We start from the raw sequence: 64,102 nt of genomic DNA on the forward strand, positions 1-64,102 counted from the left end.
GATCTCAAATACTCGACGCACAGTGGTGCTACAACTTTGGTGCCATAGTAACAAATGCTAAGGCGGACGTATTCTGTCAGAAGACAGCACTTTTTTTTATTGGCCGACACTTTTGATTTTGAACAAAAAATGTATGAATCGTCGATGAATTTTAGATCTCAAATACTCGACGCATAGTGGTGCTACAGCTTTGGTGCCATAGTAACAAATGCTAAGGCGGACGTATTCTGTCTGAATACAGCACTTTTTTTTTTATTGGCCGACACTTTTGATTTTGAACAAAAAATGTATGAATAGTCGATGACATTTAGATCTCAAATACTCGACGCACAGTGGAGCTACGGCTTTGGTGCCATAGTAACAAATGCTAAGGCAGACGTATTTTGTCAGAATACAGCACTTTTTTTTGTTGGCCGGCACTTTCGATTTTGGACCAAAAATATATGAAACGTGGATGATGTCCTTTCAGACTTTTGTGACGCATTCTTAAAATTATTGGCTCAATTCCAATCCAGAAACGATGCAACACATTTTTTTGTTTACGCACAGGATAAAGTTGTCAAACTAAAACAGCTATCGTTGTTTTAGCACGCATAAACATTTATCATCGTTAAAATGTCACTGGATTTATTTTGTCAATTCGGAACATGTCTCGTACTTTTACATTAATTTAGTTAAACAAAAGAAAGTTCTCGCCTTAATCTTAATTTCGAATATTAGAACACCCTATATTTTGCGCCTACCCACCCTATACTTTTGTATGGAATAGTAAGTCAAGGTATTAATCTACACAAAAGTAATTTGTTCACTCGTATGCCGAATCTTCCAAGAAGATTGTTTCCTAAGTATTTTTGACGCAGAATAAAATGTAATATTCTCGGAAATAATAAACAAAAATCTTCCACCGTCAAAAAAGGCCATCTCGCGAAATATAATATTCTACAGAATTGTGATTTATTTTGATCTATTATAAAGGGCGGTACCCACCGGGAACATAGAGCGTTACTTTGTACCTACTGCTCTCCGCGAAGGTAATATTCACATACATAATTGAGTGAAATGAAATGAAATGAAATCTTTATTCATTTTCAACCACTTATGAACGTCGTTCGTTTCAGCCAAATGACGTCCACTGCTGGACAAATGCCTTCCCCAAGGTTTTCCACAATCAAAGGTCCTGCGCTGCCCGCATCCAGGCTCTTCCCGCGACCTTTACCAGATCATCGGTCCACCATACGGTCTTCCAGCCCGTGGTCGCCACTCGAGAACTTTTCTGACTTATGATCGTAAAAAAATAAAAAGACAACCTTAAAATATTACGTCACAAAGAATAAAAAAACTATTTTTAGCAAAAACAGTCCTCGATTTGCAAAAGAATGGGCTAATGCAATGAACGCTTGTGGTCCCGAACTCTAGCAAACCTTGACTTAGCGAATTCTCCCAGTGAGCACCGGCCTTATTCGCCTGGAGGCCTTATTATAAATCAATGTATGTCATGTATCAGATTCAGTTTAGGGGTTTCATTGGTTAAATTGAGTAGATCTTCATATCTCCGTAAGGTTGAGAAGGCAATCCGAGCTGCCTCCATATCTATACATACATAGTCTGCAGATAATCGAGTAACTGGATCTTTGCTAGATCTATCAATGATAAATCTGGTTCAATAGGGAACTTTCTTGGGTAAAAAAGCAAGAGTTTAAATTAGCTTATCAAAAAATACTCGACACGTAGGTTTTTTTCACTTTTTCAAACTATTGAAAGTAACGTCACGCGGAACTTCAACGCATCATAACTTCGTAATTACTTGTTTGACTGACAAGTAAAAAAATGTGTCCAATATTTTTTGTATAATATGTAATACTTAATTGACTATAAGTTTTTTTTAGAAAACTTGCCTATTGGCGCACATTAGAGGTACATTTTTGTCGATCATGTTTTGATGTTTTGTTTCTTTATAATGTTTCACCACTCGAGCCGATCAGCCGACCCTCCCAAGTCCCAACTCCTAACTACTGATAAAATCTATTCCTTCGGGAGTAGTCCAATAAGTAATACACTGGGATAAATTCGATAAAATATACACAGAAAGGGTACTCTTTCAATGCTTTCATGTCTGGAAACTAGATAAATCATAAGACTTAATGCTATCTTATTTAATGGAACTGGAAACCGATCCGTAGGTATATTATAGAAAGAGCAAATAGTATAGCGCTCTTTACACTACCTATCTATGAACATAGAAATAAAGAATATTAAATGCAAATAAACTATTTTCATTATCATTAAAGTGTGTTTACAAAGTCAGAATAAAGTTTCACAGCTGTAAGTACCTATTTTGACTGTCACTAGAACAATTTTTAAGCTTAGGCTATCTTATCAAAACCCTTGCAATTCGGAACATTACGAGTACATTTACATAATTAAATTATTACAAACCGTAGTCAACAAACCGCGACTTCCAGTTCTCGAAATTGACTCGCAGTAGGTCGAAGTTATTAGTCTAATAAAAAGGTTTTCGATCGAAAAAGTTTCCAGAGTAAAGAAAGCAAGTACCACATTATACGGGGTCTGTTTGCCCAAACACTCGCGGTGAGTGCTGCCCAAACCTAGTTCAAACATGGGTGCGTGTTCCAGACGAAAAATATATTTGAACAAACCAATCGTGTTGGCGAATCAAGCCATTTAGATTTTCTGTAAATATTACTTGTTTTTCCAGAATAAAGAGTAGCTCACAAAATTGACCCCCATAATTGATGTTTACCGTCCGTGGTGTACAAAGGTTACATAACCTTTGTTTGTCATGTCATCCGCACACACTAGAGGGAAGTCAAACCTTAACTTCGAACTCCTCCTATGTCCTTCTAATTAATTTCGTTACGGCACCAATGACAGTTTAACTCTCCCCCGGGACAAACTTGACCTTCACGGGTTGGGTTTTTATTGACTACACAGGAGTTGCAGCGGTGGGAACGAGAGGTGGAAACTGGAAATGTTTGTTTTTCATGAATGATTTGGTTATGAAGGTCCAGGTCATTGGTCTGAAACATGATTGCTTATTCTTCTCCCATTGTGTAACGACTAAGGCCATAAACTCATCTTACCAAACTCCCAAGTAGTACATACATATTATTTACTCCAGAATCAATTGCGAAATTGAATCCATCATGAATATTATTCTGTCGAACCCCAATGGACACGATGGAGAGCTTATTGTGTCGTCTGAAGGGCAACTGCAACGATGGCGTGAACACTTTCAGGAGGTCTTCCGCCCTACCCTGACTACAGCCACCACCACGCCTGAGCCACCGCAGCACACCTCTACTCCACCTAGGCTGCTCGACATCAATGTGGAACCACCATCACACGACGAAGTGACCAAAGCTATCCTGTCCCTCAAGATTGGCAAGGCCCCAGGACTCGACCTTATCACCGCAGAAATGCTGAGAGTCGACGTAAACTCCGCCGCCGACGTTCTGACACCTCTCATCGAAAACATCTGGATGGAAGAGGAACTCCCAGACGACTGGAATAAGGGGCTTTTAATTACTGTGCCAAAGAAAGGGGATCTAAGCCAGTGTAGCAATTGGAGAGGTATCACTTTGCTCTCGATACCGTCAAAGGTTTTCTGCAAGATTATCTTGGATAGGTTATCGGGGGCCGTTGAACCTCTTTTGCGTAGGGAACAGGCTGGCTTCCGCCCGAACCGCTCGTGTACCGACCAGATCAATACTTTGCGTATCATTTTGGAGCAGGCATCAGAATGGCAAAGGGAAGTCTACCTAACCTTTGTAGACTTTGAAAAAGCCTTTGATACGCTGAAGTGGGCAAGTATATGGTCGCGACTCGCTGACATTGGTGTCCCGCCGAAAATCATCGACCTACTGAAGGCCATCTACAGGAAATATTCTTGTACGGTGACTCACGACGGCCTCATCTCCGAAGACATCGAGGTGCATGCGGGCGTCCGGCAAGGCTGCCTGCTTTCGCCCCTTCTCTTTCTGGTTGTCTTGGATGGAGTCATGAATCGCGCATATCAAGACCAACGGCGTGGAATAGAGTGGGGTATAATCGGAGTCTTAGAAGACTTAGATTATGCCGATGACCTCTGTTTGCTGAGCCACACGCATCACGATATGCAATCCAAACTTAATGACCTACATCGAGAAGCGGGTATCACAGGGCTCAAAATTAACTGCCGGAAGACCCAAGAGATGCGATCTGGAGTGAGAAATTGCACGCCATTACGGATTGGTGCAGAGGATGTGGCACGAGTCCACAATTTCACCTACCTCGGGAGCGTCGTGTCAGAAACTGGAGGTACCGAAGAGGACATCACTTCGCGCATTGCCAAGGCCAGAGCTACCTTCGCACAACTTCGCCCCATATGGCAGTCACGGAAATTGACCCGAAGGGTCAAGATCAAAATATTCGGGTCCAACGTTAAATCCGTTCTGCTCTATGGGTGTGAAACGTGGAAGGTCACAAAGGTTATCTCGCACCAGCTGCAGGTCTTCATCAACCGCTGCCTTCGCCGAATTCTCGGCATATACTGGCCCGAGAAAATCTCCAACGTCGAGCTATTGGAACGCTGCCACGAAATTCCGATCGACCAGCAGATCAAGCGCCGCAAGTGGAACTGGATTGGCCACACTCTCCGAAGGGACCCCGATCACATCCCTAAGCAGGCTCTGGATTGGAATCCCCAAGGAAAACGCAAACGTGGTCGACCCAGGCAAACTTGGCGGCGCACTGTAGCGGACGAGGCGAAGAAGATCGGCAAGACCTGGAGCGAGATCAAGCGAGAAGCTCAAGACCGAACGAGATGGAGGACTGTTGTGGACGCCCTCTGCCCCATCTAGGGGACATAGGACCATAAGTCAAGTCCAATGGACACACAGACTATAATAATATGAGCCGTTTTATTATTATTATTATTATTTTCGGATCAGACTGATTGAAGTTTCGTATGTCCTAACCAAACATATTTTAACCCTGGAAAATACTGGGAACCGAGACCATTACATGTAGAGCAAGAAAACAAATCTCTAACTACCCAACTACGGATACGTTTGAAATGTATACCTACTGTGATATATCATATCAAGTGAAGTGAGTGAAGATAGTGTACCTATCAAGAATTTTACTTAAGGCCGCCACTGTAGACAATTGTCTAAAGTATTCACAAGCGATGCTTGCTAAGGTGAAGCAGCAAATCGAACGCACAGCGTTGAATAGAGCTCTGTGATTGGTTCGTGTGTCACCCTATGCGACAATGCGCATTGTGAGACCTCATAGTTATATTTGTGAATACGGGCGTAAGTGTCTTGATTGTTATAACTATTATTGAATTAAGTATCACGTTGGTGTTCAAACTCTTAATTAGTTGTAACGACGAGTTATTATTCTGCATTGTTGTAAATTGTTACTAATTAAAAATTATGTTGGTATTACTGCGTGTTAGTTAATACCCGACACATCAAACAAAAAAGGAAATGTGTATACGATGCGAGACAAAAAGTATTAATTATATTATTTATTCGTCTTTATTTACCAATTAAGTTAGAAGATCGTTAATTTTAGATGATTTCACATTAGTCGTAGAACACGCAGTTGCCAAAAGAAGTTTTTCTATACTAATATTATAAAGAGGAAAGTTTTGATTGTTTGTATGTTTTTTCGTTTGTAAATTAATAGATTAGAAATTAGTTCTAACTTGTGTGTTCCTTTTCTTCTGTTATGTTATTTGTTTGGTGTGCAATAAAGTGTATTTATTATTATTATTATTATTAGTTTCAGTTGGAACTACTGATAACTAAACATCGTATTAATTTCATTTTTAATTGAGCTGAAGTTGAAATTGTGTAGAGTACATGCAATTTATTAAAAATTAACTCTGAACACATCGAAACAAGTTCCGATAAGATCATAAAAATTCATCATCATCACTTCAGCCATTAGACGTTCACTTCTAAGCCTAATTTTGCCCGTTTTTCAACATTGTTTTGTTTAGATAGTCGTCGTATACAGGGTGTTAGGTAAATGGGTATATGAGCCGATACTAGCCCATGTTAACATATGCATATAAATGGTATGGTAAAGTCAGAAATTTGATATCATCATTTTTTTTTTTAATATTCATACAAATAAATTTTATAAAATCCATCAATCATCATCGTTCAACCAAACAAACAAACTCTTCAGCTTTGTAGGGGAGGATGGGGGAATTGCGGACGCGGGGTAAATACGGACTAGCAAGTACCTACTCAATCCCTCCCCCCCGCGGCAGCCCGGTGCTGTCATCTGTTTCTTTCTGCCATTTTAGTGCCACGCAAAAACTTACGACAGCCGGCTGCGCACAGTTTGAAAGGTAGGTAAAATTTAAAAAAAATGTGTATTTTGATCTAATTTCTAGTGTTTTTTAATTTAAGGGACTGGTCTGAATACTAAGTGATGGTAAAAAGTTATATTATCTATTGATAGCTTTGTCAATGAAGTTTGAATCGCCAATGTTTCTTTTTATGGAATGTTTTCATAACCTACAAATTTATCTCTTTGATTTAAAAATACCCAATTGGGTTAATTGCGGACAAGCCTTGCGGGGTAAATACGGACGTCTGCAATTACCCCTAATTCGATAAACTATTTAAAAATTTACCAATAACTGGTACAAACGGGCAGTAAACAAAAAGCATTCCATCATTTTTACCAGCACACCAGAAAAAAAGAATCTAGAAGAAAAGGAACAAAAGAAATTAGACAAGAAAAGAAAAGCCCAAGAAAAACAAAATAAAACTACATCTAATAAGCTAAAAGGATCAAAGGGTGTAAGAAATCTAAATTATTTTGAAAATGAAGGAAATGTTGATTACTTTTGCATTTATTGTCAGGAAAAGTACTACGTTCATCCACCCGCCGAAGACTGGATTAGGTGTTTAAAGTGTAACAAGTGGGCACATGAGAACTGCACTGCAGGAAGTTCTTCTAAAGGCTTTACTTGTGGTTTTTGTCTGTGATGTGGACCTGTCCGTAATTAACCCAGCGTTAGTCCGAATTTACCCCGAGCGCTGCGGGTAATTACGGACAGACAAGGTTTTGTTTTTGCTAAAAATATTCCATTTGTTGATTGATCTCGTTTAATAAGTATAACTGTTTTTGTAGATGTTTAACTAAAGATTAATAATTAATAAAGAAAATCTGATTATTACTAATAGTACGAATGTTGTGCGTTATTTCCCTTCAGCGTCCGCAATTCCCCCACTCTCCCCTACAATATGAAAATATTAGTGTAAGAAGTAGGAATGATCTATTCTTTTTTACTATGTCTGTTGCTTGCGCCCGCGCACTCGACGCGTAGCTTTGTTTTTAATTCATTCAACGATAATTGCGTGCACCGGTTGGATCGGATTTCTTTTGCCATTAACGTTTCAATCAGAGCAGTTCGACCCGGTGTACCGATGAAAGCGAAGTCGGAAGCTACGCATCATGAGTTGTTTTACCCGACTGCCCTCTGGAGGGTTATGTTTTTTCATTATGGCTTGTGAAAATTGCATAATATTAATTATGTTAACCAGTCTCAAGAAGTATGATATTCAAGTAAATTAACCGCTTGAGTCCCAGACGGCATTCATTAATGTCATAACAATTGAATTATCTATTGTGTCTAGATTCGCGGGCCTTGAAGGATTAATAAGATACAAATAACGAATTATAAGATTATAAATACATGATAGATGCTTGATGAGATAAGCTTGGTTTCACCAAAGACGTGGCCCTTTACTTGAGACACAAAATAGGGCTTGAGTCCTCACTCGAACTTTTTGAGACAGTTTGAAAGGGTGTGTGAAAGGTCGAAGAAAAGAAGTACCTTATGTACGGCTGTGTTTTCAATAAATGTTGAATATAGATTTTAATCATTTTTTATCAATACGAAGTGGTAGTGATTCACAAAAACATTTAACGAGCAAGAACGAAACGAAAAGGGACGATCCTTAAAATCCTAAGCCCTTTTCGCTATATTTAGAAAAGCCTCTTTAGTATCCCATATTTATTTCGTACTTAGTCTTCCATTAGCTAATGAAGTTGCTTCTGTATTTATATTTAACTTAGGTATTACTTACTTAGGTATAGTTAGGAACTTTACTCGAAATCAGCTTAAATAGTTGTTTGAACGCAACCTTTCAATTAGTTTAATGCTCCATGATTATACTAGAGTCTTTAGCATTAGAAATCTTTAATGGTCGTACCGTTTAACTAGTCGTTCTACGTTAAGTTGAACCGATAGTGATCTAACTGTCATTAATACGTGAATAATTATGCCCGTTTTGGGTACAAAATAAGACAAAAAGTGATGAAAATAGGTATATTTTCATCACTTTTTGTCTTATTTTTTCAATTAAATTTATTACTTATTGAAACTTTACATTGAACAGGGTACAGTCACCGTCTAATACTTCGTGACACCTAGTGGCCAAAAAGTATACAACACAACCTTATTCCAATTATTCGCGAACTTTTTAGCTACTTTGGGTGTCACGAACTATTTGACGCTGACTGTACAAAAGGCAAACTTAATGCCATTTGGTATTCTTTACCAGTGAACCGTCTAGGTATTCTCTGGGAACTGTGAAAAATTTAAAAATACGGTCGTTTATGCCTCATGCATGTGCTCAATTGCTCATGCACACTTATTGTCTTAAAATGGTATCACCATTCGTCTGTAATTACTTATCTACACTAATATTATAAAGAGGAAAACTTTGTTTGTTTGTTTGTTTGGTTGTAATGAATAGGCTCAAAAAGTACTGGACCGTTTTTAAAAATTCTTTCATCATTCGAAAGCTACATTATCCACAAGTAACATAGGCTAAATTTTATTTTGGAAAAACATAGGGTTCAGGGGCCCACGCGCGCGAAGCCGCGGGCGGAAAGCTAGTCTATTATGTAATTACATTGATTACGGGTCAGATGTCGAAACAACACCATGACACTGTAATCGAACGTCCGTTCCACACTGATTGGGACCCAAATAGTAATTGCTAGTGTCACGTGAACATTAATGTCGCGGTCGAGATTCCGACCCCGTACGGGACAAATGGACCGTGATTAAGGGTCTTGGTCAGCCCTACGTTTGAACCTTTGAAATAACTGTGGTGAAATTGGACGTATACATTCGTACATGCCAGTGATAGAAATTGGATTTAGGTGAAACTCAAGGGTTATAGGCAAAGGCTTTTCTACACAGGGTCTGATTGTTTTTGAAAGTCATTTTCTTGGATAAGGACACATTACAGTATCTTATCTTATCTTATTTAGGGCCGCGCATGAGCGCAGTGCACGTCGACCCATTGGGTCTTTTGTGCTTCCCTTTACCTCAAAAAACCTATAGAATCAAGTGCTTGGGTGAGAGGGACCTATAATCTTCTGGTGCCGGATAGGCCGACCCCAGGAGACCCATCCTAGTTCTAGCTAGCGCGTACTTTACAGTTAACAACCTGGCATCTTATAATGCTATAAATGATGTGAGGTTCTTAATTTTGAGATATTATTATCGTAGTGGAGAAATAAATAAGGCAGGTTCTATTATAATTCAGCGTCTGGGTGTGTTTGAAGAAGGGGTCCCAAGAGACCCTTTGTTTGTGTCTCATAATTTGAGAATGTCGTTCGTATCCTCAAGACTAGTTCTCAGTATTATAATATGTAGGTTTATTTAAGTAAATATTAATCTAACCAAATGTAATATCAAATATCAAGTCCCAATTGAAATTTGGAGCGGCCGACATAATAAAAAAGATACAGTACAATACCTCATTGTACATGAGAATTTACTCACATTCTCTGGACACAATACACAAGTCGGCAAAATTAATGGACTATTAGCGTTTTGGTTATGTAAAACAGACCTTTTATTTTCAGAATGCGTCGTTAATTTGTTGTATTTCCACACATTGTTAAATGGCTTTTACCTGACTCAACACGGAATATTTATTAGCTGTTTAGGTACTGTTAGGCAAGAGAAATGGTAATCGTATTTATTTATTCAGTGCAAATGATAATACACATTTGAAAAGTGAGATTTTGTATGTTGGACAGTCCATTGTAAGTTAATTCAGGGATCAATTCATTCAAATTCACTGTTGATCTAAACTATTCGTATGGTTGTCCTCTGTGTTAAACCATTGATCAGATTGTTTAACACTTTGGTAGAGTTAAAATAGAGAAACATGGGTCTCAACACGACATTTTATAGAGTCTGCTTGTGACGACATTTTTATAGAGTGAGTGAGTACTCTTAAATAAGTATGTAACTCATTTAAAAATGACCCGTGTCTCTCTATTTTAATTGAAATGGAACGCAAAAGTTTTAAAACTTTGGTAGGATATTCTGGGGACGCCCGTAAGAGTATCTAGCTCATATCTTAGATTCTTTTAGTTCCATTGCAACGGATGCCGGGTACAGCTACTGGTGTATTACAGCAATGTCTTAAAAGACCGTTCTCTCTTGCTTCAGATCCTGCCCTACATTGACGGGTTCAACCACGTCTCCAAGATCGCGGCGCTGACAGACGTGGAGATCAGCCTGGTCCGCGCCTGCGTGCAGAACCTGGTCTACTATGGCGTGGTCACCCTCGTGCCCATCTTCCAGTACTGTGCGGTAAGTTGTCTTGTAGTTAGGGTAGGTACACGGCGTCGTCACTGTCGTGTTTTCTACCAGTAGGCTGAACAGTAAGCTCGTGTCAAGATCGCGGCGCTGACAGACGTGGAGATCAGCCTGGTCCGCGCCTGCGTGCAGAACCTGGTCTACTACGGCGTAGTCACCCTCGTACCCATCTTCCAGTACTGTGCGGTAAGTTGTCAGTTTTAGGGTACTAGCAGTGTCGTCACCCTGTTGTCTATCTTAGAGTAGGCGCACACCGTTGATTTTTCGTCGGCCGATAGTTTAGTCGGGCAGTTGATCAGTATGGGCATGTATGGGAGTGCGCACACTACGCCGATTCGATTTGGCCGATTCTTCATACAATTTAAAATCGGGCACAACTATCGGCCAACTAAAAATCAACGGTGTGCGCCTACTCTTAAAGAGATACTGCTTTATAGAAAAAAATATTCATGACAAAATTCAATTACGCCATCGCCTTACGGAGCGTCGTAAATGTTACTTTGGCTATGGCAGCTGTCCTGAAGAATCATGAAGATCAGCCTCGATCTTTTTTGATCTGCGCCAAGTTTATATGCGATCAAGTTTGTATTGTTCAAAACAGTAGGAAGAACTCCCATCAGTACAATTTCATGACGAACTGGCAACTTCTTTAAAAACTTCGTTTTTGAAGTATTATTCATATTCTACAAGAAAGAGTTAATTAATCATAACGCGGGACGGCACCGGAAACCATTTCGTTGGCTCCTGATTGCGGTCAGCCGTAAAAGTTCAAAAATAAAATTCAAATGGCATAATAAAATGGAGAAAACGAGTCTACGAGAGAGACCACAACACTCAGGAGAACTAATTAATATTCGACGACCCCGAAAATGTTGTTATTTTGATTCATCATCATCATTTCTGCCATAGGACGTCCACTGCTGAATATAGGCCTCCTCCAATGATTTCCACAATGGCCGGTTGGTAGCGGCCTGCATCCAGCGCCTTTCTGAATCCTGCTAACTTTATGAGGTTATTTTGATTAGATTTTGCCAATTACTACATAGTATAAAACAAAGTCGCTTTCCGCTGTCTGTCCCTATGTATGCTTAGATCTTTAAAACTACGCAATGGATTTTGATGCGGTTTTTTTAAAATAGAGTGATTCAAGAGTAAGGTTTATATGTACACTTGGCACCCGTGCGAAGTCGGAGCAGGTCGCTAGTCTATACTAATATTATAAATGCGAAAGTAACTCTGTCTGTCTGTCTGTCTTGCTTTCACGCCTAAACCACTGAACCGATTTTGATGAAATTTGGCATAGAGATAGATTGAGTCCCGGGAAAGGACATAGGATAGTTTTTATCCCGGTTTTTGAAAGAGGGACGCGCGCGATAAAGTTTTTCTGTGACAGACAAAAATCCACGCGGGCGAAGCCGCGGGCAGAAAGCTAGTACCTATCTTATATAATAACTGTAATGTAGATTTAATGTTACAGGTTTACAGCGCAACGCCAAAGCTGAGGCAGCTCACCCGATGCGCGGGACTGCAGAGGCAGTGCGTCGAGTTCTGTGCGAGATCAGGTATTGCAATAAACATCGAATAGTTACCAAATGAGCACCTTTAATTTAATGGATCTAGCGCGTAACATTGCCTGGGATATACAAGCGGCACGGGAGGGGTGACATTGACATATTATGACGTGATAAATACAAATCTGAAGCACATCTGAAACCTCGCTGACGTTTGAAGTCTCAGAAACACCCTTCCGTGCCGCTCAAATACCTTAGGCACTGACTTAACGTAGTCTCCTTCTTTGTGAACAGAGATTTTAATCTACGTAACGTGTTACAAGTACCTAATATTACATTAAAATCACAAGAATTTACAATTACCACGTTGGGCGCCACGTTCCGTTTTCTCAGAGCTACAAGTTAATGAAACTTGAAATATTAATTTAACCAAAGAGGTGTTGAAACTTTTTAATTAATTGAAAACTCAGGTATTCATTCCGGTCATTAAAAGTTCTGGAAACCTTGAAACTTGCTGTTTTGACTTTACGCGGAGTTTCATGAGTAAACTTAAGGATAATAATCTCTTAAGAATTCTGTCTGGTGTTTCATCTCCAATTACTTTAATTGCGAAAAAACTTCGCTTACTGCCCAAGTTTCCAAACATTTGGGTGAAAATTCGCCAACAAAATGATGAAAAAAGCTTAAGTCTCCAGTAACTTAGGTACTTGAAAAGTTTTATGAGCTTTTTTCTTAATATTGACAACGCAAAATTACTCGAAAAGATAGATTCATCAATGTCTTGCGATCAGAGATGAGCCCCTCTAGACAATTTACAAAAATGTGACAGAAAATTGCTTCGTTCCGGTGCGGTGTTATTTTGAAGTTTGCAGCGATTTCGAAATTTAAACTGTTAGGGAGCAGCCACACGGTGCGGTGCGGTCGCGGCACATATTAACTTCAAATGCAAATTGCAACTTCCATCAGTCGCAATCTCTTAGTTTGTTGTAATAGAAATGCTATTTTTGGTTCAATAAAGATCTGTCTAATAACTTAACGATATGACCTTAAGTATACATACAATGACTGGAAGTTTACCCTGGAATGGATGGCGCCCCGTTAAATGTCCAATTTTTTTTGTTTCCAGCGCGACAACTGCCCAAGGTCAGCGATATATTCCGCATGTATGCTGGCATGACATATGGCAGCACAGTCCGAGACCTGTGCCGGAGACTGCGCCCCCAGGAACTCCATATCAACGAGCGGAAACTGGTGCTGTTCGGAGTGCTCGAGGGCCTCATCAGACGGGTCTACAAGGTACGTTATATTCCAGAAGTTTCCAAACTCTTCTTTTGTAAACCATTGTGACACATTGTATTTCGTTGAGTGTGCAATTTTGTATTTCATGTGAGTCGCATTCTGTGGCGCTCGCCAGTCGTTCCCTTCATCGCATAGAGTAAGCCCGCTACCAAGCCACTATTGTAATTTTATTGCCTATTGTGAGATCAATGTATCTAGTGACCTTCGGACTTTCATTCAGTAAACCTTCTGATAGAGTAAAGTAACGCTCATAGACACCGATATAAAACACATACGACACAGCGGCCCAACTGGTGATACACAGATGCTACAGTGGTCACAGTAAGGTGTTACACCACTTTTAAACTGATTCCGGTGGACTCTCCACTTGCAACTTATGATCCTCCATTCCTTATCAAAATAGGCCCCATTGTATCCCTGGACTCCTGGGGAGACACCTGGACCACTTTAGGAATTGATACAATGATTCCTAAAGTGATACATAATATTATGTTGTTTCAACCAAAGGACGTCTACTGGATTATACCAAGAATTTCCACAATGACCGGTCTTGAGTTGTCCGCATCCAGCTGCTTCCCGCGACCTTCACTGAACCGTCAGTCCACCGAGTGCGAGGCCTGCCTACATTACATCTTTCGGTCCGTGATCGCTACTCGAGAACTTTTGCTGTCTCACCAACCATTATTTATCTAACGAGTATGTGCCTCTCCCACTGGCATTTAAGTTTGGCAATTCTGCGGGGAGCGGGGTATGCAGGTTAATTTGGTTCTCCTACGGATCTCCTAATTTCTGATAAGAATATTCATTTTGTCCTTTCCTTTCCTTTGTCAGAATCAGAATCATCATTTATTTGCTATAAATGTCCAAAAACTTTCCTACTTTTCACCTAATTTTACTTCTAAATATTCTCTCTCCTTCCAGTACCCGATCACTCTAAACAACGACGAGTCAGTATCAATATCCAGTGAGCACAGCACGTCTCCTGTTCGCACTTACAACGGGCTTGTATGCGTGGACGAATTATGCTGCCAGGCTGGTTTGTCAGCTGCCCAGCTGGACGATCAGCTAGAGAGAGACGCCAATGTGGTATTTGTCGTCAAGTGACGTCATGTTACATCAGTGGTGAGTTTAGGATGTAGGATTCTAATCAGTAAAATACCGTATGACGTTAGTTAAGTATCAAATACAAATAATAATATTATATATAATATTATAATGTATATAATATGCTATGTTTACTATTGGGGCAGCTCGGAATGGGATGCCAACGTCATCAATTGACTTGTACTATCATGGCAATGGTTACGTTGAATTATTTTATTACTAAACAATAACAAAACGTGGCCCCAAAACTCGAGCATTATCTGTCCATTGATTGGTAAAATTTTAAATTCAATCAAACTATTTTTCATATGATTCTATCAAAACATATTTTTGTACTATTTTGACTGGGTCACATTTTGTTAATATTGAAAGTGACTTGTACATTGATTTGTTAATTTCTATGTGGCCTACATATAAAACTAATTGTAAATAAATGTTGATTAATGGTAAATCAGAGCTTTATGCGTATTTAAATTTGTAATATTGTTATTGTATACTAACCAAGCAATGTTGTGAGTTTGTGAACATAGGTGTAAGTTTTATATTATGTAAATTGTATCAGCTAAAGCTGTATTTTGATCTATAAAACGATCTCTGGCCAATATAACGTTTGTAAAAAGCATTTATAATGTTAAGTAAAGGTGCCGAACACCTTCCAAAGGTTTCTGCTATTGCCTGGCCTAAATTTAACCAATGTACATAAAAAGGCCAGTTTTTATATAAGTTTAGACTAAGATTCCGATTTAGGTGTTTTGTATGGTTAATTTGAAGAAACGAAATTTTCAGTACAAACATTTTAACATTTTTAGGAATGATTTATTCACAAACATTTTGTGAATATGAATAACTAACATAAATTCATAGTCTCAGCAGTAAATCATGGGAAAACTGAAATGTATTTGAGGTCATCAGTTGGCGCCACTGTTGAGTAAGTTTCTGGCACGCTAGTGGCGCCAACTAGTGAGCGCAAATAACCCTCCAAGACATTACAAAGAACTATTTTTGAAGAATAAAGAATTCTATTCTTTTTGACATTGGGAATTCTAGAAATCAACACTTATCTATACAGTGTACCTACCATGAGTTTACGTTAGGTGTGCTCGCTAGCGAAAACGTCAAAAACTCTATGGAGATTTTGTTTCTTGAAAGTAGCCGCTAGGGGCGCTGCACAATATGTCATACAATTAATGTCATTTTTTTACGCAGTCGCTAGCGAGCACACGTAACGTAAACTCATGGTAAGCACACAGTACGGCTAGTACAAAAAACTTTCAAGTTCGAATCGTTTGCGTATTCGAATCGCCAACAAAAGATTTAGTACGAAGACTACAACAGCGCCGTTGTGAACGTGTTGTAAAGTGGACTTATTATGAGAAATGGTTTCACGAAACTTACTTTGAGAATCAAAATTGACACGTTATCGTTTAATTAGAAGGTTGAGTATCTAATTTTGTCGAATACGCAAACGATTCGAAGACGAAAGTTGTTCACGCTAGAGGTACAGAAAGGTATCGCCAATATAGTTACTTATAGCTACTCCAGCACCATTATTTATATCGTGTAGTAAGCTAGAAATTTTCATATTTTGCTAATAATATTGTCAACTTGGGAAAAGATGTAATCATGTAATTTCGTACCATAGTTTTTAAACTTTTTTATAACTATTTCTATTACAGGCGAACGAAAAAAGCATAGGATAGTCTTATGGTGCGTCCAGACTGGGCGAATTTGCTCGCGCGGCAAACTCAACAATCAACATCCTACTCACTCAAGAGCAGAGTGAGCAGGATGACCAGCGTGCCGCGCGAGCAAATTCGCCCAGTCTGGACGCACCATTATAACGTCGAAGCTTCCATTGGAAACCGTGTATCAGGAACCAATATTAACTACAATTGATTTTTGACAGATTTAATGTACACTACCTCTATTGAAACAAATGAAAAATGGAATTATTTTACTTTTTGAGGTCCTATGCTTTTATCGTTCACCTCGGTAACCTGATACGTTCAAATTCTGCTCAATCGTCTTTTTGTTAGTCGTAAAATATTTTTATAATCGATAAATACTGAATTACTGTTGTATATAAATGTCCGAAAAGGTGCTAAAGGATTTTTTTATGAAACTAATATGTAACTGATAGGTCCCACCGAAAGAATGAAGCCACGAGAACATTGTTTAGTTTATATTTTAAATGTAAGGTGTCTATTATGTGTCCAACAGTTTATATTCTTTTGTTTAAGCAAAACTTGGTACAGTCAGATGCACAGTGCGTATCTACATGGATGTTGCACCTTTATCCATTAATTGTAATAAAGTTCAACATCCGTCAAAAGTACACATATGCAGCTGACTGTACACCTCAAGCCTTCTACTCTCGAATGCGATTTGATTTGTTCAACTTAGTTCGTATTGCAAGGGAATAGGGTTGGCCAAAACCCATGCAATGCTAAGGGAATGTTCACAACCCTATTACCATAAAACATGTACTTGCGCATCTGTATGAGTCCGGGCATAGTCCATGGTGAACACACATTATATTTTGGAAAAATCAATTCGAGAGCAGAAAGCTTATTTTTTATATGATTATCACTTCTAGTTCAATCTAGTCGTGTTTTGTTTATATTCTTTATGTTAGTTAAACTTTATAATTATTTGAATGTTAATTTTGTAGTTAGGAACTTATAATGCTGTTGTAAAGTCTATTTTAGTTGTATCAGTTACTAGTCAGGAGATATTTTATTTCTAAGGATTATATTTTACTCTTGCAATCATTTTGTCTTCCAGTCAACTGTAAAATTAGTCAAGAAATAATACACATCTACTTTTCGCAATACATAAATATGAATGTCTTAATATATTAATCCTTCATACATAATATTATGATAACAATAACTAACGAAATATTACAAAAAAAAGCAAAATGTTCAGAAGTACAATTTTGCAAAATATCAGTTTACCATTTCAAAGATGTGTGTAATTTCTTGACACTTCTTTGTTAGTACATAATAAAAACGCACAAAATGCGGTGTATAAATAATTTTCATAAGAGATTATTTCTTCACCATATTGTATTCATTAATAATAATTTCATCAACGAGACTCATTTTTGTTAAAATTTTGATACATGTAATAATTTTATGGACGTTATAATATTATCAATGTTATTTCATGTATAAGGGACTTATAAAAGTACATATTGAAATGATAATGCTGTTGTTTTTTAATTCAACATACCTTCCCAAAATTCACTTTAAATGATGCAATTCAATGTAACTTTTATTACTAAAAGTCATTGAAAATAATGGCGGGTACTCGCACATTTGCTTCGCCAACTTTATTTCCTACCATCGTTCAACGGTCGGAGCAAGCCTCAGTAGCCCGGCGACGCTCATTGCGCACACCCGCTTGTCGCGCACGCTCAGCGAAGTCTACGAGTGACGTTCACTCCTTCGAAAGACCGTGTCTTGTGTCTTTTGTTCGCGCGTGTAGCCGTGCTCCGCGTGCCTTCATCATCGTCAGCATCAACTCCGAGGAGTGTGCATTACCCCAGCAAAATATACTCTGGCAGCGCTGTGCGTCTGCAAGTTGGCTTCCGTCCGTGGCAAGTCAATTTTAAGGTTGGTAAAGCTTAGATTACCTGTCTCTGTGTCGCGAGGACTGAGGGCGTAGTGTGAGTTTACATCAAAGGCATTCGATATCGAATGCGTTAAAAAAAATTGAAGATATTATTTATTGAAAGATCCCGCTAGGGGCGCTGTACAATCCGTCATACATTTAATGTCACTCTTTACGCAGTCGTTAACGAATGCTTTGAAGTAAACTCACACTACGCCCCCTGTGTAGGTACATACTAAAAGTTTACGTTAAGTGTGCTCGCTAGCGAGTTACGTCAAAAATATCTTGTGAAGATTTTATTTCTTAAAAGTAGCCGCTAGGGGCGCTGCACAATATGTCCTTTCAAATCAGAATCCCTGAACCAGCGAAATAAATGCAATTTTCAGTGCTACTCACGCATAAAATAAAACAACAAAATTCAGGTTTCAAAGACAGTAGTTGTTTTTAATACATTCTTACATAACATGATATAAGTTACAAAATACATAAACAGTTATATAGGTAACAAAACACTTGACTAGCGTTAGAGACGAAATACAGCTGCTCAATATTCCGATAACTTGGTCATCTTTGATTTGATTGCCCGAGGCAACTTCCAGCTTTTGTCCTTGAAACGTAATACAATAATCAAAATTATTTCAGAAGCCTCAATGTATGAGCGTATCTACGGTGGGGCTCAAGTTGATAATGTAAAGTCGAAAGCACGTTAAGACTACATATTTTTGTCGCAATATAGTTCTTATTACAGTTGCATAAGATTTCACTGTATTTAGCTTGATATGCCATCGTGTGAACGAATAATTATGACAGAAAACCCGACTTGTGTCTCTATGATGATGACCAGGCGAAAAAAAGTTTTTTTTGTTTTGTATAGATTTTGCAAGAACTCTCGGTTTTTCTTGAGAAAGAAAGGGTTTCTTGTTGTAGTGGATAAACGGAATAAGCCGAAGGAAAGTCAAATTAACGAAATACGTTTCCAAGATTTTCCTTATTTGTCCTCCACCCCTGTGCATGAGTGAAAAAGATTTTAAAAGCCCAAAATACATTCCAAGTCTATAAAAATCCTCGCCAGTTATTCATGAAATAAATAAAGGAGTCCGTTACTGAAAACTTTTTTAAATTACCAACTTTAGCCCCACCCATTAGCATACGATATGCCCTAGACACGCCCACTTCACAGCAGGGTTACCAATTTTGTCAGAAATATATAAATGAGTAGGTAATGTTTTGTATTGGTCGTGTATAACTTCAAAAACTTATTCCAGGCTTCTATACTGTTCCTATTTCGGTCATTAATCAAACATTGCGATTTTGGCACGGCATGTGTATAAAAGTAGAACGCTTTATAAATATAATACTATAGTTACCGTATGATTGTAAAAAATAAATAATCCTATTTATTTTCAATGGCGATCACGCAAAGACGCGTCCATTTACTATTATTATTACGAAGAATCAATAAAATTTGCTTAATTATCAACATGCTCTATTACTCTTATATTTTGATCGTGGTACATTATTTATTTATTATAATAAACATCGATGCGTGATCATCATTATTCGCTTAAATAATAAACTGGTCACGCTTATTTCGTAAAAGGAAAAGATTTCTAAAGCAATTATGGAATTTTTTACAAAAAATTAAGTAAGTGAAAAATACCGATCAAAAATATGGGGACTGACTTTATAACTGAAATTATCTTATTTTTAGTTTCTCATAGAAACGAATCTATGTACATTATAGATTAACAGTTTTAATATACATGATTACGAAATAAGCGCTGCCCAGCAGTCAGTATCAATATTACAAAATAAATTGATTTCGGTTCGATTTACAGTTTTCTCGAAAATGATTATTTCTCGTATATACAAGGCGGCGGATAAGTGACGTTCAAAGCAGTTATTTTAATTTCTATATTATGGGCTATTTCAATCAGCTCTTTATGTTCTTCAATTATTTGTAAGTCTCCTAAACTTTTTACTAAACTCAGTCATAAATGTCCCGTGTCTTTCTATTTTAGTTTTAACTGCATTCTTACTTGAAAAAAATATTAGTTGGGGGCGATTCAAAAAGTCCTTAACAATAAAAAAAATATTAGCTATGGATGTCACGTTTTCCGGCCATCTTGTATACCATAACGTCACTATATTACTATGTACTAACTTACAGTACTGTCTGTATAATACACGCATTCAGGCACACAACGTTCTGAATTACACCTCGTTCAATAATACCAACTTATAAATTAGGAAAGGCACGAAATATTTGGGCTTGTGATTAAATTTAAACTTGAATGCGCTGTCGATTCTTAATAGACTTACTGTCAATATAAAATGATGATTACTTAAATTAACTCTTACCCTAAAATATGTTTGGCCAAATCACGAGAGTGCAACTTAAAAATAAGGTAAATTATATGCAGGTGAAAAATATGTAGTGGTTTTGATCGCGTATCTTTTTGATATACCGCATATGTATATTTTTCTCATGACGGTATTATAAATGGAGATTGAGTATTCTTTATGGATGGATAATGGTTTTTCAAAGTATCACACAGTTGACCGATATTGGCCAATCACTTGACAAAAGACTGAAGAAGAAGTATTTCAATGCAAATGTAGGAATATTATTTAGCCGGTACCCCAGTGAAATCTAAGGTAAGGAAGACCTATGAACAAAACAGAATATTAATGTTTGGAAGTCAAAGATTGCACCTAAACATCCTTAACGAACCTGCATTTAAAATTCACTTGCAAAAAAACTACTGTGATTTTGCAGAAAAAGACCTACAAAAGACTATGTACCAATGGTATTACAATAAATACCGCATAATATGTATATGGGCATAATTCAGAACACACATATTTTAAGTTTCACTCGCATAAATACATAATAAATTGTTATTCTAACAATTTTAGCTACTAAATAGCTTATTATACAATACCCCCTTGCTAATAAATTTCAATACAGAGGTGAACAGTCACACGTTTTGAATTTTCTGTTAAATGTCAAAGAACAATGACAGAAAACACCTATTTGACTGCTACAAAAAAGATATTAATATATGGGGGTAGCATCCAATATTATTAAAGGAATGATCTAATTTATTAGGGTTGAAAAGAGGAATTTCACAAAAAAAATCAATATTCCTAACAAAACATAGGAAGAAGTCGTTGTATTATAAATTATTGCGTGTAAAATTTGAGACACGAACGCTGAGTTCATCTAACGATCCAGGTGTTGTGGAGTTTCGTAAATTTAATGAACAAGGTTTAATGAAAATGTTAATAAAATTATTTTTGAACTAGCCATACAGTTATATCAAAAATATTTAGTTCTAGAAATTTTTTAAAATAAGATCTTTTTAATTTAACAGAATTTATGTTGGTACAAAACTGGCAATACGTCAAATACTAACCGAATTGAGGACCTCCTTTTGTTGAAGTCAGTTAACAATGAGTTAATAGCCACTCCATTGTAGTCTCAAAACATTTTTTAAGTTATTCTTTTTTATTGCCCCGAATCATTATTTATTTCAAGTACCAGTGACTTAAACATCCAAAATTGCTGGTCTATTGATCTTCAATTTACTTATGCTATTTGATATGATCCAAAAATAAGCATTAACATTTTCAAAAGTACACAGCCAAATCGTTAGATGAACTCGGCACAAACACAACCAACATTATATTCGCCAAAGTCTTAAATATTATGCTAAACTTGCTTTGAGAAAAAAGTTTTTTCTTCACAAATTAGGAACATGTTTGAAAACTCATTCACACAGTTATTTCCAAATACTGTGTCTTATGATTTATTTATTAATAGGCTGATTGGCCAAAGAACTTCTACAGAATAAAATTGATATTTTTGACATGCTTTCTAAACAAAACTGTCAACATGTCAAATCTGGGGGCACGGCAGTGCCCCCGCCAAGTCGAGCGCGATTTATTCTACACACGACATTGACGACAAAAATCAACCCTTTAGTCATTTGTTCAAAACCCAAAATATATCTTTAAAAATGTATCTGTATGAATAAGTTTTAAATAGTTTTTGTTCAATACACTCGTAACAATCGATATTTATCTGCATCTATAAGTCGGTATCTTCTAAGCCTAGAGCTATAGACAATAGCTAAATAAAAAAAAACTGGTCTCGAATAAAACCTATAAAACTCGAGATACATCGTTATTTCGCCTTTGAAGGACTATAATATGGACTGTCATTTTATAGGTCTTAAAAATCTGTGTGCAAAGTGCGAGTTTGCATTGAACGTCGTCGCTAGAGTGCGTAAAAAAGTCTATGAAGATTTTAGTCCTTGAAAGTATCCGCTAGGGACGCTGTACAATCTGTCATGTCATTTTGACCCTGATGACGTTTGGTGCAAACTCGCACTAGGCACCCTGACGGATTGAGTGTAAGTCGGCCTACTGAACTAGAACGGACGATATATTTTAGCCGATGGCAGTCTGCTACTGAAAATCGGGATACCTAATAGGAGAAAATTCCTCTACTTCCACGAAGTTGGAATCATAACTTTATTATTGAAATAGAAAAAGATTTTGTAACTTTATTGTTGGGAAAATCAACTAAAGATCAATTGAAACGCTATAAAAGAAAGCTTTAATATTGCTAGCGTGTTGTCATTGTATCGATTATTATCACGAATATATTTGCTTGCTTTGAGCTCTATTTAATTGAATCTCTGCTCAATTTCGTTTGCGTTTCAGAATAGGATCCTATTGTGATCCTGTACGGAAAGTTGTGGTAGCAAAAACACGGACCTTTGAACAGAACAGAATCGGGCTTTGGAACAGAACATAACCGGATTTTGGAACAAAACAGAACCGGGTTTCGGAACAGAACCGGATTTTGGAACAGTTATGCAATAAACCGACGTCATAAAGTCATAATAGACAATATGACGGCGGCTAAAGATCCTGAAGAGGTTGCTATCGGATTGTAAATGACACAATCGGCCGACTTACACAATAAATACAATAAGTTTGAGTTGTATCACTATATCGGCAGTTGGCGTATTTTTTACATTATATTCTTCGAACTCGGTCCACAGTGGTCAATAACTGTATTCATTTTAAGTAGAATTATGATTTAAATGTTTAGGAATAAATACAACTATCACTAGATATTTTGTGACCGAGTATAAGGTATAACCCACTGTGGAAAAATGCACCTTCTTTAGCAATTCACAAAACCAATAAATATTTTGAACGTGTACGAACGAATGTAAAAACCGTCATACGTTGTAAAAAAATACGAGACTACGCAAAAAATTGTTGCGTCCAAAATAGAGATTCTCACGAATTCTTATGTTCACGTAATTATTAATAGTTATTATAAGGCAGATGACACTAGATGCGCTAACACCGAGCAAAGTCGCGGAGCCGCTGCTGCGGCCGGAGTCACTTACATTATCCTGAACACATTTCCGAGTGTTCGTCCCACGCCGCGACCTGGAAAAGGACAATATTCTTTTAGTTTTTATTTTTTTAGAATAGGACCTAGGGTACTTTCTATAAAATATTTTAAAGGGCCTGAAAGTTTGATGGTTAGATCCATATTTTTCAAGTTAGGGACGAAAAATTTATTTGACAATGCATTTGGTAATAAATAAAGGAAGAAGTGTAACATTTTGTCCATAACTACCTACCTAGGGTTATGCATACCTGGCAGTCACCTAACTACCTAGGGTTATGTATACCTGGCAGTCACCTAACTACCTAGGATTATACATACGGCGCGTGCAGTCGACTCGCGACTCTATCACCAAGGCAGAGGGGCCACTATACCTGGCAGTCGCGACCAAAGTACCACTGGTTGGGCACAGCGGCGTATGTAGACGACTCGCGACCTTTTTATCGGGGCACAGGGGCTTTAACTACCTACCTAGGGTTATGCATATCTGGCAGTCACCTAACTACCTAGGGTCCTAGGGTTACGCATACCTGGCAGTTACCTAACTACCTAGGGTGGTAAATACCTGGCAGTCACCTAACTCACTGCGGCCGCCCGTCGCACAGTCGCGACAGCAATATAATTAAGCGCGAGCGATAAGGATGGGTAGCTTGGGGTTATTGGACGAAATTCTATCTGCTCGGCGACCGGACTTTACCTAGGGTTGTGCATACCTGGCAGTCCGTATGTATAACCCTAAGTAGTTACCTAGGGTTATACATACGGCGCGTGCAGTCGACTCTCGACTCTATTGTCAGGGAAGAGGGGCTATATCTACCTACCTAGGGTTGTACAAACCTGGCAGTCGCGGCTGCAGTACCACTGGTTGGCGCAGCCGGCGCACACGAACTGCGCGTCGCGGCGGCGGCAGCCCTGGCAGAGCGGCGCGTCGTCGGGCGAGGGCTGCGCGGCCGCCTGCTCGTCGATGACGAGGCGGCCCGAGCCCGAGCCGGAGCCCGAGCCCGACGTTGTTTCCCAAACTTATCTGAGACGCACCCCCTTTCGACCATACAAAAAAGCCGCGTCTTCCGCGCCCCCCCTCCTCCAGTCAAGATTATTTATAGGTCGTATCGAGCAGTCTGGAATGCATTCTCTCAGCGGTCGCAGGTTTTTTATACTCAAGTACACGGATAGCGCGCAGAATCGCTAAAATCAAGTGGCAATGGGCGGGGCACATAGCTCGTAGAGCCGAAGGCCGCTGGGGCAGGAAAGTTCTTGAGTGGCGACCACGAGCCGGAAGACGTAGCGTGGGCAGGCCTCCCACTAGGTGGACCGATGATCTGGTGAGGGTCGCGGGAGGTGCCTGGATGCGAGCGGCGCAGGACCGGTCTTTGTGGAAATCCTTGGGGGAGGCCTTTGTCCAGCAGTGGACGTCTTTCGGTTGAAACAACAACAACACCTAACTACCTAGGGTTACGGCGATAGGGATACGGCGCGTGCAGTCGACTCTCGACTCTATCGCCGGTGCCGACGGGTTATACCTAACTACCTAGGGTTGTGCATACCTGGCAGTCACCTAACTACCTAGGGTTACGCGTACCTGGAAGTCACTTAACTAAAGTCCGTCGCCGAGCAGAGAATTTCGTCCAATGACCCCAAGCTACCTTCCTTATCGCTCGCGCGTAATTATATTGCTGTCGCGCTCGCACACTCACTGCGGCCGCCCGTCGCAGTCGCGGCAGGCGTCGTCAGACGAAATTCGATCTGCTCGGCGACCGGACTTTACCTAGGGTTGTACAAACCTGGCAGTCGCGGCTGCAGTACCACTGGTTGGCGCAGCCGGCGCACACGAACTGCGCGTCGCGGCGGCGGCAGCCCTGGCAGAGCGGCGCGTCGTCGGGCGAGGGCTGCGCGGCCGCCTGCTCGTCGATGACGAGGCGGCCCGAGCCCGAGCCGGAGCCCGAGCCCGACGTTGTTTCCCAAACTTATCTGAGACGCACCCCCTTTCGACCATACAAAAATACCGCGTCTTCCTCCAGTCAAGATTATTTATAGGTCGTATCGAGCAGTCTGGAATGCATTCTCTCAGCGGTCGCAGGTTTTTTATACTCAAGTACACGGATAGCGCGCAGAATCGCTAAAATCAAGTGGCAGACATAGCTCGTAGAGCCGATGGCCGCTGGGGCAGGAAAGTTCTTGAGTGACGACCACGAGCCGGAAGACGTAGCGTGGGCAGGCCTCCGACTAGGTGGACTGACGATCTGGTGAGGGTCGCGGGAGGTGCCTGGATGCGAGCGGTCTTTGTGGAAATCCTTGGGGGAGGCCTTTGTCCAGCAGAAGACGTCTTTCAGCTGAAACAACAACAACAACACCTAACTACCTAGGGTTATACATNCGCCGGTGCCGACGGGTTATACCTAAGTACCTAGGGTTGTGCATACCTGGCAGTCACCTCACTACCTAGGGCTGTACAAACCTGGCAGTCGCGGCTGCAGTACCACTGGTTGGCGCAGCCGGCGCACACGAACTGCGCGTCGCGGCGGCGGCAGCCCTGGCAGAGCGGCGCGTCGTCGGGCGAGGGCTGCGCGGCCGCCTGCTCGTCGATGACGAGGCGGCCCGAGCCCGAGCCGGAGCCCGAGCCCGCGGGCGAGCCGCCGCCCGAGCCCGACGAGCCGGGGCTCTCTTCGTCGTCCTGCTGTTGGAAAAACACGAGCGTTTAAGAGATCAGTCTAAGTTACAGGCTTTTTTTTGAGAAATCTAAGCCAACCTTTGCGAGAAAAAATTAAGTGAATTTTCCCAGGTGCTGCAGTAAGCATGATTATCATCATCATCAAACAATTAGTCCACTGCTAGATATATTATATTTAAGCTGAAAGGTTGAAAATTTTGGGGGAAAATTGTTTCGTTAGAAGATCTTTTCCGCACAAAGGAGTGCCAAAGGGGTCGAACTGTCACTTATTTTATAGAGCCCCTGTCAACTATTTTCTAAGGCTAAGGCAACTAGGTCAAAAACTAAGGCCCGGTTTCCACCAATGCCGGAATTCCAGAAGTGTCGGGCCGTCAATTTTTTCTATAGAACTTGACAGCGGCAGGGGCGCGGCACGGATCGGAGCTGTGCAAAACGGAGAAAAGAAAATAATGAAATCTGATTGGTTATTCAAAATACTTCTCCGCTCCGCCTTGGTGGAAACCGGGCCTAAAGTAGGTACTTCACCAGTGATGGATGTCAGCAAATATATCAATTCTACAGAAGAACCACAACATCCTCACTGTTAGGTTATAGCTGAATAATAAACGATGAGCTTGATAAACTTGTGTTTATTTTGGACATTGTAGGAGGACAAATTACACTTGGGTTTGACAACAGACCATAAAGAATGTACACAGTGGCGCCACCACGGACGTTTGTGACGTTAGAATAATCGTTTAGTTAACACTCAAACACTCACCAATTGGACGACCTCCTCGGGTTTCTCCGGCTGGGGGTCGGGCGCCGGCGGCGGCGCCGGCTGAACGGGAGTGATGGTGATTTCGCCGCAGCTCTGTAAGCCACGCGCAGCCACGGTTACAGAAGGCATTAGAACTACCGTACGTTAGCTCACTAGTTGGCGCCACTGCAGCACTGATTGTAAGGCCTCAGCCTCGAACTTAGCGGGCAGCGGGGCGGCGGCGGCGGCGGCGCGGGAGCGGCAGGATCTTATGCGTAAAATCAAATAGACCGGTTCTCGAAAACAGCGGCGCGGCAGCGGCGCCGGAGCGGGCAACGAGCGGGCAGCGGCGAGGGAGCGGGCAACGAGCGGGCAGCGCACTCCTTCTTTTGCCCACAATAAATCGAGCGTTAGGAATAAATTTGAATCGAAATAAAATTGTCGCCGTTGTTCAGACATTTCGTTTGCGAATAAAAACAAATATCTCGACAACACAACCCCGAACACAACACTTCGCCGCTAAAGCGCCGCGCGAGCTGCCCGCTTGTTTCGAGAACGGGTCTGCGTTGCCCGCCCCGCTCCAGCGCCGCCGCCGCTCCCGCCCCGCTGCCCGCTAAGTTCGAGGCTGAGGCCTAANCAACGAGCGGGCAGCGGCGAGGGAGCGGGCAACGAGCGGGCAGCGCACTCCTTCTTTTGCCCACAATAAATCGAGCGTTAGGAATAAATTTGAATCGAAATAAAATTGTCGCCGTTGTTCAGACATTTCGTTTGCGAATAAAAACAAATATCTCGACAACACAACCCCGAACACAACACTTCGCCGCTAAAGCGCCGCGCGAGCTGCCCGCTTGTTTCGAGAACGGGTCTGCGTTGCCCGCCCCGCTCCAGCGCCGCCGCCGCTCCCGCCCCGCTGCCCGCTAAGTTCGAGGCTGAGGCCTAAAGCCTGGTCCATGAGCACGTAGAATCCCGTCCAATGACCCCAAGCTACCCATCCCTATCGCTCGCGCGTAATTATGTTGCTGTCGCGACTGTGCGACGGGCGCCCGCAGTGAGTGTGCGAGCGCGACAGCAACATAATTACGCGCGAGCAATAGGGATGGGTAGCTTGGGGTCATTGGACGGGATTCTACGTGCTCACGGACCAGGCTTTAGTTGGCGCCACTGATTGTACCTTACCACAAAATAGCAGCAGAAGACAATCTACATACAAAGTGCGCTCGGGCACCGTTCACGAAATCGCCAATAATCGCAAACTAGTCTAACCCATATATGCCCTGAGGCACGAAAACGACCAAATGGTACAAGTTCTCTTACGATGCGTATAAATCAGACCTATCAAATATGTACCATCCTAGACTGCATCTCACTTAACATCCGATTGCGATCAAATAACTGCCTTGTCTTGCATAAAAAAAGAAACTAAATATGCCAAATTACATAAAAATCTGAGATTTAAATAGTTCTGGGCATATATGGGCTAAAACAGTGCGAGCGCGAATGCCACCCGCTTGAGACGCGACTGTCTATGTGCGTATACAAAATGAAGTAGGTACACACAGTTGATTGTCTTCTGCTACTATCAATTTTGTGACCTTACTCTAGTGGCGCTATTTACAAGTGAGTGTAAATGCAATAATACTCATTTCGTCTTTACGCTCACCATTTGGCGGCACTGTGTTAGCCACTAGCGAGTGACAGAATCTTTTTTTGGCGCCAATTGGCAAGCTTAAAAACGATAGCCCTAATTATACTAGGGGCATGTTAAGATATAGACCCAATACACTAATCTGTCCCACCCGTGACATTGACAGTGGGGCGCCACCGTCAATACCGGATCGCTGGTTCCGATTTTTGCCATGTTAGAAACTATATACCTAGTTGAACGATGGTGGCGCCTCCCTGTCAATGATTTTGGTGGGACAGTTCAGTGTAGGTCATCTATATGATGTAGAATCGAATGACCATGTCACGATTTAGGCTTAAGCTACGCGCGTTGAAATCATTTTTTGGTTTGACTGACAAATTGACAACATCGCAACAATGACATTCCAATCTACATGTCACAAAGTTTGACAGCACGTGACACAGAACTGACCCACCCACTACTGTAAGGCTAGGTAGCCACTAGAACGCAAATGGGTGGAGCGTATTGTGTATACCTGGCCTTAGCAGTCGACCTTTAGAAAGACGTTCTATAGCCTGACCGTAGTACGTGATAAGTAATTTAACAACTCCCACCCAGTGAAAAAAACGATACAAAATATCTTAACATACATATAAACATCACAACACAATTTTAAGTTAACCAGCAATAACATTCACAAACAAAAACAAGCACAAAACCTTCGAAATTAAATTAAATAAATTTTTTTTAAATGCCCATTACCCATACTTTGAAAATAAACTAACATTCTTCTTTCTACTGTTACTGAACGAAGACGATTGCGATATTATTCTAAATACATACATATCTTTGTATTCTTTGATACGGTGTCAGTCAAACGGTCAGACTATAGCAATCGGGTAGCTAGCTTCGTTTCTGCAGGTAGTCTCTACAAACAGCAAGGTAACTGTAGCATCATATTTGTAAATTTTTTTCTTCTTACTAAGTTATTTCGAGTCTTGTGATAGTTCCGAAAATACAGACTATGTTGTGGGACCCCAACTGCATAGGCAAAGCGAAGCTAGCGAAGAGGTCTATCTAAAGATCGAATATAATTTAAAAAATATTTAGTATTTTATTGTTTTTTCTAAAACAATTTAAAAATATATCACCCAGTGCATCATTATGTCACATTTAGAACTTTTTCAAACAAGCTGGCTGGAAAGAAACTTTGACAAACGAATGAAGGTTTTTATTTTATAAAACAAAGAAAAGTCAAATTGACAGGTGACAAGTTCGCTCGTTCCGTTCGCGCCAGCTTGTTTGTCAAAACTATCACCGACTAGGATCATCATAATCACCAACATACAATTTGCGTCTCATCATCAATGTGCTGACTTCAAATACATAAGTAGTTAATATGTATTTGAAATACATTAGATACAAATTAATGACAGTGTAATGCAAACATGATCATGAGGTGGCACTTTCAATGAGCATTGCCATTTTCGTTAATAATTTAGAGTCCAATTTTGGATCAATATTTTGCTTTTTAAACAGCCGTAAATAATTGAAATTTCAAAAATTTAAAGTAGGATATGCATTTAATGAAACAAGTTTTGATTTTCTTCATCAGATTTTTTGTTTTATAAACACAAATATAATATTTTATTTTAACTTGACAATTATTACTTTCTTTTTTCAACATTTAAGATAATAATTTCTCGATATTTTCTCAATAATATAGTTGCCAGTTTAAAAAAATGACCTCAGAAAACAAAAACTTGTCTCTTAATAATTCACTAACGCGAACCGGCCGTTTAAAAGCAAAACGCACAACACTTAAAAACTAAATTTTGAATTTGGAAGATCGAGGCCAATCAACACCAATTGTTTATACACAGTGAGGTGGTACCTTGGCCTGACCGAAAGGGGACAACGCCTGTCGTCGTTCCGGCGACGTAAGCAGTTTAGCCAACGTCGGCGAGTACGTCTGAGACGCGGGCGCCTGCGGAACGGTGCTTCGTAAGGCGGCTGTCGGACGCGGGCAACCGGGCGATACAACGCGGGCAATAGGGTATTTGACACCACCAATCAATTGACGTACTTTTTAAAACTGTCAAAACGACACTCTCCCATAGATTTTGTACGGCAATACTAGCATGTGACGTCACAATTTTATCAACTCAATGAAACTACTTTTTTCAATTATAATGCAACGAAAAATCGTAATTTACAGGTAATTAAAAATTAATTAAGTTTTTAAGACCAGAAAGAAGTGTCTTTTTAAAAAAGTTGTGCTTTAGAATTATTGGGAAATGGTGTCAAATACCCAATTGGGCAAAAAGTTAATATACCTAGCGGAAAAGAGCAACAGAGGACTGAGCGAGCGAGCTGTCACTAGCAGCAACACCCACACACACAACCTTAATTTCGAACTCCTATGTTCTTCTGATTAACTTCGTTGCGGGTAAAATGACAGTTTAACTTTCCCCCAGGGCAAACTTGACCTCCATTGGTTGTTTTTTTTTATGGCGGTCAATCTGTAGATCCTGGCTACACAGGAGTTGCAGCGGTTGGAACGAGAGGTCAGAATAGTCCCGTAACAGCAACACTGATAAAAAGAGATGCGTGATGTGACGTAAGTGACGTAACAGAACCATTTTTTTGCTACTATTTGACAGGTCGTTAGCACTCATTGGCACGCTGAAAGAAGCTCTTGAGATTTTTTCAGTTTTTACGCGAGTGAAAACTTGGATGTTTAAGAGAAATGTGCTTCAGAAACATGGTTACTGGTTCAGTGATTGATTTTGTACAAAACAGTGCAATAATCATAAAAACTGACACGCAAATGACATCCAGTGACATCCTAAAATCGGTTTCGTTTGACAGCTCGAGGTTGTTGCTCTACTCCGATGGAATATCAACTTTATGGGGGCAACGCGGCAACGCAGCGCATGCGCGAAAGCAACGCAAGCGACGCTACGTGGTCGACGCGAGTTTATGTTTTTCTATTATTTAATTTGATAAATAACAGATATCCCCGTTTCAGTAACATGTGGGATTTTACTGAAACCTCACGCGGACTTCTTGAGGGAATTTGAAGTGATGTTGCACTGTTTTGTTTCATTTGCATGCGCGTTAACAAAACAAAACTGCTAGACATGCTTCACTTTCCCGCCAAGAAGTCGATAAAAGGCGGGAAATTTCAAATCCAAATTAGATAGTGAAATTGTTGAAGTGACACACTGTTATTTATTATAATTAGACTTGATTTGTAAATTATAGTCATTCATTAGATATTGTTTAAACGATTGATGATTGTGAATTTATTCATTTATGCTATACGACAAATTAGTATTAGTTTTAGAGCTAAAATCGTATTAATTAACTGAGAAACGGAATCGCCCGGGTCGCCCACGTAGGACAGCGCCAAAGCTTCAAACGCAATGTCATCGTCACGTAATATCAATTGCACTGTGAAATATCGGATGAATGTTTAGTCACACAAAAGCGAAATAACAGGTTTATGCGTACTAGACAAGATTAGAAAATTATTGGCTCTCTGATGGTTACAAAAATAGATTGCAGATGCAAAGGATACGAAATAAATATGAAGTGGAAAAGAAATCTATTAGGTTAAAGAGAAAAGTGCACGCTATAATAATATGACAAGAAAATTAAGTAAGAAAGTTACAGATTAATTTTTGATAGAATTTATGTCGAAATAAGTATAAAAAGCAGTGCAGTTGTCACTTTCCAAAAGTTAATGACAGCTACTTTTTATATTAATTCTAGATTTTAAGCTATTATAAAATGTAGCTGTGTTACTGAAGATTCAGACTCAAGAAATGGTTCTAGAAGGTTCAATGTTAAAGTCGCCAGCAAAAATTATCTGCCAATAGATTTTTTTTAAGGTTTAAATATTTTTTTTTACATTTTGAGACAGGTCATGGCGACCATTTTTTTAACTGCCTCCATAAGTTACAAACAATATTGCCATGATTTGCACGAACCTGTTACTCACTTGTCACTCACTCATTTGTGTTTTTCGCTTGATTCACTTACAGTGCAAAATTCATCGCTTTTGACCAACTAAAGAATCATCCACAAAAAATGAAGCTGACACATGACTACAAGCAAAAAGTAACTCAATTCCATGTGCAATACAGTCCATTTCTTACCTTGGTCAGTATGCCGTGCAGCAAAGAGTTTTGTTGGGAAGTCTGGCTCTCTTGTGTGGTGACGGGGAGTAGTGAGATCTCGGGGTAGGGGGGTGGTGGGGGCAATCGGGGACTAGGGGATGCCAGTCTTTCCACCTGGAATTAAAAAGGAAGATTTGAGTTTCAGATATAGAAGTGTCATTAGTTTTGAAGGTCGATTAGGGCTGTCGATGAGATCGAAAGTCGTGTGTAAATAACGATTTTCTTGTCAGATGTATCTAGCTTGATTGTAGGTCAACATAATGTTAAGTTGCCGTTATACAAGCATGACATTTTATCTAGATCTAGACATTATATCTCGTGGCGCGGCTCCGGGCGGCGGTGGGGCTTCCGCGGGGTGTCCCTGTGTAGGCGGCGGATGCATCTCCTCATGGCGCGGCTCGGGACGTTCACGGGTCTTCCACGGGGCGTTCACGGGGCTTCCGCGGGGCGTACCAGTTAGCGCGGCGGGTGCATCTCATGGCGCGGCTCGGGGCGGCGGCAGGGATAGGGCCGCGGGGCGTTAGCGGCTCGTGTGCGGGGTTTCCGCGGGGCGTCAGCGGGGCGTACCTGTTTAGGCGGCGGGTGCATCTCTTCATGGCGCGGTTCGGGCCGGCGGCGGGGCTCCGGGCGCGCGTGGGGCTCCGGCCTCGGGGGCTCCGGCCGCGGCGGAATGAGCCCGGAACTGCTCTGCTGCATATTTGCGAACTGAACGAGTACGTCTTTGAACGAGAGCCCATTGGGTAACCCTCCCGCTTGGATCTGTTGCAACCTTTCCAGCATCGCTTTTTGGTTCTGAAAAGCAATTTTATGTAGTTATTAAAATGTCCAAACGTTATCGCCTCTCGATCTAGTTTTTTTAGAGTAGGCGCACACCGTTGATTTTTCGTCGGCCGATAGTTTAGTCAAATTCAAATTCTTTATTTGCTTATAAATATAAATATAAGTCGGGCAGTTGATCAGTATATCTTTGTATCTTTGGACAATCTCACACAGCGCCATCTAGCCCCAAAGTAAGCAATTAATATGCTTGTGTTATGGGTGCTAGCTTAACGGATATACTACTTATATACTTTTTTTTTTTAAATACATAATATTATACATAGTAACACCCAGACCCGTCACAGAAATTAAAATTCATCATTTCAATTTCTGCCCGGCCGGGAATCGAACCCGGGACCTCTCGGCATAGTAGTCCGTTCTGAACCACTACACCAAACGGCCGACAAAGTATGTGCATGTATGGGAGTGCGCACACTACGCCGATTCGATTTGGACGATTCTTCATACAATTTAAAATCGGGCACAACTATCGGCCAACTAAAAATCAATGGTGTGCGCCTACTTTTAAATAACTTGTAAAATCGAACCGCCTAAGGTGGGAATCGAACCTACGACCTTTCGCTTGCCGGGCGACTGCTCTTCTATCTGAGTATGAACCTGTCGAAATTTTCAAGTGTAATACGCTGTTACGGCCAGTGATTATATCATCAATGTAGGTAGTTACTAGTAATATACACACTGTTTTCATCTTCATTATGTACTTTATGTAAAAATTATTTATTTTATGTATTTTGAAGAGTTAAATACATTAACATTATGTGTAATTTCTCGACTATAATGGTTGAAATTGCTGAACTGTCGGAAACTGTCCAATAAATAATTATAACATTGACCCGCGATCTTGTGGCGACCTTGCCTTCTCGGTCAAGGAGACCGGTCGCAAGTCTCAAATGCTATTTGAAGTTTAAAATTAGATATAGATTTCACTGCAACTACTTAACATAGCTCAGTATCGGAAATAGCGAAAGTGAAACTTTCAGTGAGTGAGTGGGTGAAAACTTGTATGAAATGCGGGCAAGTATGATGATGTATGAAATAAGGCACTGATAGGCATGTTACTATGTCTGGGCATTTGGAATAGATGCACGTATCACTGCAAACTATGTAGTCTTAGTCAGGCGCTTTCCTCCAGACCAGATTCACCCATCAAAAAACAAGACAACACTTGACGTACACTCTGAAGCACAGATTCATATTTCTTCTAGAACTTCTAGGCAACACGAATGCGACAAAATGGCAAAATGGCAGTGTTTGTCTTTCTTTCTTTCTAAACAAAACTTATTTTTTAATTTGTTTAGGTCTAGGTACCCCAGCTGGGAATCGAGTCCTGGAGTTTTGCGAGTCTGACGCCCGTATTCACAAACATTACTATGCGGTCTCACAGTGCGCAGGGGCGTGAAGGGTGACACACGAACCAATCACAGAGCTCTATTCTATTTTATTCTAGTTGTGCATTCGATTTTCTGCTTCACTTAAGCAAGCATCGTTTGTGAATACGGGCGTGAGTCTTAAATTAAATTACGCTTGGTCCTTCAGATCTAAAGTACAACTCTATTACGGTGCACTAACATCACGCAATGAGGTCAAGGATCGCGATCGCGAATTGAAACCGCGACTTGCTACGCAAAGAAAACTACGCATGACCTTAACACCATAGAGTACGGATCGTTTTCCTTTGTCTCTGATCTATGAGAGTGTACAAAATGATTAGCGTTATTTGAAGATTAGAGAAACAGCTGCAAAGAGGAACAAGTTAAAATAATAATGTTTTAAAGAAGACTCAATCCATATGACTCAATATGGAAAATTTCTTCACCACTTGGGAAAATTCCCATACATATTTTCCCTACAACATTGGCAATGTAAATACCAAATTGTTCGTAACTACTCGTTTAGATTTCTGTATGACGCATTTATTACATCCTAAAATAACTTCGTCCTTCCACTGCTCCGAGACAAATACTGGCCGACTACAGTAAAAAATTGTAAGCAATTAATAATAAAGTAGATGACTCACCATATCTAAATTGTTGAAAAGCATATTCAGGTTGTTCAAGTTGTTCATGCTATCCATTTTCGGTGCTATTGGCCTCGGGGCACCCATCATATTAGGATTTAAAATCGATTTCATTCTCCGACCCCTTCGCGGAGTCATCTCAGGATTCCGCTGTCTATAATCAGCAATAATCGACTTCACATCCTTGGTGGGGCCCTGCCGACCCATAGGCATGTTGTACCCAGTGGGCAATTGCCCGTTCATGTCCCGTGGGAACCCTGGCATTGGGCCAGGCATCATCATGGGCTGCGGGTAAACTGGCTTTGGCATATTTTGCATATGTGCAGCTTTGTCGTATGGTGGGGGCAGCCCTGACATAGGGTTGAAGTGGGAAGTCACCGGCATCACTTGAGGTTGCATCATGGGGCTCATGCTTGAGGGGCCAGGCTGCTTGATTGACAACCCTGAGATCTCGTCACTTTTGTCTATCGCTAAGTTTTTTGCTTGATTCAAGTAGTCAAATGGGTCAGTGCGGTCTGATCCGTTCACCTCAGCCGCCTTTTCAAATGACAGTACTTGCTTTCTTCTTAACAACCTTAGTAAAATTTCCTCTTTCACTTTCTTTAAGTGCAGTATATTGTTCCATTCTTGTTCCTTTTTCTGTGCTAGTTCACGTAAGGTCTGTATTTCTGCTAACAACTGTTCCGTGTGCTTTTGTATTTCCTCTATGTTATTTTTCGTGGCGGTTTGTATGTAGTCGTTGATCATAACATCGTGTTGAGGGAAGGCCTTCTCTACTTCTTGGTACAGTTTCTTGAGGGGAGAATCTGTTTCGACATCTTCGCTGGCGCGCCGCTTCGAAGATTGGTCATCCTGGAACAAACCCTTACATGTAATAAAGTGTAAACCTGTATGTGGATGGCTAAAAGGAGAATAATGGAATAAGCACTCGGTCGACGCTCGTACATTTTTAAAGTATAGGAATCTCTTATGTTACAAAAAATATGGAAAAATAAACAAGCAGCGATTAATAACGTTTAGTCTCGTATAAATGACGCTTTAGAATCTTATAATCAAATATTTTAATGTGAGTCTGAGCAAATTAATTTCAGGATCAATCTTAGTTCTAAACTAATTCTCTAAATATACCTGATAATACGTGAAAACAGGCATGGGTAATGTTCACAACTATCATTGTTATACAATTTTCAACAGACTCAGGTATAAATAATTAAGATATTTTATAAGGTCAAAGGTTATGTCTACAGTGAAAATGATTGACATCCAAAATCATCAAGAATTCGGGGTTCTAAGACATTGTATTATGTCTCAATTTCACCTTCAAAAGTCAGCAGTCAATATGTCTTATCATGAGTGGATGTTTGACCTCTATTTTATTATAGTATGTAAATGTGAACACATTGATCTTGGTAAAAAGGAGCTATTCGTTAATTATTTAAAATACATTTTCCTGTACCCTCCACATAAGACTTTGTAAACCTCAAGAAGACTTCTTTTAATACCCCCATAAAATAAATAAATAAATATCCTTGGACATTTTACACTGCCCTTCTAGTCCCAAACTAAGCAAAGCTTGTACTATGGGTACTAGACAACGGATATAAACATACTTAAATACTTTTTTAAACAAAACTTTTTTTTTTTATAAACAAAATTAATCTACTTTTTTAGAGAAGAAATATTAGAAATCTACTATTGGCAAAATTTTTAAGAAAATGAGTATCATGTTTGTCCACATTTACTCCAAAAATAATATTGCATCAATTTTGTTATCCATTACCAGATTAACAAAATTAAATGTAAACATTGTACATACAGTGAACAGCACATCAGCTTAACATTTCTGCTGCAAAACAACATGTATTACAAATATTTATGTTACTAAATTATTCATTTACAATGTGCTATTGTACCAACAAGAGGCAAAAAAAGAAATTATTATTATATCCTCACCTTATGACTTCCCTTACTAACATCACCATTTACAGATTCCTTTTTAGGCTTGGGATCCTTGGGGGGTTCAGGTTTGTCGTCAGCTTTTGGTGTTTCGTTCATCTCTACATCGGTTTCCACCGTCGATGGAACTTCAACAACCGGTAGAACTTCTTTGGGAGGACTGGGTTCCTTAGGCGGAGGTGTTTCTACGGGGATAACGGTCTGGAAGAGATGTTATGCAATTTTAGAATTATATTATGAAAAGATTGTTGATCCAAAAGATAATTCAAACAAAGTATTTAGGTTAAAAATTATATTGGTGTGTGACATTTTGTTGTTCAATTAGGCTGAGTTGCACCAGCTTATTTTAACAAAAGTGGTGCTTTTTGTATGAAGTTTGAAAGATTTTTGACTTTTGTCAAAGTAAGATGGTACAACTCAGCCTTATTGTCTAATCAACACATTGACTAATAGGAATCTTGTAAAAACTGAAGTCCTGAACATACTTATTTTTTTAAAAACAAACAGAAAACCTCAAATGTGTGACATAAAAAAATACTACAACTATAATTACTTTAGGGGCTTCAGCTACGGCTACAGTCTCAGGCTCCTTAACGGGCTCATCAACCGTCATAGGCTCCTCGTCAGCTGCAACTGGTTCGGCAACTGGTTCTGTCTGCTCTGCCTCAACCGGAGTCTCTGCATCATGAACCAGTGTCGCCTTCTCTTCGGACGGCTCGACAAAACAGGGAGAGTTGCTATCCTCTTTGAGTAATTCCTCTGAAAATGTTATATTCATTTTAAAAAGGATTTTTTACTGTAATGAATATTATGCTTGGTATTTAACTATAATATGGGTATTATTTCAACACTAATGCTACTTGTCACTGTAGTTTAGACATCAAATAAATACAAACCTTCAAATCAAACAACCTACTTAGGTAACCTTGATCTAAAACAAGCTCTTTACGAATTAGACTAAACACTAACAACTATAAAATCATATCAATCAATGAGGCAATCAATGAAGCTCACAATAGATTTAAATAATTATTAAATTGTATGGTGACTCAGTGTCAATTGTATTTGCATCTACCATCAATAAAAATATAAAAGTACTTGTGAGTAAGATTTATAGAACAAAACCTTTGCTCTATTTTTTTTAAACATTAAAAAAAATTCTTGAGCAAGCCATTTTACAACTAAATTACCTTTTATCCTTTCTGCTTGTAATGCAACTAACTTATCACATTCCTTCCTATCACTCTCACTGGACTTCTCATCTTTGGCATTTTCATCACAGATTCCCGCCTTTATTACAATCTCTGGCGTGCCCTCTTCATTCAAAGGAGTCTTTGAAACACCCACGGCACTGTCTTCTATCGCCAATGGATCCACCGCATTATCCGCAAGGATACCAGCCGAGGGCGTCTCATCACCGACGGGCTGCTCCTTCACTGATTCCACTATTTTTACGCTGATATCGTTCATGTTTATTTACATATTTACGACCCACAAACCACAGCACAGTGTCACCACGCCGCAACTAGGTTCAATGACTCGATTATGAACATCATAACCATAATGCAGCATTTGCAACTGATACAGACAGAATACAACCTCCAGGCGTTCATGTGAATATGATCTGCGGAAAATAAACAAAACAAACGGATAGAATGTTTGGAATTTCTTCACCAAATTGGGTAATATCACGATGCGCAAGCAAATGCAGCCGTGAACTCAAGGGTCATTGTAGAGTATTCCGTTACTAGGACATAATGAACTAATATTTTATGCATCACTATACATTCCACTTGTAATGAATCAATTCGAAAAAAGTGATTTACTGTTGTATTATTTTAATTAATTAGCAAAATACGTGCTGTCTGAATGAGGACGCAATTCGCACGCAAACTGTCAGTGTTACCAGGTTATGAAATAAATAAATTGAATTAATTTTGTTTTTGTTGATTTAGTTCGCCCTTCTAAGTTCACCTTTAGATTTATTTGTTTTCATTACTTTAATTTTTATGAATACCTAATATATCTATAATCTTTTTTAGTTAGATTTCCATGTATTTCGTCGTGGCTTTGCATGGCTAAGCAAGTTCGTTTAGTTATTAATATATTAAAAAAATATTCCATTGTTTTTTTTTTTCAAATTGATTATAATACTGACAGACGCCTACAATCTAATTAGATGTAAAAATTCCATGACACGTGTTAATAAGTTTTTGAGAAATCAAGGAAGGTCACATTGCCCACTTAAGCAGGCTACGGGCACACACGCTTTTTACATTTTTAATGCATGCAACACTTAATCCCTCTTTTTGTAAAAAAAAAGCACATTTCCTTGTGCCAAGCAAATTAATGTAATGAAAATGTAGTAGCCTAAAATAAAGCTTCAATAAGTTTAAGCTTTATTTTTAATTTATATAATTAAATATTTAGTGATAAGTATTCTGATATTAATTTAATTTAAAACTTAAATTTAATTAATTGACAAGCTGATTTCAAAATTTCGCGCCATCTGTGGAATTGACATTTCCGGTCAAGGTGCACAAGTGATGTGCTAGTGCATTGCAGTATTACTAGGATAAATATCGATAGTTTCTATACCAATCAATGTGAGGTTATGTATGTATAGGTCGTCCAACGAAAGTTTAGGCGAAAAAGGTACTAGTGCCAGTGGCGTAATATTATTTGCATGTACAGGAATCAGTATCACACAATTGCTGAACATACATATATGGGGGTTCAAAAAATAGGTATCATGCATAATCTATCTCCTCTACACAACAGGTTTCTTGACACTTTACAAAAACATCCTGAATACTTGCTAATGAATGGGATTTATCAATACAAATTAATAAATATGTATTACATTCAATGAAATTGAATTATTGTACTATCGGCAACAGTGTTAACTGCCCATTGCCAGTCATGTCGTCTTGTTCTATCGCAAAGAATCACCATTTGATGAGAGCGATAGCAAAAACGGAAATGTATAGTTGACACTGTGGCCGCGTGTTCGTTCGTTCGTTCATTTCAGCCGAAAGACGTCCACCGCTGGACAAAGGCCTCCCCCAAGGATTTCCACAAAGAACAGTCCTGCGCCGCTCGCATCCAGGCACCTCCCGCAACCTTCACCAGATCGTCGGTCCACCTAGTGGGAGGCCTGCCCACGCTACGTACTCTGGCTCGTGGTCGCCACTCAAGAACTTTCCTGCCCTAGCGGCCATCAGCTCTATGAGCTATGTGCCCCGCCCACTGAATCACACCATCACATTGAATTGACAATTTTTTTACTTACAATAGCATCATCCTTTTGTTCCGCAGTGTAGGGTTTTAAACGTTTATTAACTGCTTTGTGATTATTTATTAATTTGCTTATCTTGATTACGAACAGTGTGTAACGAACGGCTATTTGAATACTTACTCCTCGCCAAAATTTGGATGAGCGCGGGAACGTGTGTCGGTCGCTTCGGTTTTGCTACGCGATTAATGGTGAAACCATTAATAACACCCGTTTTGCACTGCCACTAACCGCTTGCCCGCCTACAGTCAAGTCTGTGAGACGGCCAAAATCTAACCTCTCGCCAACATTATTGTCAGTTTAATTGCCTCTGTCTGTAAACGTCGATTATTTAACTGTATTGTGTACTGTGTCTGTGTATAATATTAAAGTACGTAAAAGAAAGCTGAAACAACCTCCAGTCCGTGTTTCGCAATTTTACTACAAGTGTAATTTTATTAAGTACGTATAAAAAAAACATACAACACAGAGCTTCCTTTAAAATATCGATATGAATGAAGTGGTAACTATCGACCACTAGGAAGTTAAACAGCACTAGCAGATGATGAAAGAAAAAGCAAATGGCTGACTAAATCTACGTTCTCAAATTCCTAATAAAAAGAATCCGATGTAATTACATGAATTATGCGCTCTTTATGATAATGATTAGCAAAATAAGTCTGTAAAGATTAGAAAGAACATTGATGACAATATATTGGCAGCAGAAAGCTTGCCAAACTTGTACAAATTGCTAAATAAAACTTAGCCTTATCACAATTCAGTACATTGCAAAAATATTAAATTGTGTTTGTGTCGGACACACGCCCGTTTAACTTCCTGGTAAGTCCTTTACATCTTTATTTATATTACTATAAGCTTATTTTGTACTTATTTCCTGTGGTTCCTTTATCTGCCAAAATGGTGAACATTTTTGCAAGTGATTCCCGAATGATGATTTGGTTCCAACGAGACACAATTTCAACGGGACACATTTTCAATCAGACACATTCCCACGTGGACACATCAATTATTGTATCATCAGTTAAATGTTTTAATGAAACAAAAAATAAAAAAATGTGTTAATTGTCATGGGTATGTATTCGTCTGCCGTTTGTGATCGATACTGATGCCAAAAATGCAATCAGTAAAATTTTTGTCTGTCTGTCTGTCTGTATGTTCCTTATAGAAACAAAAACTACTCGACGGATTTTAACGAAACTTGGTACAATTACACTGGTCAACACATGTTTTTTTTCCTTTAATTTTTTTTCTGTTATTGGGTATTTCTATGGCCCTGATTATGAAAAAAATACTGGGAGATCGTCAACAGCTTTACTTTTTAAAATAAGTATAGAGTTTTATTATTTTGACAAAAAAATACGAATAATTATACATTGTGTTGATAAAATATCTATTGAACACTCGATCACAACGGAATCCACGCGTACGAAGTCGCGGGCGGCCGCTAGTCTTTCCATATCTATGTGCGGAAACGTCACGAAATCTGAATTTTAGCTGACCTCCTAACCCCTCATAAAAGCCAAGGTAAATTTTATTGATTGGTCTATGTTATGTATAGGTTATTTTATTGATATAGTGAAAGTACGCGAAGATGCTTATTTCTGTTCAATTTAGTTTTTAATTGTAATAAAATACAGTGTGAGTCACGTTAAAGTGTACATATGAAAATAGATGAAACTAGACCTATTTTTATCGACAAAAAAGAGGTCAAATTTTTTTTGAGTTTTTTTTTTTAATTTATAGAATTTTTTTTCTTCCAATTACTTATTGTAAAGAAAACGTAATAACTTTTAAACTAAGCGGTATATCCTGATAAAATAAAAACAGTAATAATGCAAAATAACAGGCGAAACTAAAAAAATACATAAAATACACAAAAAATGCCAACAAATAATACAAAATGATACTTTTTGAAAAAAATCTGCTTTTAAACTCGTGTTTTTTTGGTTATTTGATAAATTTCTCCAAAAAATGCCCCTATAACCGGTGGTTCTTATTACTTTGTATTATTCTCTATCGTATTACCTTCGTAAAACCAAAAATCACATGTCTCTATCCCTATCACAACGTTTGCAATGATCGTTTGAACTAAGCCTCTCCGGGCGCGCCATTCAACGCTTCGTTAACAACGAAACTGAAAATGGCTCTAGATTTGTAATTTTGATAAAGACAAGTTAGATTTCAAATAAAAACAAAAGATTTCGAAGTAAAATAAGCATTTTAGTTAAAATTAAAATTGTCTCTACCTGTAGCGGAGAATAATGTTGTGGCAGGCCTTTGTTCAAACGATCATAGCAAATGTTGTGATGGGGATAGAGACATGCGATTTTAGGTTTTACAAAGATAATATGATAGAGAATACTTAATACAACTATACAAAGTAATAAAAACCACCTGTTATAGGGACATTTTTTGGAGAAATTTATCAAATACCCAAAAAAAACACGAATTTAAAAGCAGATTTTTTTCAAAAAGTATCATTTTGTATTATTTGTTGGCATTTTTTGTGTATTTTATGTATTTTTTTAGTTTCGCCTGTTATTTTGCATTATTACTGTTTTTATTTTATCAGGATATACCGCTTAGTTTAAAAGTTATTACGTTTTCTTTACAATAAGTAATTGGAAGAAAAAAAATTCTATAAAAAATAAAAATAAAAAATCTCAAAAAATTTTTGACCTCTTTTTTGTCGATAAAAATAGGTCTAATTTCATCTATTTTCATATGTACACTTTAACGTTACTCACATTGTATAGTTATTTTAATGTTCATAAATTTTTCATTTCACTTTCATTTATTCGACTGACTGTATTGTGTCAGTTTGCAACTGTGTCCACGTGGGAATGTGTCCGAATGATTATTTTTAGATATTTTCTTTATTATCGTTAGATCTTTGAGTGTTATTCGCGTCACACATGGTGTTAATGCGGCTGGCAAAATTCGTGGTGTTTTTAGAGTAAAATTTTTACAGTAGTATTTGGTACAGTCAGCACAAAAATTTAATTCAAAGAAATAATATTTTGTATCAGTTTCGGTTTAAGTTAGTTGTTGCAAATGGTGGACGCAGTAAGTGTGAAATTTACGTTCGTACCTAATTTACTTAGATACCAAATAAATATTTTTTCTTTCTTTCTTTCCAATTAGTTCCCTTGATTTTTTTTGTGTATATTCGTGGTATTTTAATTTAATTGCTATGAGTTATACCCACATTGATCAGCTGATAACGACTCAAATGTTTTGTAGTGATAGGAAAAAATACTGATAAGCCAATAAATATTTCTTCTTGTATGATTTAAAATTAAAATAATGTATGCTTAATTATGTGCTTTTTACTTACAGAAAATTCTATTGTGATCATGTAGAAAAAATGACTTTCAGTGACATAATTTAAAAATAAATGAACAAATTAATTTAAATTAAGTATAACACTTATGAAGTAAAAATACCACACAAAACATCGCAATAGAATTAGATCTCTTTTTGATTGAATATTCATGTTCTTCAGGAATGATTCTTTTTTGTAGAATGTCTTGTACAGACAGCACATCAAGCTGGGTTGGAATAGGTATTATTTTGCAACAAAAATTTGATGTGCTAACTGTATGTACAAGCCCCAATATAATTTTAATCCTACCAACCAGTATGATAAAAAATCATTTGAACATTGTTCAAATACGACATTGTATATCATTAGCTATTGAACTTTTTTTCCGAATTGCCTATAGATCAAAATGCTCTGTGTCCATAGAATGATCTAGAAGACAACTGATCAAAGGCCCTTGGGAATTTACCTTTTTTGTGACTATGACCGCAGTTTATGAAGCTCTCATGTAAACTAAAATAAGCCAACTTTTCATTAATTTTAAATAAACAACTTGAAAAATCTAACTGCATTAGGTGGGAATCGAACCTACAAACTTTACATTAGTTCATTCAAGGAATTATAATTGTGAACGGTGACGGATTCCCTATTGTCATTGTGTGTATTTTGTCACTTGTATCTGGTACATTTTGTGCTACATAAAATAGTTCTCATTATTTTTATCTCATATTGTTTCAGTTGATGTAATGTGAAGAAGCCAGCACCGGGCGGGCCCGCCGCCCCCGCATCATGGAGCGAAGCTACGAAAAACGGCACAGCAAGCACCACAAGGAGAAGCATAAGAAGCGCTTGCACAAGAAGTACAGGATCCACGGTACTCATGAACAATCTTACGCTACCGTCAACTCTGTCAAACCTCTAGTGGAGTATTCCGATGTGAGCTCCGAGGAGCTCTCGGCGCCGGAAGCCGGAGAAATCGAGAGCGAAGCCAGCTCCATCAGCCGGCACATCGCAGACGACCTCGACCGCACGAGGAAGTCGCATCCCATCCGCACCTTTGTGGACAACAAGACGATATCCGTAACCACGTCGAGCCGCCGCGACGATTACATTCTCACGCATGATTCTTCTTCGGCAGCGTCGAGGAAGCGCCGGGGGCTCGAATATGTAGAGGAGCCGGAGTTCGACGAGCAAAGATATAAGAAGAAGAAAGAGAAACGGAAGAAGGATAAAAAAAAGAAAAAAAAGAAGTCGAGGCACCACTCGCGGTCGGCGAGCCTCGAGAGCGTGTCTCCCGACGACAACGTGCCTACCGAAACGCCGGCCCGGGCCCAGAGCCCGCCTCGGTACGAAAAAGTGCCGGTCAGTGAGTGGGAGAAGGCCTCGTCTCCTCTCCGGAACGGGTCATGTTCGCCCGTGTCGCCTTCCACACCGCCGCTGATGCGACATGAAGTGTCGCCGCGACATCGTGAGCTATCGCCACGACATCGCGAGCTCTCGCCACGACACCGCGAGTTGTCGCCACGACATCGCGTGCCGATGCTTCGTGAGGCGTCGCTGCATCATGCGAATCCGTTCTCCCCTCATCGGGATAGATCTCCAATAGTTAGGTAAGTTTATTTTCCTTTCTTTTTTCGTATTATTTAATCGTAAGTTGCTCAATCGGTTTTTAACAACTGAGAAGGCAACCCTAAATAATGTAATAACAATGTAAACTAATAAGTTAGGTGATTCATTTTCAAGTAAGTTTCTAATGATGCACTTTGAACCATTGAGCCATTCGAATTAATGGCTGAAGATAAATCACAGTGTTAAGGAGATAAGGAACTCATAAACAAACATTATCATTTATGACCATTAGAAATTAAAGAAATGATGAGTAATCTTTAAAATTATGTTAGTACTTTGTTAATTTCAGTGCATCATCTCTAATTACTTACTTAGGCCATAATTACTAACTTGCAACTTGAAAGCACTTTCGAGACTTCATAATATAGAAAGAAAATGCATTTAACTCATTTGTAACTAAAAGGACAATTCAAAACCTCAATGAATTGTTTCATGTGTGTTACATTTTACATTATGTCGTAACGTTATTCGATATTTATTTAAACCCTATTTCCAAGGGACCGTTATCGATAGCAATTAAAAACAACGCTTTCTATTCTTGCCAGTCATTAGTCAACTGTTATAGGAGTAGGCGATTTTATCGATTTGTGTGAAATATTACTTGTATTGTTGTAATTGTAAAGCAATAGTAAATTTCATACTTCACACAGTTACATCCATATTCACGAACAATGCTTGCTTAAGTGAAGCAGCAAATCGAACACACAGCGTTGAATAGAGCTCTGAGATTGGTCCGTGTGTTACCCTGTGCGTCCACGCGCACTGTGAGACCTAATAGTAATGTTTGTGAATACGGGCGTAAGCCTTGCTCAATAACTATTTTTAGAAATCAATTCATTTTATAACAGTAATTTCTATAAAAGCCTTTTGTAAATGTACAAGTATTGTATGAAGTAAAGAGGTTCACCATTCATTTTGTAACCTCCCAGTTACATTATGTAATGTATTGTTTTAAAATCTCATGGCCGCTAGAATTAATTATGTTCTTTTTATTATCGACTTATAGTCCAGTCAATAAAGCATTATAGATGGAAATCCGTGGAACACAATTTTTGACTTCGGGACTTTATTTAGACTAGTTAGGAGGTGAACATAGCAAAAGGGCGGGGACTTTTACTATGTTCTCCTCCTAACTAGTCTAAATAAAGTCCCAAGGTCAGAAATTGTGTTCCAGGGATTTCTCTCTACACCGTCGTTAAAGCATTCATTGACTGGACTATTACTAATAATATTCTAAATACAACTGCTGAAGTGCTGAAATAACATGTTAAGGCTTGGTATTTCTGCTAAAGTAGGTATTTCGCGCTGTCAAAATCTGCGCGCGCAATACTTCGCCGAAGACAGCGCGCCAAAGAGCTCTCGCGGCTACACAGTATAGAAATACCAGTTGGTTAGGTTAGGTTGACTTCCTTCCGTTCAAGCGTCACACTCACAGCACTTTCTAATACAAATCATATCCAAGTGATACAAATTAAAACAACTTTCAGAATTTTTGGGAATATATTTTAGAATCGAATAAATATAAAATATAACTGCCAAAGTAAACACGGTTCAAAGAGGCGTGGCGTCACCCGACCTTCCGGAATTTTCAAGATTACGTCACCCGACCTATCGTTAGGTCCTCGGGAGCTTGAGCGATTGGAAAAACATTTTATTAAAAAGAAACCACTTTATTCCAGCCAAACTCGAGTATATTTCCACTTACACACTTACACTTCAATTACTCAATATTCAACTCACAATAATTATTATAACAGCTATCGGACATAGATTCGTCAAGTGGTCTGAGTTCTATCGAAGCTAACAGAGTAATGATTCTGAGTGAGCTCTAGGCCTACAACAAGCCTCTCTATCCCCTCCACATTACCACTTCCTTGCCAAACAAGATTGAAGTTTTTAACAGTGTTGCCACTTTTTAACTTTAAAATATATACTAAAATCGTAACATTTTTTTAAATTCACTAAAATAATAACAATATTTTCTAAAAATCATGACAGGCTCTATATAGTATTGATATCAACTTCGAAGAAAGTGACTGCCAAAATTACCTTCTACCCGTTCCACACGTCTTTCATGAATTATATTAAGGAATTGTTAAGCTAAATTTCAAATAGATTGAACCAAGAAATCACTTTGTCCCATACAAACTTTGCCCCCTTTTTTCACTCCCTTCATTTCATGACCCCATTTCGGAAAATCTTTTCTTATGAGATGCCTACGTCACACAAAGAACACACCTTCCAACTTTCAGGTCTCTACGATGTCCGTCAGTCATTTATTACAAAGCATTTTTATTAGTTGTCCAATACTCTATCGTTCCAGGTATGTCATTGACAGGAGGGCGCTACTATCTTAATGGGTTATTCATTAGTCCCAACTTTATGCCACTTGACATTTCAGAATCGTTTGACTTTAGATACCTAAGCGATTTAATATTCGGAGTCTTTTAATGAAATCAAGTTCTGAAATAACTTGAGGTATTGTATCCGATCAAGCTTTTCATTGCAGGACAGTTAAATAGTTTTATTATTAGTTTCTTCTCTAAGTCTTAATTTGTCAGAGTAAGTAAAGGCTCCATGAGAGCAAAATGTAGCTTTATAATAGTTTTTAATTTTTTTCTTGAAATATTTGACGCCTTGTAATCTCTCGTTAATATAGATCCACACAAATAAAGAATGTTTGACTTCGACTTTAATAATTATGCTCTTACATAATTGTAAATAAACTAGCTTTCCGCCCGCGGCTTCGCTTGACTTTTCAGGTTTTTATATAACCTATTACACTCAGATATAATGTGGCTTTCTATTGGTGTAAGATTTTTTAAAATCAGTTCAGTAGACCCCGAGATTACCCCATACAATTTAACAAATATACAACTAGCGGCCGCTAGTTTATAATAGGTAGCTTTCCCTCCGCAACCTTATTGGTATTCCATGTATGTGTCTTTTAACTGATTCCTTTTAAACATTTCATGTAAAATTTGTCCAGTTGTAACTCTATTTACATCTGCTTCTGTAAGCAAGGATTCATATTCTACAGCCCAGATGCCGAGTAAACCGAATCGTCTTTCAGTGACGTGCAGCTGCCCCTATATTTGACATAATTTTTTATTATTTATTTGTGTCAGTGTGCTCTTATAAAGAGTGTAAGACGATTGTATGTAGGTACTATTAAATGTAGTAAGTAAGTTAAGTGTAATTTTAACTCATTGGTTTTGTCTCATATTTGAGGAATGTACTATGTATCATGAGTAGAGTCATAGTTTAAAAGGATGCCAACGATTTAAATTTCAATAGGTCTTAATTAATTCTTTTATAATTAATAATTCTTAATTATCAATAATTTTAGCTTTCCCCAGTAACACTGATATTATTATACTGTGACTCATCAAAGTCATCATTGTCAAAAATATTGACAAATCGCGAACTGTCACGGCCAAAAAACTGACACGCGTCCATCCTCCGTAAGCGCCACCGCGCGACTGATTGAGATTGTCCAAGCCGTCATGGGCGATTTTTTCCACATTTTTTAACATAGTAACTAAATAAGNGTTAATGCCCAGCTATGGGTCAACATAACACACACTTTGAGAACCAGCGCTGCTGTTTGGCACAGATGGTTTCCGCATTGGTCAGATAAATCAGAAATACTGGCTACTGTCCGCGGGTATGCTTGATAATAATATTTTATACTTCTGCATTCTAAAATACAGGGTGGCGAATGATCAAGAAATAAAAACATTTGTTACTTGACCCATATTGGACTTAACTGAACACACTAGACCACAATCTATGTATGATTGTTTTTTTGTTCTGATACGATTTCAAAAAAATATTTTTGTGTTGAATAGCTTATGCCCGCGGCTTCACCCGCGTGAAATTTAGTTTGTCACAGATCGTCATAAATTATAGCCATCCATACAAACCTTATAACTAACACTTAATTTACCAAACTTTACATCTTACTAATATTAGGCTTTAGGCTATTATTATAACATCACCCTACAGCCAATAAGGGCGGAGCAGTAACGAAAAATGTTGCAAAAACAGGAAATATTATTCAAACTCTTTTCAAGACATTATACATTTGTTGTTACACTCTCCACCCAAAAACACTATTGGCACTATCAGATCAGCTGTACATCAACAACAACATTAGCATATTAATCCTCACAAAATCACGGGCCGTGACTATAGTATGCGCCGTGAACCGTGCGAGTTGCGCCGCGCCGCTCCCGACACGCCAAGGTGTAATATCGGACAATACTGAAAATGTCTTTACAAATCCAGCAAAACTTCGAACTCCTCCTATGTTCTTCTGATTGATTTCGTTGCGGGTCCAATGACAGTTTAACTTTCGCTGGAACAAACTTGATCTTCACTGGTTGGGTTATTGGCGGTCAAGCTGTAGATCCTGGCTACACAGGAGTTGCATTGGGAACGAGAGGTGGGAATCCCGTTAAAAATCTTGCTAATTTAATCTCCACCACTGCAGGAGCACACCTCTCTAGTTTACTACAGAATGAGCATCTGGCCTGCACTTTATAATCCCCAACAAAAACTTCTTTAAAGATGAACTACAACGAACGGTCCCACCCGTGACATTGACGGGGACGCCACCGTCAATACCGGATCGCTGGTTCCGATTTTTGCCACGTTGGAACCTATTATAGTTGAACTATAGTTCGTGTAATACCTTTAAACAAAATCTTGATTGACACTGATCACTGTCAAAATGAACTCTCGAAAGTTCACTGAATTACTACAAAAACCGTGATACCATCGCGGGTTCAAGGGACTAGTCACGGGCCGTGGCTCTGCTCATTATCAATGCCCACTGATGGTAAGGATTTACGTCTTGCTATCTAATTAATTATCGTGCCTGTCTAGTTAAACTTTAGCTACGGAAACAACCGTAAACTTTTGAGAAATAGATTGAACGCCCCTATTCACAAACGAAGCAGAAAATCAAACGCACAGCGTTGAATAGAGCTCTGTGATTGGTTCATGTGTCACCCTGGGCGTCCATGCGTACTGCGAGACCTCTAACACACGTATTCACAAACGATGCTTGCTTAAGTAAAGCAGAAAATCAAACGCACAGCGTTGAATAGAGCTCTGTGATTGGTTCGTGTGTCACCATGTGCCACCACGGTGAGACATCATAGTAATGTTTGTGAATACGGGCGTGAATCAATTAACAAATGTTTAATAAAATGTAGGTACACTCCCTGACCAATTTCATAGTTATAAGGCTGAGTTGGAGTTGAATTGAGAATCCTTTTTTTGAAATCGGTTATAATGAATGACAGACGAACTGAATAATGAGTTGCGGAGTTTCTTGCACTGCTTCTTCTCAGCACTGGCCCATATTACTATCCCGAAGCAGTGGTAGGGTTGGGACGTGTAAAAGTTCTCTTTGAGAGCCTACTTACACAACACAAATGAGTTTTTGAGGCAGAAAAGTTCTCGAGTGGCGACCATGGGCTGGAAAACGTGGGAAGGCCTCCTACTAGAACTAGATGGACTGAAGATCTTAAAGCAATAAACGTTTTTTTATTTATTTATTTAAAGGTCGCGGGAAGAACCTTAATTCGGGCATCGCAGGACCATTCATTATGGAAAGACTTGGGAGAGGCCTTTGTTCAGCAGTGGACGTCATTTGGCTGAAACGAACGAACGAAATGAGTTTTATTGAGATTTTTTATCAATTAATCAAGCAAATCCGTAAAAAAATTGTTGAGTTCCGGAAGCTTAAGTAGGCGCAGACTGCAAACTTTTTGTCGGCCGATAGTTTAGTCGGGCAGCTAATCAGTATGGGCATGTATGGAAGTGCGCACATTACACCGATTGATTTCATAAAAATTACTATCGGCCGACTAAAAATCGGTGGTCTGCGCCTAGGCTTAATATCAATGATAGACGAAATGACTACTATGCATTTAGCTGGCTGGATATACTGAGTGGGCGTCCTTTTTGGCACATCGCCTTTATAGACATTTAAGTATTATTTTGTTATTTTTATTTTTTTATTTCCATTTTAATGTCCTGATTTATTGTTTCTTTTTTTGTGCCAAATAAATTATTCTTTCTTTCTTTCTTTCTTCTATATTCAGCCGATATCACCGTCTTTAGTCTACGGACCATTATCTATGGCGTGTCTATGGTCTGACTCTGATCCCTTGGTTGTTGCCCGTTCCGCTCGGCCGGGGGCGCTCGCGTGTGAAGTTCGGGCTTAATGAATGCAGGTTAGGGCTGCCACTTTGGTATTTAGGGTACATTACATAATGAAACTCAAAACTTTGGTTTTTCATAAACTCTGAGTTGATGACAATTTCGACGTATCGTCGATAATTATAAGAAATACATGAGACCGAGAGATAATTTGTATATGTAGAGAGAGAAGTGATATTATGCTCACGGTCTTACATACAGCCTAAAGTGGTGCAGTGCTTAAAGATGATTGAACGCACAATTCAAATTCAAAGAAAATTCATTACTTAGGTCATACAAAAGGCAAGAACTGAGTTTAAATCAAGTTTTGAGCATTGTTTTGCATTTAAAATAAATAAAATTATAAGAATAATAAATTACAACTTTAAGATTGACATAATATAGCCAGTCTTGCTAGCATGAGTGTATTATAATGAACTCGACAGAAAATAATGAAAGTAAAGTAAGTTTGACTAAGGTGTTCACTACGGACTACCCTATTTGCACGCGTGCCCTGATTTTGCCGCCATGATTGACAGCTGTCACTCCAAATTCACAGCCTTGAAACGTGGCCATTTGGCCGCTAACCACAGATAATGAAACGTTTGGTTCTCCACGCGACAGCCCTATACTATGATTCTGATACTCGGACACTTATTACTGATGCTAAGTTTATTATAATTGTTATTACGTTTAATAGCTGGGTTACAATGCAGTATCAAATTCCGGTCAGTTGTTATATTTCGGTTTTGTGGAATTAATAGGTACTTAGGTACTCCCCGCGGTTTTGTTGTAGGTAATAAAATTAATTACAATACAAACTCATTCCGAAACAGTCTATCTAAGCCTAACTTCGAACTCCTCGTATGTTCTTCTGATTAATTTCGTTGCGGGACCAATGACAGTTTAACTTTCCTCGGGACAAACTCGACCTTCACAGGTTGGGTTTTTATTGGCGGTCACGCTGTAGATCCTGGCTACACAGGAGTTGCAGCGAGTATTCTATACAAAGCGTATAGTTTTGAATATTCAACAATAGTAGGAATCAAGGTATTAACTATGTAACCTTGTGAACTCGGTCATGCAAATAGTGTATGATGTCACACACACGCATTATGCATAAGGTCATATAAGTTGTCTTCTAAGACTGGTTCTAATCTTTATTATTCAACTAGGTACAGTTCAGCTAGTATCTTATAACACGAAAAACATAAGGTAAAATAAGCCTAATATTTTTGTCTGCTTGTTCCAGGATCAGAAGCGACGGTAGAATGCACGCAAGAGGTGATGAAGGTCACGGTGCCCATGGATGGAGACAGAAGGATATCCTACTTAGATCAATTTAAAGGTAAGAAGAAAAATCGGTTATTTATTTATTTAACAGGTTTACGCCCGTTTTCACAAACGATGCTTGCTTAGTGAAGCAGCAAATCGAACGCACAGCGTTGAATAGAGCTCTGAGATTGGTTCGTGTGTGGCCCTGTGCGCCCACGCACACTGTGAGACCTCATAGTAGTGTTTGTGAATACGGGCGTATGTCTTATGCGCAAAAAATACGTTCTATTTCGAAATAAATCGAAACAACGAGCACAGCTAGTGATGAGAGAGAAAAACAACAACGCTCCATGTAACGTTAGACCTATCAGCATTGACTGAGACCTATTAATCTGTATTATTTTATGAAATTTCGGGACTATTCCCACCTCTCGTTCCCACCACTGCAACTCCTGTGTAGCCAGGATCTACAGCTTGACCGCCACAAAAACCCAACCAATGAAGGTCAAGTTTGTCCCGGGGGAAAGATGAACTGTCATTGGACCCGCAAAGAAATTAATCAGAAGAACATAGGAGGAGTTCGAAATTAAGGTTCGACTTCCCTCCATTGCAAAGCGGATAGGTGACAAACAAAGGTTTAAAACCTTTAAGAAAAGATTATGCACCACGGACAATAAATATCAATTAAGGGGGCCTATCTTATGAAAGCGAAAAGTCACTAACTCACTCACTCACTCATCACGATATCTCAAAAACTATAAGTGCTAGGAGTTCCTTTTAGAATGTAGGTGCTCACTAAGCCGGGATTTTGCAAAATTCACCCCCTAAGGGGGTAAAACGGGAAGTCGAGGTCGGCTAATACTTGTATTTCTAGAGACTGACTGAAGCAATAAAATTCTTTGATCAATATTTATATGCGCATTTAGACTTCAACTAATTCGCTATGTTCTCAACAGCTGTATTTGTGTACGTATTGTTATTGTTTTGTCGGCCGTTTGGTGTAGTGGTTCGAAACGGACTACTATTCCGGAGGCAGCGGGTTCGATTCCCGCACAGTACAAACATTTGTGTGCATGAACATATTTGTTTGTATTGGACTGGGTGTTTTCTATGTATAATATGTATGTATTTACAAAAAAAAAGTATTTAAGTATGTTTACATCCGTTGTCTAGTACCCATAGTACAAGCTTTGCTTAGTTTGGGACTAGAAGCGCAGTGTGAAATGTCCAAGGATATTTATTATTATTATTATTTATTATTGTGTACGTTCTCAACATGCAAAACTCCTCCGCCCTTTCGTGATAAGGAGGCGTTCAGTCTAGGCTCTATTCCCAGGTGGTTCATTTCATTCCTCTGTGACTATGATTGTATGTGCAACATTTTTATTTATTACCTTTTCACTTTTATCAGTTTATTCAAAAAGAGTCTAATGCCCATAATATGTAACAGGAATTTTGTTTTAATAGGGGTCACTTAAAAATTAGGGAATTATGGTGAAAACGGGCATTATTATCATAAAGTTAATATAAGTAGCGGAATAGAGCAACAAAGGACTGAGCGAGATCTCACTAGCAGCAACACTGTGTGTTAGAAAGGGATGCGAGATGCGAAGTGACAGAACCGTAACAGAACAGTTTTTTGCAACTATTTGACAGTTCGTTAGCACTTATTGGCACGCTGAAAATCTGAACTCCGATATATTTTCAGATTTTACGTGAGTGAAATCGTGGATGTTTATGAGAAATAGTGCTTCAAAAACGTGGTGACCGGTTCAGTGATTAATAATGTAAAAAATAGTGAAAGAATCCTGACAACTGACACACAAATGACATCAGTGACAGCCTAAAATCGGTTTCGTTTGACAGCTCGTGGTCGTTGCTCTATTTCGAAGTACCTAATATTAACTTTATGATACACGTTGGATGAACCTGATTCCCATCCCATACACAGAAAATATTAAGTCTCTCCCACGGCCTGCTCGCCTCATGTAGGCTTTGTGCTAGAGATGTATGGTTTTGAGACTTGAACCGAAAATATCCGAAACTAGATGCACATTACAAGAATTCTATAGTATCTGTACGTCACTAACATCGCTGAAAGAAATTGTAATATGTACTGTTGAAATAGGTGTGATTTTTCAACGACAATTTTAGAGAAGTTAGATTATCCCAGTATAATTTTCTGACTTCACCATACCATTTATATGCCCATGTTAACATGGGCTAGTGTCGGCTCATATACCCATTTACCTAACATCCTGTATAATGTTCTGGGAAAGTGACAATGTACAGACGACGGCATCAAGCCCTAAACACTGTGGCATTTATTGCAGTGGTATTAGATGTTATTTTACAAAAATGTGTAGCCTGATGTGCATTTAGGACTCATACAAAGATATCTGAGAACCGCTCTTATCCAGAATATTATATTTTTTGGCACAATAATGTTGGCTAGTATTAAGAAGACGCAGAGCATGAAACTCAGTCATAATACATTGTGCAAGAAGTCTACACGTAATAAGACTATTCCTACCGCTGCAACTCCTGAGTAACCAGGATCTACAACTTGACCGGTTTAAAAGCCTAACTACTGAAGGCTAAGATTGTCCCGGGCAAACGTTGAACTAACAGTTGACCCGCGAAGAAATTAAGTCTACACTCAGTGGGCCACTCTTGGCCTGTCTTACAGATGAAGATCCGTACCTAATGGTCAAAATATCCGTATCGTATCCGACGTGTCCCACCCCTAGCGCCACACGATGCATATGACTGATGAATGGAATCGTGGATGCATCGATTGACTGATGCTTTGTATCGATACATCGTTTGATAGCATCTTCGCCGCCTTATGAATAAATGGAGAGTCGGAAGAGTTTAGATTGTGGAATTTTATAATGCCACCTAGAGGGAAAGTACTCTTAATACTGTAGATATTTTTTTTAAAGAAATAGTTCTCCTTTAAAGATTTCCAAAATTTTGCTTGCTACACCCGGGATTAAAAATAACAAAAATCTGTTAAAAATTACACCCTGTATTTTTATTGCATCCATCGTTAGGGTTAAGTATAAGAATTAAATCTCTCTAACAAACATGATAAATCAAATGAAAGGAAAACCATGAAATCTTAAATTATTTTATATGGAAGCTGGAAACATTAAAGTGTAGAATATTGATCCAGTATATTCTATAACCTATTATACCGCTTGATAGAGCTCGAGAAGCACTTTCAGGATCAGTAACCAGTTTGTCGATATCTTGTACAGTTTAGGAATAATCAAGTGAGATCACTTTTTTTCCACCCTGTATAGTTATAGGTAGTCTCATTCATTACATAATTATGGTTTTAATATTCATAATATAATACTCATAAATAATAAGCATAATAATAGGTACTCATAATTATTATGACGAAGCAATATTAAAACGAAAAAGATCAGCTTCTTCGTAACTCCTACATACCAGCAAAAAGTATAAGCTTACGACAGTTATGCTCATATAACATTATGAGAAATAATTCGCGAAAACGTAATTGTTCAGGCACAATCATAATTACTTCACTAAAAGAACTAGAAAGAGTAGTCTCAAGCTATTCACAAACATTACTATGAGGTCTCACAGAGCGCGTGGACGCACAGGGACACAAAACAATCACAGAGCTCTATTCAAAGCTGTGCGTTCGATTTGCTGCTTCACTTAAGCAAGCATCGTTTGTGAATACGGGCGTCACACTGCTTCTTCTCAGCACTGGCCCATTTATTGTCCCGAAGCAGTGGTAGAATTTAAGTAACTAATACCTACTTGTAAAAGCGCTTTTTAAAAGCCTATTTGTAGAAAATAAAAGACTACTTTTATAATTACTCTTCATTCTTATTGCTCTTATAACTGAACTTCGAACTCCTCAAAGTTCTGATTAATTTCGTTGCGGGTCCAATGACAGTTTAACTTTCCCCCGGGACAAACTTGACCTTCACTGGTTAGGTTTTTTTGCAGTCAAGCTGTAGATTCTGGCTACACAGGAGTTGCAGCGGTGGGAATAGTCCCGTTTTATGATTGCTATGGCATGCCAAGTTCCACCTTCTCATCAAGTCATTCAGTCGCCACTGCAGAAATACGACTCTCGCGACTAAGGGACAAATATGCGAACATCAGGCCTCCCCAACCCGTCTGGCCAGCGTGGGGAGTGTAGGACAAATCCTCCATTTGCCTCTGGTCAATTAGAGAGGGTCGTGCTGCGTGCTCCTGCAGTGGAGACTAAATGACCTGACGATAATGACGAAATTACACTTGTCTAGAGAGACAATGAATGGGTCTACTCTGCCATTTTCTGTACTTGAAGTTATACCTAATTGTCATACCAACAAAAAAACACGTTATCTGGAACGCACTGTTAGAGATTCTGTTTAGTGATTTTGAAACCTACAGTGCAAATAATAGAGTGCATGTCGACACGCTCAATTGTGCAAAAGAGCAGGGATGTATTTGGTACCTAAATACAACAGATTAGTACTTCAAATCTGGCGAATTTCTTTATTTAACGAATCTTACATGTAAAAGTTTTTGAGGATAAATGGATGTTTGTTACTCTTCATGATCAAAGTCAGTCGTTTCATATATTTTTAGAACTCAAATACTACGATGCACAGTGGTGCTACAGCTTTGGTGCCATAGTAATAAATGCTAAGGCGGACGTATTCTATCAGAAAACAGCACTTTTATTTTTTGGCCGGCACTTTTGATTTTGGACCAAAATGGATGATGTCCTTTGGCATGCAGGTAGATGTTGTGACGGAGGCATCCGCTAAGAAAGGATTTTACGAAACTCCACCCCTAAGGGGGTAAAACAGGATCCACGCGTACGAAGTCGCGGGCGGCCGCTAGTCTACATAATAAACTGCTAACCATCAAAACTTTCTGCTGACAAAGTTTAACAAACCACACTCCCAACTCCGCCCATGTGTCTTCACTAATTGCCTGTGAACCCATTCATTAGCTGAAGTAAAAAATACTTTCACTGCACGTCAGACGCACAATAGTGACACATGTCACGGTGACGCTAGCTGTGTATGTGTATGTTTTGTGACTCTTTTGGGGTCAAATGGAAGGTTTGCCATTGTTTTGGTGATGTTTGACAGGTTGAGTGTTCTTTAAAATACACAAATATTTTCAATACTCATATTTTTAGGGTTCCGTAGTCCTGACAAGGAACCCATAGTTTCGATATGTCTGTCTGTCTGTCCGAGGTTTTGCTTGGAAACTATTGGCACTAGGGAGCTGTAATTTTGTGGAAGTATGTATATTAATCACGCCGACAAAACGGTAAAACAAAATTAAAAAAAAAATTTGAAGAAAAATTTTTTTAGTATAGCTCCCCTACATGTAATTTTTTAAATGTTAATTCTATTTTTCGAAAACGATACTTTTTTTGCTTTCACGGCTTGTCTCGCCAAGACGAAACGACAATATTTTAGGCGTTTACCTGAGAATGGAGGTCGAGGGGTTAAATATTCAAAAGCTTAGTATTCAGTCTGCAGTCTTGTTCTATTCCTGACACCTTCAATTTTATTTTCCATCTGTATGGGTTAAAGTTACTTTTATGTGATACTAGCAGCCGCCCTCGACTTCGTACGCGTGGATCCCGTTTAACCCCCTTAGGGGTTGAATTTTGCAAAATCCCGTCTTAGTGAGCACCTACGTTCTAAAAGGAACCCCCATGCAAAATTTGAGACTCCTAGCACTTGTAGTTTCTAAAATTTCGTGATGAGTGAGTGAGTCAGTCAGTGACAGTCGTATTTTGTATGGCAAAGGAAACTTATCAGATCAATTTTACAGAAGGATTTAAAGTTAAACCTATTTTGTAAACCAACATAATAATGCATAGGAGTTATTAACATTATTTTGTAATGTAAATTTTTCTAAAGTTTTGTTTTTTTTTTCAAATTCATATTTTGCGATAGAACGAACTTATCTACGAACGAGCATTTATGTCCCGTTTTGTTTTTCTAGTATTTAGTTTATAACTATTTTGTATTTTGTAATAATGAAGCTCGGATTGCTCAGTTCAAACTCCCCGCACTCCGCGCTACCCTTGACCAAAAATTTGTGGGGCGCGTCTTCGTGGATGAAAAGATCTATAAATTAAATAATAAAACTCTTTTTTCCAGACTTCGAGCCATGCCAGCCGACGCTGGAGAACAACGTGGCTACCTTCATGCTGGACCTGCAAGCCGGGTACTACAAGTGCGGCCTGACGAGGGTCATCAACAAAATGACGGTAACAATCATTAACCAATCGATACAATGACTCCAGACTACAATGACAGAAATAAGGAGATCCGTAAACGAACTAAAGTCGCTGACATAGCCCGACGGATTAGCAAGCTGAAGTGGCAATGGGCAGGGCACATTGTACGCAGAACTGACGGCCGATAGGGCAGTAAGGTTCTGGAATGGAGGTCCACCCACAAGGTGGACCGATGCCTAGCAGGGAAGCGCTGGACGCAGGCCGCTACCAGTCCATCAACATGGAAAGCATTGGGGGAGGCCTATGTTCAGCAGTGGACGTCCTATGGCTGAAATTATGATGATGATGATGACAATGACTACAATTTTATTGTCTGGAATAAATAGAATTCGAGATTCAAAGAACACTAGTAGTAGCCATCAGCTCTATGAGTTATGTGCCCTGTTCACAGCCACTGCCTGTGCCACACGCACGAGAATTTAGCAATTCTGCATAATATCGGTTGCTTTGGTATTTATGCCTTTTAAAAATCGAGTGGTCTAAGAAGTCCCTCAGCTAGCGAAAGATAAAATATGTAGTAAGTACGCCTTTTGTACTCTGGTAGGTACATGAAACGTCTGTAATAAAGTTTATATTGTATGAATACAAAGATCCTAACAGCCATTTAACCCTTTCACAGAACATGCGCACATTCTACCATAAGGTGATCATAGAGGGAGCCAGCGGCGACCGCGAGACGGTGCTTGCTCGCTGTCTCGTCAACCCTAAAGGACGGCCGCTAGTCAAGAGGGACACCCAAGCCTTCCCGCTGGACTTCAACGAGCCTGAGTAAGTGTTGTCCTCATCATTATTACAGTCTGGCAACTTTGTGCATCCAGAAGGACAGACGACCCCATAAAGGTAGTAGGAAGGCGCTGGATGCAGGCCGCTACCAACCGGGCGATGTGGAAATCATTGGGGGAGGCCTATATTCAGCAGTGGATGGACTGTGGCTGAAATGATGATGATGATTATGAACTCGTCGCGTTTTGACAGCCTTTCCCCCATAATAACTCAACAAACTTGGCCTTCACCGTGGTTGGGTTGTTATTGGCGGTCAAGCTGTAGATCCTGGCTACACAGGAGTTGTAACTTTAGGAACGAGAGGCGGGAATAGTCCCGAAACCCGTTGCCTTAAACATAGTGAGAGATGCGGTTGGACACAAACTTGGCCTTCGCTGGTCGAGATTTTACTGACCGTTAAGCTGTAGATCCTGGCTACACAGGAGTTGCAGCGTGGGAACGAGAGGTGGGGTCCCAAACTCCAGTGCCTTGCATAGTGAGAGTCGCGTTTGGACAGCCTTTCCCAATTACAAACATGGCCTTCACTGGTCGTTTTTATCGGCGGTCAAGCTGTAGATCCTGGCTACACAGGAGTTGCAACTTTAGGAACGAGAGGTGGGAAAAGTCCCGTAGTGTTGTCAACCTACTAAATTATGTTCTTTCTTTTTTCCCAGTGTTCTAAACATCACTCGAAGTGAGACGGGGCATGCACCTGAACCGATGCTTTTCGCCATTGTCAAGAAAAACGGAGTCCCGTAAGTATTTCTAAAGGCTTCCATTATTAATCCACATTTTTATGTTTTACGACCACTTAAAGCTTTACAGCCTATTGTCACAAACCATTGTTTGTATAAAAGTCAATTAAATGTCTTTATGATTCTTATAACCCGTTGTAACTTAAATGATTTTTTATTACGTGATTTAATCATTTCTATTTTCTTTCTTTTGTGTCAATAGACTTAAGCAATCTTGAAAACAACAAATAACATTAAAGAACTATCTAAGGTTCTATTATCTGAGTTAACTTATTTTTCCTAATTCCTAAATTTTTCAATGAAACTCTCTCAACGAATTCCTAAATGTCTGTCCCTGGATGGCTTTCATAAGTTTCTAGGATCATTAATTAAATAAAATGACCATTCAAATAAATTATATACGATTAATCGTTTCAATTTGGTTAAAGCAGTGTTTTTCAACCTTTTTCATGACACCACCCCCCTAGTATGAAAAAATATTTTGCGACACCCAACCGTTTGCTTTTTTTCATGAATTTTATAATTGTCGAACGCCCCGCTCACGCCCCGCCTACGCCCCACTTCAAAACATCAACTTCTTATTCCAGTGTTCCCCGCAACGACTCAGTAAGCCCCGGCACCCACCTTACGATGGAGATCTTCTTGGACAACGAGTCGGCACCCGTATATGGCCTGTTCGTCAACTACATGTACGCGACTAATACGGATAATCAGCAGGAGACGATTATATTGAATGGGTGAGTTTTCTTTCAGACTTTTTACACTTACACAAGAAGTACAGGCAGCATCAAAATGTTTGTGATCCCTAAAGTGGCCAAAAAGTTGACAACACAACCTTATTCCAATTGTAACAAAGACGTGTCACAAATTATTTGACTGACTCATTTAATTTTGCCATGCTCAACTGCCTAGCCTTGTGGCCCAAGCGGACTACTTTACGAATATTACCAGTACATTATTAGGTTTTATTCTGTATTAATACATATTTTGTTCATAAACATTTTATCAGTTAAGTCTAGATGTTTATCAAATGTGTATTTTTTCCACCTCTGCTTACATTGAGGCAAGATCACGCAGTTTAAACTCCTACTAATCATTTAATCAACATAACTAATTATTTTTTCCAGCTGTTCCCTGGACGCGTCTCTCTTCAACAACTTCCAGACCACCGACGGAGACCTCCTGGTGGCCAAGTTCAGGGCCTTCAAGTTCCCAGACACCACCTACGTCATGTTCATAGGCACTGTGAACGTGTGCCTGGATAAATGCCCTGGGGTAAATCATCATCATCATCATTTCAACCACAGGACGTCCACTGCTGAACATAGGCATCCCCCAATGATTGCCTGCTACCTGTATGAGGCCGTCGGTCCACCTTGTGGGTGGACGTCCTACATTGCGCTTTCCGGTACGTGGCCTCCACTATAGAAACTTGCTGCCCCATCGGCCGTCAGTTCTGCGTACCTACTATAGACCCTGCCCATTGCCACTACAGCTTGTTAATCCGTTGGCATGGGGTCAGTAAGAGTTGATATTTATGGGATAAAAGAAGACTGATACGAAGATGCAGTAAGGCAATCAGCCAACTGTGTAAAATAAATAAAGGAAGACCTATGTGATAAGCCATTCGGACGCCCCGTGGATGCCCCACGAAAATTAGATTATACTCGTATTTATTTAGCGATTCAGCAAATAACAAAATAAGATGTTGCCTTCACATAAAGGTTAACAAATGACTACGAAGTTTGTATAGGAATGCAAATTTTAATTTCCCCCTGAAGGAGTACATTTTCCCAAATTTTAAAATTAGTTCCACATTTTTCCAGGTGCAATGCAGCAACGGCGCTGAAGGCTACGGCAGGAAGCGTCGGTCTATCTACTCTGAGCCCAGCTCCAACAGGGTATACGAGGTGTCTCTCACTACCTTCCTGAAGGTGGACTGGAAGGAGGGTGAAAAGGAAGCAGGTCAGTAACTAAGGTTAACTGGTGGAGAATGTCATATAGCAAGTTCGCCTTTTGTACTCGGTTCTTTCCAACAATGGCTTCCACAGAAGACCAGCCTCATTTTCTGGGTTTTCCTTAGAGCAGGGCTGTAGGATACACATGCTGAGCGGTTGCCATTTTGGTTCACAACATGTACAATGTAGGTACATACTTATGCGGGGTTACCTCCACCATATCGAATTAAAAATGATCGAAAATCAAAATATCGAACGGTCAGAATATCGAATTTACAAATTATCGAAAGATCAAAATTCTGAACGTAGGTTTAAACTGTATCTTTTTATTTTAGAACCGAATAAACATTTCTCTTTTTTTTTTCAAATACATTTTAGTAAATAATTAGGCGTGTGGAAAGGCAGAGTTGACTAAGAGAGAAATATGCCCCTCAAGTCCCCTACCCGTCTACATATAGTCCGGTCGCCGAGCACGTAGAATTTCGTCCAATGACCCGGCGTGCGTGGCGACCGGGCTTTAGACAGAATGGAGAGTGCAAATCATCCAATTGCCTTGCAATCATTACTGACATTTTATGTAAATTAACTACATACCTATATACCTACATTTATTACAATTAAATAAGTGAACACTAACCTGGACTTGCTCGATCAGTACAGCTACAGCTACGCCTTGTATAACACAATTCACAAAACACTTCACAAATTAAACCTCGACACGTCCGTTCACTGTGGAGGTTGGATAGCGACTGACTGAATGTTACTTGAATCGTAATAAAGTAAACTTGTGAATGAGTGATTGAACTTAAATGAGTAAGTGAACTGAGTAATGATGGTGAAAATACAAGTACCTAATCTGTAGTAGGTAATTATTAAAAAATTTGAAAATAATTTTGTCTGTTTTTCTGTTAGCTTTTCACGCATTTAAACCACTGAACCGA

At 39.2% G+C, this 64,102-nt stretch overlaps 4 protein-coding genes across 6 annotated transcripts in view; 3 read left to right on the top strand and 1 right to left on the bottom strand.

Moving 5' to 3' along the window:
• Nucleotides 1–10,015: 10,015 nt before the first annotated feature.
• On the top strand, nucleotides 10,016–15,700 carry LOC114350171 (GATOR complex protein NPRL2-like). Its single transcript, XM_028300847.1, has 5 exons — nucleotides 10,016–10,024; nucleotides 10,430–10,651; nucleotides 12,135–12,219; nucleotides 13,295–13,464; nucleotides 14,389–15,700. Exons 1-5 carry the CDS (start codon nucleotides 10,016–10,018, stop codon nucleotides 14,569–14,571), a joined length of 669 nt encoding a protein of 222 aa, XP_028156648.1. The 3' UTR covers nucleotides 14,572–15,700.
• Nucleotides 15,701–22,280: 6,580 nt separating this feature from the next.
• Nucleotides 22,281–39,565, bottom strand: LOC114350168 (actin cytoskeleton-regulatory complex protein PAN1). Of its 3 annotated transcripts, XM_028300843.1 has the most exons (11): nucleotides 39,478–39,543; nucleotides 38,842–39,275; nucleotides 38,205–38,410; nucleotides 37,649–37,852; nucleotides 35,696–36,547; nucleotides 33,406–33,630; nucleotides 32,818–32,952; nucleotides 30,549–30,641; nucleotides 27,052–27,144; nucleotides 26,079–26,297; nucleotides 22,281–23,661 (listed from the first exon to the last, which is right to left on the bottom strand). In XM_028300843.1, exons 2-11 carry the CDS (start codon nucleotides 39,119–39,121, stop codon nucleotides 23,620–23,622), a joined length of 2,349 nt encoding a protein of 782 aa, XP_028156644.1. In that variant the 5' UTR covers nucleotides 39,122–39,275; nucleotides 39,478–39,543; the 3' UTR covers nucleotides 22,281–23,619. The 3 variants fall into 3 exon arrangements, with proteins under 3 accessions (XP_028156644.1, XP_028156646.1, XP_028156645.1); XM_028300845.1 differs by lacking the exons at nucleotides 38,842–39,275; nucleotides 39,478–39,543 and adding an exon at nucleotides 38,548–38,670; XM_028300844.1 differs by lacking the exon at nucleotides 30,549–30,641 and having other exon boundaries at nucleotides 38,842–39,565.
• Nucleotides 39,566–41,199: 1,634 nt separating this feature from the next.
• On the top strand, nucleotides 41,200–45,893 carry LOC114350170 (cyclin-dependent kinase 12-like). The gene is made up of 2 exons (XM_028300846.1): nucleotides 41,200–41,765; nucleotides 45,007–45,893. The coding sequence occupies exon 2, from the start codon at nucleotides 45,058–45,060 to the stop codon at nucleotides 45,880–45,882; it is 825 nt and encodes a 274-aa protein (XP_028156647.1). The 5' UTR covers nucleotides 41,200–41,765; nucleotides 45,007–45,057; the 3' UTR covers nucleotides 45,883–45,893.
• Nucleotides 45,894–51,038: 5,145 nt separating this feature from the next.
• The window catches only part of qsm (Zona pelucida superfamily protein qsm), a 15,284-nt gene continuing 2,220 nt past the window's right edge, over nucleotides 51,039–64,102 (top strand). The window contains exons 1-8 of the mRNA XM_028300849.1: nucleotides 51,039–51,051; nucleotides 53,363–53,458; nucleotides 59,547–59,656; nucleotides 60,306–60,454; nucleotides 61,123–61,203; nucleotides 61,791–61,940; nucleotides 62,331–62,478; nucleotides 63,030–63,168. Coding sequence (XP_028156650.1) covers nucleotides 51,039–51,051; nucleotides 53,363–53,458; nucleotides 59,547–59,656; nucleotides 60,306–60,454; nucleotides 61,123–61,203; nucleotides 61,791–61,940; nucleotides 62,331–62,478; nucleotides 63,030–63,168 — 886 coding nt within the window. The remainder of the gene's footprint in view (nucleotides 51,052–53,362; nucleotides 53,459–59,546; nucleotides 59,657–60,305; nucleotides 60,455–61,122; nucleotides 61,204–61,790; nucleotides 61,941–62,330; nucleotides 62,479–63,029; nucleotides 63,169–64,102) is intronic.

This window comes from Ostrinia furnacalis, unplaced genomic scaffold, assembly GCF_004193835.3.
Source record: "Ostrinia furnacalis isolate ACB-3 unplaced genomic scaffold, ASM419383v2 OfSCF0802, whole genome shotgun sequence".
In the NCBI taxonomy this organism is placed as follows: domain Eukaryota; kingdom Metazoa; phylum Arthropoda; class Insecta; order Lepidoptera; family Crambidae; genus Ostrinia; species Ostrinia furnacalis.

Bases quoted from the DNA above. Each gene is read 5' to 3' on its own strand.
- LOC114350171 (XM_028300847.1), top strand. The intron at 10,652-12,134 runs GTAAGTTGTCTT...TTAATGTTACAG, and splicing joins CCATCTTCCAGTACTGTGCG to GTTTACAGCGCAACGCCAAA. The intron at 12,220-13,294 runs GTATTGCAATAA...TTTTGTTTCCAG, and splicing joins CGAGTTCTGTGCGAGATCAG to CGCGACAACTGCCCAAGGTC.
- LOC114350168 (XM_028300843.1), bottom strand. From the start codon at position 39,121: ATGAACGATATCAGCGTAAAAATAGTGGAATCAGTGAAGGAGCAGCCC. The intron at 36,548-37,648 runs GTGAGGATATAA...GGTTTGTTCCAG, and splicing joins TTAGTAAGGGAAGTCATAAG to GATGACCAATCTTCGAAGCG. The intron at 26,298-27,051 runs GTGAGTGTTTGA...TTTTTCCAACAG, and splicing joins CCGAGGAGGTCGTCCAATTG to CAGGACGACGAAGAGAGCCC.
- LOC114350170 (XM_028300846.1), top strand. From the start codon at position 45,058: ATGGAGCGAAGCTACGAAAAACGGCACAGCAAGCACCACAAGGAGAAG.